The sequence below is a fragment of the Hypomesus transpacificus genome, chromosome 13 (genome assembly GCF_021917145.1).
Source record: "Hypomesus transpacificus isolate Combined female chromosome 13, fHypTra1, whole genome shotgun sequence".
In the NCBI taxonomy this organism is placed as follows: Eukaryota; Metazoa; Chordata; class Actinopteri; order Osmeriformes; family Osmeridae; genus Hypomesus; species Hypomesus transpacificus.
In genome coordinates this window covers 2,169,830-2,241,918 of record NC_061072.1, presented here as the reverse complement: position 1 = coordinate 2,241,918, position 72,089 = coordinate 2,169,830, and the positions used below count along the sequence as shown (strand labels likewise).

Sequence of the window (72,089 nt, the reverse complement as noted above, 5' to 3'; positions counted from 1 at the left end):
TTTGAGATAGGCCACTAGGGTTCTTACTTTGCGTTATGGTGTCCTGAAAAATTCTCTTATGTCCATCTTCCTTTTTTCTGCCATTTTTCTACCACACACAACATGTGCAGGTTATTTACAGTAGGAGATGGGCTTCTATCATGTATTACCATTCTTATAGAATAGGCTTCGATCTACCAGCTAGACAGTCAGCTAGGAAAGCATTGACAAGGATTGATAGCTGTATGAGTGTCATTTTAATATAATTCATGTTTTGGTTTTATATTGGCTGGCTTCCCAGAATAGCTGAATTTGCAGAGCTAGCGAGCACCAATTCCGTTTGTGTGGTATTTGCCATCATCTTTGCTCTCGCCAGTTTCCTTCAGATCGTGTGCTTCTAGTCCCTAGACTGACGATTTAGCTTTTGCAACGAAACCATTTAAGATAAATGACAATGGTAGAATATAGTGTAGTTCTGTTCAGTATCGCTAACCATGGCAAAGGGATTTCAAAGAACTACAATATCCATGCTGATCTTGGATTAAACAGACGATAGCAAAATGTCCATCTTTTGACGACGCCACATAAATGGAATAGGTGCTATGTTTGCTCTTAGTTCGCTAGCTATGCAAATGCAGCTAGTATGTGTGAACCCTGCCAAGTAAACCCTGCCAATACAAAGTGAAATCGCTATGGTGCGATTAACTGTATTAACCTCACGTTAGCTACGTGCATTTCAGATGGTAGACACTCAGTCACCTTGCCAGATAAGGAACACTACTACCCAGCTAACACATGACGTTGCGGCAACGTTGCCAGTAAGTGCTCAGTTGGTAACCCGCGACGTTACCTTCTGGCAACGTCGTGGCAACGTCGTAGCAACGTTATAAAGGGAATGTTGCCAGTTGGTCCCATGGGCAACGTTGCCACGACGTCGTTCCTTGGTCGGCTGGTTACATTATTTTTAGACCAGTGGGCAACGTTGCCGCGACGTCGTACCTTGGTCCGCTGGTTACGTTATTTTTAGACCAGTGGGCGACGTTGCCGCGACGTCATACCTTGGTCCGCTGGTAACGTCATTTCTAGGTCCGTGGGCAACGTTGCCGCGACGTTGTACCTTGGTCGGCTGGTTACGTTATTTTTTGGTCCCATGGACAACGTTGCCGCGACGTTGTACCTTGGTCGGCTGGTTACGTTATTTTTTGGTCCCATGGACAACGTTGCCGCGACGTTGTACCTTGGTCGTCTGGTTACGTTAATTTTGGTCCCGTGGACAACGTTGCCGCAACGTTGTACCTTGGTCGGCTGGTTACCTTATTTTTAGACCCGTGGACAACGTTGCCGCGACGTCGTCCCTTGGTCGGCTGGTTACCTTATTTTTGTCGCAGGACAACGGATCTTGAGTGCAATATAGTGGTTTATATATATAAATGTAGACACTGCATGTAATTCATGTGCTGCTCAGCCCCAGCAGGTCATTGGTCATCAATGTTCTCATATGCAGACACATCGTAAATTAAAAAAGACAGAATGTGGAATATAATTTAGTCTTTCATTCTTTACTATAAACATGTACAAAAGCAATCAATGTGTGATGAGTAACATGATTAAGCAAACATTATTTGTAGGCTATAGCACACCAAAGCTGTATGACACACAATGCAAATTTGTGCTCCAATAGTTTTGTAATAGGCCTACAAAATTGTTAAATGTGACCAAAAGGTAAGCGACTCTTAAGAGTTTCATTTTCAAAGACAAGTCATCACAGAATATTACAATTCTTCCTTAGCAAACCTGCCCCTCAGTCTGCCCCTGAGCAACAACTTTGCGCATGCCCATTTCAAGGCATAGCTGAAACTGGGCTTCCTAAACAGTTTTTGCCGGGGTCCTACCGTCTTTCACACAATGGATTTTACCTGGAAATAAGTTACTTCAAAGGTGAGTTTCTTTACAGACATAGTTTTAAATATATAAACATATTTTTAGAAATTGGATGGGGCATATAGGTTTGAAATTGAGTTGTTTATAGCGTTATATCAGATTCACATTGTTTACGTTAGAATTTCGCTAGCTAGGTTAAACCCTCCAGAAAGTTGTTTTGAAATACTGAAAATGCATACATGTTATCAAAGTTAAGAGTCTCAAAAATCACCCTCAAAAGAATCAGTGAAAATAAAAGTTCAGAACTGTTAGAAAACCTTGTCCCAAAATAGTTTATTTAGTTAGCTAGCCCTGAATTTTCAAAGACGCTAGCGCGTGGCTGATCACGTTCACAGTCGGTCATGGCATGCACAGCAATGGCGTCTGTAAAAGTATCATGTCACTAATTCTTCCAATTTGTACATGACATTTGTTTTTGGATAAGTTTATTCGTTTTAACCTTTAGATGCGTGAGTTCTAAATATTTCAGACACTTTCACCAGAGTACGTGAGTTATTTTTCCAAAACGGAAGGTATGTAGCTTTAATTAGCTTCCGTTACCTAGCAACCTAAGATAATACTCGTACCAATGCTACTACTTGCTAGTGTTACTTGTTAGCCTACTAATTGTACATTTTGAAGCCATACTGTAGTGTTTATCATATAGTTTCTGCCCATCGGAAAATAGTTGGTTGGAATGTTCAGAATCACACATGTGCGATGCTACGCTGTGGGGCCCTGCTTTCGAACGATCACATATGTGCGATGCTTCTTCAATATCAATATACTAATAGGCTACTATGTACGTAAACTACATTCCACTTTCATTTCTGTACAGGTGATCCGACCACCATCACAAGTACTGTGTCCCTTGGAAATTATGGTAAAGTAATGAATGACCGTTTATAACAGTGACAATAATTGTATGAGCCATGGCAACCCTAAAGGCTATGCTTTGAAGCAAAAGTATGACTTAAACGTTTGCATCACCAGATGCCATACCTCTAGGTGTCAACTCTGGTCTGGTGGAGGAGAACCCATAGGGTGCCCCGGAAAACAGCTGGCAGCCAGGCAAGTGCAAATATAAGACACTCAAAAAAATACTCATACCATTGCCATTGTAAGGCATACCTAATTGTAAGGCATACTTAAGTTGTTCTGATCGTGGGGGGAAACATATTTGTCAAAACAACAAATGTTGTCTTACTAATGCTTTGTATACCCCATTCAGCTGTACCATCTTGGGCAAAGACCAATCAAGGTAACATTTGTTATGTACATCAATGTTACAGCTAATCTAGAAGAACCACAGTGTATGCCAATCATGAAAACTCTTGTAAACTTGTTTTACTTGTCTTTAATTACAGACACATTACAGGTTATGCTCCGGAAGATGGAGACATTGGAAGAGAACCAGCGAGAGGCTCTCCTGTTCAGGCGACCACAGGGCAGACACACTGAAGAGGTGCCAGTGATGGACCTACAGGTGGCCCAAACACAGGCTGAACTTCAAGACCTTGAGGAGCGCCTTAAGGTGCTGGAGTTGCGAAAGGGAGCGGTAAGTGTTTGGAGATCCCACAAACTATGGCTTACACGCATTCAACGTTCACATTGGTGCTGACAATAAGTTCATGACTTCTAATTCCAGACGCTGTGATGAAGTAGAAGACGGGACTGGGAGAGAAAGCTGTGGAGCTCCGCATAGAGGAAACACTCAAACACACCCCGGCAGCCCATTCAAAACCAGCCAGGTGAATGAATCATGTTTGCAACTTCCATATCCAATCTTTCACATGGCTATGACACAAATCTAGAATCACATAATATTTTAATTGATGACGTATATTATTTTAGATGTGATTTTTTTAATGACTTGTATAGCCCCTTTTCACACGTGCGATTATGTTAATCGAACACTAACTTATTTTGTGCTTCCTTGTCAGGGCCAACAGACAGAACTCATAGCGGGGACTGGAAGAAGATTTTAATTCATTTTTTGCACTTTGTTTGTTTGGCACTTTTGTTTTGCAGTGTTTGTTTTGCAGTGTTTTTTTCTTTGCAGTGTTTGTTTTGCAGTGTTTGTTTTGCAGTGGCACTTTTTATCACGTATGTATATATTTTGGCCATTTTAGTTTTTTAATTGTAAATGTTACATGCATACTTTGTGCATTGTCATTTTAGCAGACGCTCTTATTTACAGTAAGTACAGGGATATTCCCTGGAGGAAAGTAAGGTGAAGTGCCTTGCCCAAGGACACATCATTTGGCAACCTTCTGATGTAATAGCCTGATTTCCCAACCGATCAGCCATCTGACTCCCCTTTAGTATAGGTAGACCACATATTTAGGATTCCTATATGGTGAATGTATATACCTTCCTGCCAAAGTAAATTCCTTGTCTGTGCAAACTTTCATGGCGATTAAAACACTTTATGATTCTGAAATGCTGCCTCGTTTATGATTTAGCTTGAGTCAGGCTACACATCACACAAACATATTCCTCCTAACGTTGGCTATCTATTATACCAAAACAAGTAGCCTTCTGGGCAAATGAGGTCTGCATATGAAATATAGGTTACTTCATAATTAAGTAAATTGTTGACGTTGCAGTTACGGACTAGCAACGTCACAAAATTACGTTGCTTGGAGGTCGCCGTTACGGACTGGCAACGTCACAAAACAACGTTGCTAGGAGGTCGCGGTTACCGACTGGCAACGTCGGAAAATAACGTTGCCACGACGTCGCGGTTACGGATTGGCAACGTCCCAAAACAACGTTGCTAGGAGGTTGCGGTTACCGACTGGCAACGTCGGAAAAAAACGTTGCGACGAGGTCGCGGTTACGGACTAGCAACTTCAGAAAATTACGTTGCTAGGAGGTTGCGGTTACGGACTGGCAACGTCGGAAAATAACGTTGCCACGACGTTGCGGTTACGGACTGGCAACATCGGAAAATTAACGTTGCCACGACGTCGCGGTTACGGACTGGCAACGTCACAAGATGACGTTGCGGCAACCTACTGGCGCCCCACAGATGCACGGTCCCGCAACGTCGACGTTGCGGCAACGTATGTTTGGTCATCGCGTGACGTTGCGACAACGTCAGGGCAACGTTAATGTGTTAGCTGGGTACTGCATTGCTAGCTTCTCTCACTGACTCTAATTCAAAAAGCAGGTGGTGTTACTTAACTAACTAGCTAACATGACCAATGCAGGGAAAAGTGTGACAGTTATGAATGTTTTATTGTATTAGGTGGTAAAAATAAATGGTCAAAACCAATCCTTTGTTACAACTACTGACTGGACATCAGCCACCAATGACACAAACAGATACTGGCTGTTTATCAATCCACGTTTTATTCCGTTCTTGTGTTTTTGCGAACTCGTTTGACGTCATCTTTTATTGCCCAAGTACGGTTCCAATCCAAAGAACACAAGTCACCAAGAACGCCAAAAATACCCGGAAATGTTCCTGATCCGCCCCTTTTATCGAGGATGCATCGAATGGTGACTTGACCACCGAGAACGCTTCTGATTTCCCAGAAGTCATTGCAAGATGTCAAGCGAGGCGGACAAACCTCACAACTGTAATTTTTTACTTTTCATATTTCAGCTAAACGGTAAGTGTATCAGCATCTGAGTCAAATGTGACGAGAAATAACCAGCTCAGTCGCTGAAAATGTTCTTATTTTATTGATGAAACGGCTAATTTGTAAATTTGCTCCGACTTGTCGATAACCTAGCTAGCATCTCAGTGCAGTGCAGACACTATGTACTGTAAGTTAGCAAGGGCTACAGAAAACGTAAAATTACAGGTAGACGGACCATTTTTTAGCTTTGTTATCTAGTCTTTGTAGTTAGTCAGTGTTATCATAATGCTGCGAGTCCAGGAAAACCCTAACCATCTCTAATTATTCTCCGTCCTTGCGTCCTTGCAAGACAATTCTTGTAAGGACGCTTGCAAGAAGTTTCTTCAAAAGAATGTACTTGCGTTCTCAGCGTTCTTCGGATTGATAAACAGCCACTGTCAGATTTTCACACACGCACCTGCATCACTGAGGCGGCTGTGGATCAAACCATTGTGGGACCAAGGGCGGGGTTCGCAATCTTTTTAAAGTTTTACAAAAGCGCCATTGTGTCCATAATCAGCAAAACACTTTCATTGCGTATTACTAATGTTATGAAAATTACATAGTTATGTTTACAGGGATTTATTGGGGGGGACAAATCATACTATTCCCAGGATTGGGGGGGGTCTTGCCCCCCCGGGATTTCCGTCCATGTAGTAATCATGATATCACGGAGAGATCTGCTGTAGATTTCCTTTTCGGAGCCATGTTAGCATGACCGGCGTGGCTAAAACTTTCCCGAACGGCGCTGGCCTCTGGGAATTTTTTACTTTTCCCGAGAGGTTCCGAGGGGCTCTGAAGGACGCCGACAGATTCAAGTTCCATATTTGGTGCGTTGCCTATCACATGACTCCTCCGCACATCGGGAAGGTCCCGAGGAGTTCACAAAACGGAAGTGAACAAGGACACGGCGCTTTCCGCGGCAGTGCCACACGCCGTGAATGTTTTTCGACATTTGCGGTGGATTTTATTTTGGGGGGCGACGCCCCCCAACATATGCCGCCGCCACTGAACCCTAATAACAAAAGGTAGAAACACTTAAAAGGCCACATGATATGCTGTTTTGGGATGCTTTTATATAGGCCTTAGTGCTTCCCTATTACTGTATCTGAAGTATCTTTCCCGAAATTCAGCCTTGGTGCATAATTACAGCCACTACGAGCAGACCCTCAATGAGCTTTCCTCAAAACGCGCTGTTTCTGAGTCTGTAGCTTTAAATGCTAATGAGGAAGAGAGGAGCGGCAACATGCGCTAATGTTTACAATGGATGTATCGCAATGGCTCGTAGCCCCCGTTGCTGTAAGATGCCTCGAATTTAGCCATTCTCATCTGATCACTCTGGTTTGCAGAGGTGCACACTCAGTCATTTCAATGAGGAGAAAGGCGGATATTGCGAGCCAAAACACCAACAGCAGAACGGTTATCCAAATAACAAAGAAGTGTACAACACTCGCGTTGCAGCGTTTGTATTCACACACACACTTGATGCCATCTACCTTTACATTAGCGACAGTAACTCAGGTGGCTCGAAGCCCCGTTGTTGTAAAATGCTTCAAATTTGCCCATTCTTATCTGATCACCCTGGTTTGCAGAGGTGCACACTCATAATAATTTCAAGTAAGACTTTATTTATATAGCACATTTCATACAAGAATTGTAGCTCAAGGTGCTTTAAATAAAAACAATAAAAACTATAATACTAGTGATAAAAGTAATAATAAAAATAGCAACAATAATATATCGGTAACACTTTAGAATAATGGTCCGATGTTAATGAGTAGCTAGGCAGGAAGTAATAGGTAGTTCTACATTAACACTGAATTTAACACTATTAACTAATATGGAACTAAGATTAACTAAGCAGTAAGTAATAGCGAATTTAGTACAAAGGTAGTTCCTTGGTAGGTATTTGATTATTGCTAAATAAATATATCCTCATTGAGAACTACTTGTGAACTATGACAAATTAAGAAAGAATAACAAATGAATTACTAATCACAAAAGTAACGTCTACAAAGTGAACAATAGTTTTTTTTTTTAACTCTTAACATGGTCATAACATTTCAAAAGCTTGTGCCTGAAATGAGTTCTTTGTGGTTTATGAATATTAACGTTATAACACGTCCCTGTATGATTATGGGACAGGTCCCCCCAATATTTGATCATACTGTATGATTATGGGACACGTCCTCCCCAATATTTGATCATACTGTATGATTATGCGGGCAATTTCAATGTGTCTGCTATTAGGTCTTTCTGCAGCTCAGAAAATATCAAATCACGGCCGGTGGCTTACCGAAACCTATTTGTCCTGAATCCATGTCATGTTTTCCCCTAAACCTATACTGGTGCAACGTCAACGAGTGAGTTTGGAGCGTGAAATCATTTGGCAGTGGCACATTTTTATGGATTGTAAATATCCAGTATTTGGCTAACATACGTCAACAACGACTAGGTGAATTTCACTAGAATTTGGAATTGTAGAATTAGTGCAAATTTGGAATTGTAGAATTAGTGCAAATTTCGATTGCAATACTATACAATTTGTATGAGGGACTTTTTACAAGCTAGCCGACAGCTATAGTCTGGCTTTACAGCTAGCAACAATTGTAGCTAGCGTTTTGGGCCATGTTCCTGTTCCCTGAATTGGGTTATCTAGCAAGTATTTTACAGTCCTGCCATTTGTTCTTTCTTCCTTAATCATTTTTATTCCTTTGGGAGCGTTGCTGTTGTAGTGGATAGGCCTATACGTTGATTTGGGTTAGGGTTAGCCATGTACTTATTACTTATTTAGCCATTATGTTAGACTCAGTTTATCGTCACATTTGTTGAGTGTGTTGAATGTTTCATTCCAAAATACAGAATTTTTGTTTAAATGCTAGGTTTCATCATTGTGCAAAACGAATAAAAGAAAAGAATGTTTAATTCAGACATATTTTACAAAATGCTTTATTCTTGCATGCCCATGTGCATTTTTGCATTATGTAGGATTTTTGTTTTACGACTTAATGGAAATCTTCCAGTGGATATAATTAAAAGAAAGTTATCCAATCACTGCAGTTGTTTTATGTTGTATATCTTGTGAGGTGACATGTTAGTGAGGTGTTAACATGTTTTTCACTTTGAAATAATGGTCCACATTACAGTTACTGCGGAATGATAAGGTAACTCTTGAGTAATTAGTGAAGAGTTAACATGTTTGTCACTTTAAAATAATGGTCCACATCACAAGTAGTTACTGCAGGATTACAAGGTAACGCTTGAGTAATTAGTGAGGAGTTAACATGTTTGTCACTTTAAAATAATGGTCCACATCACAAGTAGTTCCTGCAGGATGACTATGTAACACTTGAGTAATTAGTGAGGAATTAACATGTTTTCTCACTTTAAAATAATGGTCCACATCACAAGTAGTTCCTGCAGGATGACAAGGTAACGCTTGAGTAATTAGTGAAGAGTTATACTGGTTTTCACAAGTAATAGGCCTATAATAAGTCTAATTTTATATTTGACACATACGGTACAGGCATACATTTCTGTGAGGCACTAGTGATATTCTAACAAACATTGTAATCTGGAAGATGTGGTTTTGCGCTTATCGCAACATAAATGCAGGATGCAAATTGTTTTTGAAAAGAGAACATCAATGTTTATATTCATATCCTAAAGAGAAGTCCTCCTCAGGCGGCTACTGTAACATAAAGGTAGGTCTTAGGAGTCTGAGACATTGAACTGACACTCAAGAGCTCATAATAGTAAACTAATACAAACATGAGTGTCAGCATCACTTCCTAATTATTAAAAATGTTAAACAAATTATCATTATTTGTATTATGCCATGTTTAAGTTTGAAATAAACAGAGAACATTCGTCCATCCTTTGGTAAGAGTAGGCAAAATCTCAACTTGTAGTTAACGTATTTTGGGAAATATAATATTCATAAACTGGTTTCCACAAAGAACCCATTTGAGGCACAAGCTTCTGAAAAGTTATGACAATTTTATGAGTAAAACAACCACTTTTTAGACATGTTACTTTTGTGATTAGTAATTAATTGGTTATTCTTTCTTAATTGGTCATAGTTCACAAGTAGTTCTCAAGAGGATACATTTATTTAGTAATAACCAAATACCTACCAAGGAACTACCTTTGTTGTAAATTAGCTATTACTTACTGCTTAGTTAATCTTGGTTCCATATTAGTTAATAGTATTACATTCGGTGTTAATGTAGAACTACCTATTACTTCCTGCATAGCTACTTGTCAACAACGGATCATTATTCTAAAGCGTTACCAATATAACTAATAAAAGTAGTAAAACTACTTCTGAGTTAAAATTACTTAAATGCTTTGGTAAAAAGGTAGGTTTTAAGCTGTCTTTTAAAAATGTCTAGCGTGTTTGCTTCCCTAATATTTTTGGGTAATTTGTTCCATAGTTTTGGGGCATAATTAGCAAAGGCCGAATCACCAATCGTCTTATGACTGCTTCTGGTGACCTCTAATAGGCCTGAATTTGATGATCTGAGTGTTCTAGCTGGTGTGTAGTTTATAAGGGAGTTAGCAATGTAGCTAGGTCCTTGTCCGTGTAGAGCTTTGTATATGAGGAAAAGGACCTTAAAGTCAATTCTGAAGGTAACAGGGAGCCAGTGTAAAGTAGCTAGGACAGGACTAATTCAATGAGGGGAAAGGCGGATATCGCGCGCGCCATAACACCAACAGCATAACGGTTATCCAAATAACAAGTAAGTGTACAACACTGGCGTTACAGCGTTTGTATTCACACACACACTTGATGCCATCTATCTTTACATTAGCAACAGTAACTCAGCTGTTAGCTGCAGAGCTAATGTTACAGCCACATTCTAAGGGTAGCAAGCTAGGTAACCATATACAGTAAAGCAACAAAATGATATAGCGTTAGTTAACTTACTTGTCCAAGGTCAGGTTCAGCAAGGCCAGCTTTGTTTTGGCTCAAGTTGAGGAAACAGTAGTGGCTGAAATGTTTGGCGCAGACATACAAAACGTTGGGAAGTTGTGTCGGCACATTTCCAGCGAAAATAAAATGAAGATACTAGTTGTGCAGAGGCTTGGATGAAGGAACAAAAAAAATATTTCGATTTTGACTTGTACATCCAAACACTGAGCAACTGTTATGCTTTGCTCGTTTGCTAGCCATAATGTCTTTCCAGGAAAAAACTTTATCACACTTGCCTTCGCACAATCGTAGCTCACTTTTTCATGGGTGGGCCAGATTATTTGGGCGGGCAAAGCAGAGAGAAGAGCGGTAGCCTGGCTCCTTGTGACGTCGCAAGGAGCAGATTTTCAAACAGAGCGTTTGAGCCTTTATTTTCTCAAAGGCGGAGAAGAACACCCTGGGCTTGTTACACCTTTTGAAAATTCTAGCCACTGGGGGACCAAAGGTAGGCTAGGTGAACTCATACTACATTTACATTTATGCATTTAGCAGACGCTTTTATCCAAAGCGACTTCCAAGAGAGAGCTTTACAAAAGTGCATAGGTCACTGATCATAACAACGAGGTAGTCCCAAACATTGCAAGCAGCCAAAACATGAAGCATACATTGTGAAAAAACTAAAAAAGTGACCAAGACGAACATTTTGACACCGAATGTCACAGTGGCTGGCTAGCAGGTAAACCCAAATGCAGGACTCAGACCCAGGAGGTAAATTAAAGTTTTATTTTACTAGAAAAAATCAAGTCGTAGAAAACAAAAGGCAGGGCTGCGGTAGTGGAGAATCCGGGGGTAATGCTGGAACAACGAGACGAGCCTGGAGCAAGCAGGGGTATGTACCGGGTCTAGAAAAAGGCAGGAAAAAAACTGGTTAATAACAGAATACGATGGAAGACTGACTAAGGTAATTCAGACGGCCGACTGACGTGGACAATAATAATGACGTTGAACTGGCGACGAGTGGATGGGGAACCGGGGTTGATATACAGATGGTGATGAGTAAATAACCCGCAGATGTGCGTCGTTAACACGGAGCGTGTGGACAGGAATGCAGGAGCCTGTAACTGAAATTAAAGGGGCCGACAAACAGACAGAACGAAAAGGGCAGGTCCAATCCAGGAACATGACACTGACATTGTCTATGAAGTGCAAAATGGGTGGGAAAAGAGTAAGAGTAAGAATATAAGAATATAAATGAGAGAGAATATAGGTTCTGCCTTGCCAAAGTTAGACAGTCTCAATTAACATATATTAATGTTAATAAGCAATTAGGCCTTATAACCTATTAGCTAACGCTTATTACAAGCAGCTGGTTCAAAAGTTTAACACAAATGTACTCTCGGACTGCTTAATAACTACCTGATGCTGGGGACACACTATACGATTTTTTAAATCTTACAAGATTTTCAAACTGTGAGAGACCACAAACATGAGGACAACAAATCCTAGATTCAGCCGTTTTGCTCCTACAGTGTGTGGTCACTCTTAACACACCTCACACCAAGGGAACATTTGATAAAAACTGCTGAACCATCAAGATAATCGGGACATGTGTTATCTAGGATTATCGGAAGGGCCCAAATCGGCCCGATTATCCTGTGGTGTGTCCCCAGCATGAGTTAAAAATAATGAACAGTAGTATCAAGATGCTACCATATAAAAAGCTAATAAACTATGTTTGCAGCCAGTCTATATTTGTAAAACAAAACTTGGCTTAGAATCAGTCAAACTCCTGTTGTAAAAACTTCTCCAGTAAACTAATCCATCCGTACCACATGCATCCTTTCAGTTGTGGAGGGGTCCCTTTACTCCACTCTTGCCAGTCTCTTTTGGAGAACTCAAACATCAGGGGCCGGTTTTTCAAACTGATCCAGATTTGGAAATCTTTTTTTCTGCTATCCAGGATCACGTTATCCATTTGATTTTTATGCTGGTTTTTCAAAGCAATGTGGGATTGGATTACTCTGATCTGGATTCTAACTTTTCAGGATTACCAAATATGGATTACCTGTGGTCCAAATGGGACTATCACAATTTAGCTATGCAAAGAACAACAGGTAGAATAGTGTGGGGTCACTCCAATATGCTTTATTTGGACAGAAAGTAGGACTGACTGGAACAGCAAACAAACATATAAACATCCCCCCTCCATTGTCAATGTCTTGGAAACAGGCAGTCCACTCATACATGGGTGTGGAAAAATCAGCTGTTTGTGATGTTCTGAAAAGTGTTTCAACTGCATTGCCCAGCCTGATTAATGAATATGTCAAATCATCATAACATTTTAGATTTACTTACTGTGACAGTATGGGTTATAGTAATATGGGTTTCTGCATTAGACGTTCTATGGTAATAGTCAGTAGTCAAGAGATATGTATGATGAACATCATGGATTAAGATACCTAAACTTGGGTATAATCCTAATTAAAGGTTTTGCAGTCCTAGACTCCCTAGTTCTAGACTGCAAATCGCTTTCAAGCAAGATCCTTTATTTTATGTCACCCCCAAAATCCCACAGAGATTTACCCTCATGGGCCTTCTACCAGATCATCCAGGCCAAGCAGAATTTTTTTCTTTTGGGGAATATGCCCAATATTATTGGAGCAATCAACTGCACCCATGTGCACATACAAGCACCTCATGAGAATGAGTGGGAGTTTGTAAACCGAAAGGGGAGACACAGCATCAATGTTTAACTTGTGGGCAACGCTGAGCTCCTCATCACAAACTGCATTGTGAAGTGGCCTGGGTCTGTCCATGATGCGTGCATCCTGAGGGAGAGCGCTCTATATAGAGAGCTCCAAACCAACCGACCAAATGGTATCATATTGGGGGCTGATACCCCTTTTCTGGCTGCACACCTGCCTGAGCAGGCACGCTTCAACACTGCTCATTGCAAAACTAGATGCACCATTGAGCATTCTGAAGAGGCGCTTTGCATGCCTTAACTACTTGAGAGTGGAACCACAGAAAGCATGCAACATAATACTTGCTTGCATTGTATTACACAACATCGCGACCAGGTGCAAAGTCCCTCTCTGTGATGACGTCCCTGAGCCCATTGTAGACACTATTTTTGATAAGTCCATGACTGATGATTGTGTCAGTGTGGTTAATGTTTGATAAACAAAGGCAGAATTTATTATTTGAGTTCAATATTGACAGCTGTTTGGGGAATTATTTTATGGGCCGAAATATTTATAATTTATAATTTGCTGTACTGAAAGGATGCTAGCCTACATAGCCTACCTACTTTATGTGCTTCCTGTTGAACAATTCAAGTGAAATTGATAAATAAATATAAATACTGTAAAATGCATGATATAAATGTTGTATTATTTAACTAACCAAGTTTAGTTACCTGATATCCTCCATGAATCCACCCTCCTGCTGGGATCAATTTAATCCTGATTTTTGGGATCAAAATGATCCCGATCCTACCAAAAAGTTTTGAAAAACCCAAACTCAAGGTTTGATCTGGATCAACAACAAGATTAGATTACGTGATCCAATCCAATTTCTGAATCCTTTTTTTATTTTGAAATACCCATTTTCAAGATTTGATCCAATCCGATAGCCGTAATCCGATCAGATTACTTTTGAAAAACTGGCCCCAGGGGTCCGCAAGTAAACCAAAACCATTTAATGGCAGATGAGAACAAAATTATTTATTTTATTGGGATAAAGCTACTGAATTCTGGATGAGCTGCAACTGCCAAATAGTTATTAAGGGAAGGCCAGTCAGGAGGCCATTGCAATCATCCACCCTGCATATCATAAATGCGTAGAGGATGATGCTTAGCCTTGCAATGTTTCAAATGGCATATGATGACTTGGCTTCTACCTTGATATGACAATTGAGGCTGAGATCTGAGGCTAATACCAAGGTTTCTAACTTGACATTTAGTCATTGGTGGCCAAGCCGCGAAGCGGCGAAGCCACCTTAAAGGTCACATGACGTGAAAACTTCACTTTAGGAGGTTATTTAACATGAATATTAATACAACATTCTTACCTCCGGCACCTTTCCCTCTGCCTTCAAACAGGTCAGAGTTACCCCTCTACTCAAAAAACCCTCCCTTAACCCCACCGTCCTCCAGAACTACAGACCGGTATCCAGTGTTGGTTCATCATCACCGGCTGTTTCAACGTTGAGGGTGTTGTACACCTCAAGTGCATCCTCTCCAACGGTGTGCAACATGATAGCAGTTTTCACCGGTTCATTTTTCTCATCCGCACCTGTAGCCGTCATATAGAGCCTAAAACGCTGCTCCCAGCGTCGCCAATTTTCGCTTAAATTGCCGGTGAGCACGAGCGGTGCAGGGGGCTTGAACTGGTTCATGCTTAGCTGCTAGCTGTCTCCGAGATTCAACAGGCGCGAACTGCCAGCTACTCATTTAGTTATTACAGCGCGGGTAATACTTTCCGTTTCTCAACCACCGGGTTACAGCTTAGTGCAGCATTCGCTCGTGGATGAAAAAGAAAATCTTTTTCTGACACCATGTTGTACTTTTTAGTTCAGGAATAAAAGTACTCGTAGGCTGATTCGTGTTGAACACCTTGCATGTAACGTTTAATTACCACGGGCCCGAAGACACAGATCCCGTGATCTCACACCACTCATAAGGTTGCCAGGTGCAAACATAATCCCCGACTAACAGACCACTTCTTCAATATACTACATGTACAAAGTATACTTTTTTGTACTTAAATTTCCACTATTGGTTAGTACACTCAAAGTGTATTTGATAAATATACTTTAAATAAATGTGCTAAATTGAAATACCCTATTTTTGTACTTAGTATATTAAAGTGTAACTTACAGTGTACCTTGTACCCTGGGTCTTATCTTGGCTCTGGGGCCCCTGGCTGCTGCTCCCAGCAGCAGAATCATCAATCTAGACAACATTAACATTGTTTATAATGTGATTGTTGAGTGTTACACTGTGATTTTAGCATAACAAGCTAGCTGTTTTTTTGACATAAGTTAGTAGAAATGATAAGATTGCCCTCTTTACAACTACCCCAATGGATAGCTTTCTCATCGATTGTGAGCAAGTAAATACGATTGATATGTTAAAATTAGTGCTGTCAAACGATTAAAATATTTAATCGCGATTAATCGCATTAATGTCATAGTTAACTCGCGATTAATCAATTAATCGCACATTTTTATCTATTCTAAATGTCCCTTGATTTCTTTTTGTCCCATTCTTTTTTCAATTTTAAAGCTCTTATCAACATAGTAAAGTGGTTCGGATTGCTTCGTGCACATATTTTTTTTATTGAAAACAACATTGCAATCGCCTGGCTTTGACGAGGGGGCGGAGAATTCGCATGAATCGCATCAGCTGCGTGCTTGGCCATCAAGTGGTATTTCAGACTGGACGTGCTGCGATGATAACTCAGTTTACAACGACAAAACACACAGATCACTTTGGTCTTGTCAATGGAACCATTTGGCAACTTTTTAAAAGTAAACTTTCCATTCAGAATCTTATTGGCATCCATTTCGGCGTCTCGCGCTCGCCATCCACTCAAAACGTAACGTTAGCCTACTACCAGAGAATGTCTAATATCCGTAAACGGGCTCTGCTACTACTCTTTAGCCGGCTCGCAAGCCAAACAAGTGTGTGTGTGGCGTGCCTGTTGTTTTATTCCCGGTCTAGCTAGATCCGGTGTGGTGTTGTAGTCTTTCTAACGTCGGTAATTGTTGCAACAGCATGTGAAAAAAACTACAAAGTTTGCTAGGCCAAAAAGAGCGTTAATCGCGCGATAAAAAAATTGACGCCGTTAATTTGGGTTTGCGTTAACGCCGTTAATAACGCGTTAAACTGACAGCACTAGTTAAAATAGATAATCTTCATGATAACAACAGCGCCAGCTTGCTTATTTGACCAGATCAACAGTCTCAATTTTAGACATTTTATCTACCTAATGTTAGCTAGGCTAGCTTGTAGGGAACATTACATCATCTGTGAAAAGCAAGCTAACATGGCCAAACGCCACAACTTACCATCGTATCACTGTCACCAGTCAGTGGTTTCCCAAATAAATGAGAGATTTTTAAACATTTTGATGCACCTTCCACAAGATATATTTTCCTTTTCTCCCTGAGCTTTTCAGCTCCACCTATGCGTTTGGGTACCGACATGCTCTCACTCTCAAAAACAACTTTGTCTGCTCGCGAGCCGAGTGACGGCTCGCTCCAACTATTTTCGATATTACAAACCTTGAACACGTGTAACGTATTGTAACGATGGCGCTAGAGGTCTATAATGGAGTGGATGCTCAATGATCTGACGGAGAGAAGAATACCTTTTTATCCTGTGTCCCATTCACCGCTCGACTACAGGTTTTATTACTACACCTACACCAGTTATGGCAACAACGACAACAACAACACAACTTATAGTTACTAATATCTATACATCATCCACTGACAAACCTAATCGACAGAACAACAACACTCAACTCAAACATGCATGCAACATTAATTAAACATGAAACAAGTATGTGAATTGCACCACCCACAATCCTTTGCGCCAACAGCGCGAGTTAACACGCGACCAATCTGTGGGTCGCTACATAGCCCCCACCTGAGGGGTCAGTCGTCCCCGACAACCCCATCACCCAACAGGTAGTCTCTTAAGTGTCCTGGCCGTAGCCGCCGGCGAGTTGACCTCCTGGGACTGGTAGAAAGTGCGATAGGGGGGGGTCACATTGTCCAGTGTGAGTGGTGCCGCTGGTGTCGTTCTCTGCTCCACCCGTCTCTGGAGCAAGTGGGCGATATGGTGATAGTCTGTCCTGGTGCAGCACCACCAAACGCCCCGACCAGGCATGCGCACCCGATACACCACCTCAGAAACCCGTTCCATAACCTCACCGGGCCCCTGCCAGTGACTGCATAGCTTGGGTGACACCCCCTTCTTACGAGTAGGGCAATACACCCAGACCTTGTCACTAGGCTTGAAGGTCAGCTTCCAACACCGGGTGTCGTAGGCTCTTTTCTGCCGCACCCCAGAGTTAGCCTGGGCCTGACGAGCGTACTCATGGACTACTTGGAGGCGATCTATCAACCTCCGGTAGTAAACCATCTCCTTTCCTCCAGCAATCTCCGGCCCGGGCGGGGTCCCGAAAACCAAGTCCACAGGTGTCCGTAATTCCCGCCCAAACATGAGGGCAGCTGGTGTGCACTGGCTGGACTCTTGGACAGCCGTCCGGTACGACCACAGGACCATGGGGCAGGTGGCGATCCCAGTCCCGCTGATGTTGGCTGGTCAGGATGGCGAGCTGGGTAGCCAAGGTGCGGTTGAACCGCTCCACCAGCCCGTCGCTCTGCGGGTGGAGAGGCGTCGTCCTCGTCTTGGATACTCCCAGCCGTCGGCAGACCTCGCTAAAGACCTGGGACTCGAAGTTCCGCCCCTGGTCACTATGGAGTTCCGCAGGGACTCGGGAAACATTTCCTCTACCAGCCTTTTCGCAGTTGTGATGGCACTCTGATCCGGCACCGCGTATGCCTCCGGCCATTTGGTGAAATAATCCATGGCCACGAGGACGTAGCGGTTGCCGGAATCAGTCGCTGGAAAGGTCCCAAGTATGTCCACCGCTACTCGCTCCATCGGAGCCCCCACCAGGTACTGCTGCAACGGGGCATAGGAGCGCTGCGTTCGTCCTTTTTTAGCAGTGTAAAGGTCACAGCAGTGCACGTACAGCTCCACTTCCCGTCGACACCCTGGCCAATAGAATCGGCCCCTGAGGCGGTGGAGGGTCTTGGCGATGCCATAGTGCCCCGCCCCCACCGAGCCATGGACGGTCTGAAGGACCTGTTGGCGGAGTTCACGGGGTACCAGCAGCTGTAGGAAGTTGCTTCCCCGGCCAGGAGCTTGCCACCTCTGGTGCACCAGCCCGTCGTGGAGCTCCAAGTTGCCCCACTGTGATTGGTAAGCCTAACCTCCGGTCCGTGGGCAGATACTTCTGTCCATTCGGGACACCGCCCCCTTGCTAGCCAGTTGATTACCACCGCCAAGGTTGCGTCGGCCTCCTGGCATTGTTGCAGCTGAGCGGAGGTCCATGGGGAACTCCCCTCACAGTCAGCGGTCTGAATGGCTGCCACCGTCAGTGGTTGGTCCCGCTCCTCCAGTCGTTGGCAATACACATTCCAACATTCCAATACTGCACACGGCCGGCGGGAGAGGGCATCAGCATTAGCGTGCAACCGCCCTGCTTGATGCTGGATCTCGAAGTGCACAAGAAAATGGCTGCCATGCAGGTACGGCCGGAATTGTCGCAGTGCCAGGACCACTGCCAACAGCTCACGCCGGGTCACACAGTAGTTCCTTTCAGCTCGGTTCAGAGTGCGGCTAAAGTAGGCTACTGCGCGCTCCACCCCTCCAACACTCTGGGGCAGTACGGCGCCAACCCCTATGTGGCTGGCATCAGTGTCTACGATGAAGGGCTTTTCCGCATCCGGGTAGGCCAAAGTGGGAGCCTCGGTAAGGTCAGTTTTGAGCTGGGTGAAGGCTCCGGCACACACGTCGTCCCTGTCAAAAGTCTGTCCCTTGTCAGTCAATCGATGGAGGGGTTTGGCGATTGTGGCGAAGCCCCGGACGAAACGCCGGTAATAGGACGCCAGGCCCAAGAAGCTCCGCGGTTCGTTGACGTTGGCAGGGGAGGCCAATTCTGGACCGCAGCCACCTTGGCGGGGTCGGTAGCTCCCCTGTGCGCGCTGACCACATGGCCCAAGAACTGTGTTTCTCTTGTCAGCAGGCGACACTTGGCAGGGTTCAACCGCAACCCAGCCTGACGAATGGCTCCAAAGACCTCCTGCAGGTTAACCAGGGCTCGGTCAAAGTCGCTGGCATGCACCAGCAGGTCATCCAGGTATACCACATAACGACTCTGTGGTATTCCAGCCAGCACCCTCTCCATCAGCCGTTCGAACGTCGCTGGTGCGTTACAAAGTCCAAACGGCATAACCCGAAACTGCCACAGTCCCTGTCCAATGGTAAAGGCGGTCTTTGGTCGTGCGTCGGGGGCCAACTCCACCTGCCAGTAGCCACTACTTAGATCAAGGGATCTGAACCAGCTGGAGCCTGTGATATGGTCGAGGGCGTCATCTATGCGAAGGAGTGGGTAAGAGTCCTTCTTGGTCACCGCGTTGAGACGTCGATAGTCTACGCAGAACCGCCAGCTGTCATTTTTTTTTCGGACCAGGACAGCTGGTGCGGCCCACGGACTGTCAGAGGGCTCAATTACCCCAGCAGCAGCCATCTCCCTAACTTTGTCTTCTGCCACCTGTCGCTTGCCGAGGGCCAGGCGGTGAGGCCGCAGGCGGATGGGTTGAGCGGTACCGGTGTCGATGGCATGCTGAACCAAACCCGTCCGCCTACAGTCCTCATTGTTTGCTGCGAAGATATCTGCATAGTCCTCTAAGAGGTGCCTCTGTTGGCGCACTGCTGTTGGTCAAGTCCATCACTGCTGCGTCGGCAGAGTTTCCTCACCGCCTTAGACGTCTCCGCCGATGTATGGTTGGTGGGCTGACCCGGCATGGAGTCGCTGGTGGCGGATCTTTGGTGGCTGGCTTGCCGGTCTCTGGCCTTCGTGTTCTTGTCCTGGCCGGCCTGGAGTGCCACCGTCTCCCCAACAAGGGTGATGGCTGCCCCCGGGACATCAACATAGGCACCCCAATGGGACAGCAGGTCCAGGCCGATAATGCATGAGTCCTGGATATTGGCGAGCCAGAACTCGTGCTCTGCCTCCTGGTTCCCAGCCTGGATCCGCAGATGCTTCTTCCCCTTTGTAGCAGCCTTCTCCCCTGTCACCGTCACCAGGTTCGTGTCCGACTTTGCCCATGCTCCGGAGAGCGTCTCCATGGTTCCTGGAAGGACGCCAGGATGCACCAGTGAGACGGTAGACCCCGTGTCTACTAGAGCTTTGCAGGGTTGTCCATCAAGCCAGCAGTCCAAATACAGTCCCCTAGTGTGGCCTAAACAACCAATCAACGGTCTTGGCTCAAGGGAGGGGCCAACAATTGGAGTGGCGGGCACCTCACTGCGCCACCCCCCCCGTCGTTTCCCGTCTGCTGTGGTGCTCTGGCGACTGGTGCTGGGCAGTCACGAGCAATGTGACCAGGTTCGTCACAACGATAGCACCGAAGAGTGGATCAAGGTCGACGGTTCCCAGCTGAGGTTGGCCGCCGCTGAAACTGCACCTGACAAACTCCTCACCCTCACAGTCGATGGCCCGGACGTGTGGAAGAGACACAGGGGTCAGCCATGGGGCAGCCTGAGTGCAGATTATCGCCTCTGCCCGTACCGCTTCTTGAAGAGCCCAGGATTCTGGGCATGGTGAGATGCACATGCTGGCGTAGCTGCTCTTGCAAGAGCCCCTTGAGGAATGCATGGAGAGCCAGCTCCCCTTGTGCAGCGGCGTTGAACGTTGGATAGCCATGGCAGGCGTAGAGCTGGATATCCGCGGCGAAAGCGCCCCAACTCCCTCCCTCCTGGTGGCGACAGCTGGCTAGCCTGTCCCTACTCTGGTCAGGGAATGGTTGCTGCCCGAACCGCCTCTCCAAGGCCCCGGTCAAGGTCTCCAGGTTCCGCTGTTCCCCAGGGGTCAGATCCAGGAGCACCTGCAGCGCATTTCCCTCCAGCGCCAGGGCCAGATGAGTGGCGGTTTCCTCGCTGCTCCATCCACCGTGCCACACTGCCAACCGGAACTGGGCAAGATATGGCTCCAGGAGTGTCTCTCCATTGAACTTTGGCACCTTCGCTGGTGTTCTGGGCATGGCAGTGGAACGGGGCAGGTTGGCCCCAACATCCACCTGTGGAGACGCCCCAGGTAGGTCAGGTTGGATGTTCACAGCTATGGCTGTGTGTTCTGTGGTTCCACTCCCGGCCTCTAGGGGCGACGAGGCCGTGGCACACTGGACCCATCAGTGTGGGATGACGTTCTTGCCCTGGAACGCTCCATCTTCAGCCTATGTTTTTCCAGGTGTAGCTGAGTCCTCTCAATGATCTCTTCTAGATCTGTGATTTCTTCCTCCATCCTGCGTGGTCGCACCATCCCACTTCTGACACCAATGTGACGATGGCGCTAGAGGTCTACAATGGAGTGGATGCTCAATGATCGGACGCAGAGAAGAAGACCTTTTTATCTGTCAAAGAAAATTCTTGCTGGACTGTGTAGATTTTAATATAGTCAAAGATGGCGGTTTCAATACAATTTATTTAGACTACACAATTACATATGATTAAACAAAGCTTTGCTGATCAGTCATTAACGAAGGAGGTGCCATCCACACAGATCGTTCGTAAGAGTGATAGAGAACTATCACACATGCAATGCCTTATATAAACTTTAGATCAAATGGCATTCTATAAGGTCATTCAATCAATGTAGCAAACTCTGTGATTGGCTAACTCAACTTGGTGACAGCTTGAAACAATACATCTCCAGTGTGTTCCTAAGTTCTTTGATGTCACAGCTCTCTCCAGAGCAGTAGATAATAAAGCCACAGGGGTTGACCAGTCAAATGGTCAACTGTCCTTTGTGTGACCATCTTCAAACAATACTTTTAATTAACACAATCAATGAAACAGGACACAGTCCTTCTAGCCAAAGTTCAGAGCAACTGTCTCATTGACCCCTTACAGTGACCAGAGGACAGACGGCCATATAAAATGCTTCACCCATCTCCCAGGGCAAGCTGCCCACAGAGCCATCAGCACCTCACATTCCTTTGAACTCAACTTAATTATCTTCCTTTCCTGTCTCTTACCAGTGAACATAGAAGATTATAGATTTCATACACATACATCTATCCATATGACCAACATTTCTACCACATATCCTGTGTCCCATACACCAGTGGCGAACCGTGAGTACTACAGCTGGGCCTTCACCTCGGCCATCACTGCAGAGAAAAAAATCATCGCGGAAAAAAGCAACAATACGATTAATTGAATGGGTTAAACAAGTGCAATCCTTTAATTACTGTAGCTAACGATGACACGGATGTAAACAAATAGACCATACTGTAACGTCAATAACATCTGTTCAGGCACACCGAGTACAACGCTCGCCTTCTGCGTAGGAGTAACGCGTGTCTATTAAGTGATAATACTTGTATCTGAAGTAGTACACTAACTAAACTGGTAAATAAATTATAGAGATGGAGCAGCATATTTCTTTCACCTTCCATGTTCATCTTGACATTAGCTATAGCTATAGAGCGCAAGCTAACCCCAGTGTCATGGCAACTGAACATCATCGTATCTGAAAAGCTCAGAGGACCCCGTCCACACTACTACGCGAACCCGGCGTTTTCAAATGTCTCCGGCTAGGGGAGCATATTCGAAAAGCTCCGTTTTCAGTGTCCGAATACGCCGTATTAGTGTGGACGGGAGGTGCAAACGCAGACATGTATGCGTTTCTAAATGTACCCGGGCTAGTGTGGACATTGCCTCTGTCTCTCAACCGCTCTCACCACTCTGCAAGAGATTAGGACTTCATGAAGGCCTAAAATGTTTTGTTTTGCTCCCGCCCACTTGAAATCAAAGCGTGATTGGTCAATTTGCCCATCACTCTTCACACCAAAACACATAGCTTGGCCTTCTCCAGGATTTGTGAAGTCCTAACCAATGAATGAGCCAGCTAAGTGGGCCTTAATATAGACAGACGATTCTGATTGGATAACATGTTTTCAGGACATGAACTTGACAGTAAGCTTAACTATAGACCAATTATTTGTTTGTAAACAATCGGGATGCGCGCGCACTGTGGCTGCAGAAAACCGGGAAAGGATAGCATTTTAAACGGCAAAAGGACCACACGGATAATACAAATAGTTAGATTTAAAAAGACCAAAAGCGTTGAGGAGGACATGCCTTTAGGAGAGAAAGCGATTACCCAATGATCTGTCGCATCAGAATTTTGATTTGGGTCACGAAAGTCTTGAAACTTGAGTGAGAATGTCGCCCGGTACAGACCGCATATAGTCGAGCGGCAACCATGTCTTCACGTCACGTCACAAAGTTCATAATTTTACACTTTTAAAGTCAATTCTACATTCCACAAAAAGTCGAGCAGGGCAGCTTTCAAGAGATATGGGAATTCTGCTTTTAGTCAGCTGGTCCGATTATTTTTCTGATTTGTTTAAACTGGCAATCTGAGTGAGACTACATCCCAGTTACACTGTTTTGACGTTAGCCTCAGTCAGACTCGCTCACTGGCAGTGTGCACACTGGCAGTGTGCACAATGTTGTATTGGACTGCCTAATGTAGATACGAGTGTGGTGAAGATAGCCAGAATCTCGGATTTCTTTAACCTGTCTGTTTCATTCGTCATTTGCCTGAGAAAGCGACCTCCGTTAGCCAGACTAGTTTTGCCCGATCACTTGGACAGGCTATTTAAGGGTATCGGGGTCAAGTGACTTTTGTGCATAGACAAGTGAACGTAAATGTATTTGTCCAAAGGCCAAGAGCCTCAAAAAGTTAATATCAAGCCCTGCAATCCAGTGGCCAGAGATATATGATGACCTGAACGACACTCCAAGAGTAATAGAACGGGGAGAAGTTCGTTTTTTGCAACCCACATGCGCAGTTGAGCCTGCTTGACAGTTGTGTGACGTAGGGTGATAATTGGTCTATAGAACATAGATGAGAGAAAATGTATTGTATTAAATTAAATGAGATATAATTGTTTTAAATTATTTATTGAATACTTTGTTATTAGTATTAAATATATTATTATTTATCATTTGTTTAGGCCTTCTCTGAAGGTGTAGAAGGCCCTGAAGGTTCCCCACTGCCATACACCACTCGACTACAGGTTTTATTACTACACCTCCAATCACATGTGAATGCCAACAACAAGTCATTAACTAACATACAATTCACAGTTATGGCAACAACGACAACAACAACACAACTTATAGTTACTAATATCTATACATCATCCACTGACAAACCTAATCGACAGAACAACAACACTCAACTCAAACATGCATGCAACATTAATTAAACATGAAACAAGTATGTGAATTGCGCCACCCACAATCCTTTGCGCCAACAGTGCAAGTTAACACGCGACCAATCCGTGGGTCGCTACAGTATCATATATAGAGTTGTCTGGCAACACGTTATACGTGTTCAAGCTGTGATATATGGAAACTAGTTGGAGGTGCCAGCGATCATGTCAGAGGGATGGCCGGTTGGTGATGGAAATGGGCCGTTATTTTGGACCATCCGAACCACGTCGGCCCACCGGGGATTCCCCCGGTATCCCCGATGGCCAGTCCGGCCCTGGGTCTATCCAATTAAGCGAAGAGAAATTTGTTTTACAAGTTCGGTTGAAACACGCCCCATGGTCACAGCCCAACGGAGAGTTATCAGACTCATATTCTGACTAGAATTATGAGTATGAAGTCAGGCTAAGCGTTAAGAGCTTCTTAACGAACTTGGGAAACGCGGCCAATAAACGCTTCCAGTAAACTTGTTATATTAGCCAGTTTTCCCAAAATACAATTTCAAGAATATTTAAGTTTTTTGAGCATATTTTCAGTTTGCAGATGTTAATGTTTGAATTGCGATTCCAGCTGAGATACTGCCAGTGACAATGTTGTTAGATATAAGTTAGGACCCTTTTTACACAGAATTGCCCAATTTCTTTGTTTTGATGCAACTTTTTCATCTATGTGAGGCTGCAACATAGCCTATCTCCATTCCCTCTTGCATTAAAGGAAATGGAAATGTGGAGGTGCAGGCGCATCTAGAGCACAGTTCAAGATGGCTGCAAATGTAACGGGTGCGAACCTGTGAAACTCACTCCTCAGGTATGTAATGGGCTACCCGCGTCAACGAACAGCTAGCTTTTCTTTGTCATAGCTGGTAGTGGTCGCGCTTGGCAAGTCAGAGGTAGTGTGTTCGAGCCCAGCGAGTCGCGAACGACGCCTTGTAGTTACGGAGCGTGGCCACAACCTTTGCATACTGTCACACAAGGCTTCATTCTTTTTCAGGGGACTTCCTGCATGTACATCTGCATGGTCGACCCTCACCTGGTCCCACATCCCATTGTTGACTACTGCACATCTGGAACGAATGTATATGTTAATATAATGTATATACATGTGGAGTCAGGTGGTTGAGCGGTTAGGGAATTGGGCTAGTAATCTGAAGGTCGCCAGTTCGATTCCCGGCCCAGTCAAATGACTTGTGTCCTTGGGCAAGGCACTTCACCCAACTTGCCTCTGGGGCAGTGTTGTGCTCGTTCATACCTCTCATGAACTCGTTCAAAGTTCAGTTCCTACAAGTCAATATGAATCGGTCACGTTTATAGTTCACCATTTAAATTCTGAATGCGTTCATAGTTCATTTCATAGTTTTAATGCGGAAATTGCAAATTAAACACTTAACTTGTTTTTTAACACATTCCAAAATCGTCTCGTTGGATGTTTGTGTTTCCAAACTCTAATAACCAAACTTGAAGTGAATTTATATGCCTTGATTTTCTGTTTTCCCGTTCCCCTTTTGGTTTTGAAACAGAACTAGTGATTTATGTTGTTCTTTTTCCCTGTTTTTCCGTTCTGGTTTTAAAACAGAAAAACCAAAACACAAGTTTGTTTTTCGTTTTTTCCGATTTGGTTTTGAAACTGAAAAATGAAAGAACGAAGGGTACACGGATTCATCGGCAACCGATGCAAGCACACCTCACAAATTGTACCCTCTCTAGTTAGACTTTTTAAGTGTTAGTAATATACAGTTTGTAAGGTATGGCTAAAGTGTTACCATGTTACCATAAGATAAGTGACAGTTAATAAGGCACTAACAAGATGGTTTAAAATTAATATGTGTTAAAGACTTACTAACACACTCAGGCTTTATTACCTATTAACTAACGCTTACTACAAGCACCTGGCTCTAAAGCGTTACACTAATTTATATTTAGAATAGGAATGGTTTGGTTAATTTTGCACATGCTAAAAGACGCATGTTAAGTTTTCTTTCTCAAAAACTATATAAAAATAGAAAGAAATAGAAAAGTGTTCTAATAGATTACTTTTTGAGCTGTGGGTTTCGGAGAGGTATGAGGTAGAAAGGGTTAACACATTTAATATATTAAAATAACATGCAGGTTCATGAGATGTATAGAAGATCCTAAAAAACATATCCTTATGATAGTTTAACTCTACATAAGATGATGAAATGTAATCTTAATTTACTCAACCAAGAATTCAATATTCAAGCACCTCTGTGGGTCCAACCTGTGGGCCTGTAATTGCACACTTCCTACCTTGTTTCATGAGGTACATAACAACATATGCTCTGTGTCCACACTAGACCAATCAGAACTTCCACAAAAAATATCCCTGGCAGATATTTCAAAGTGACACGGACAGTTTATTAAACACCCTGAAGGAATATATTTTGTTGCACAAAAACTATATAAAAATAGAAAGAAATAGAAAGGTTTTCTAATAAATTTCTTTTTTAGCTGTGGGTTTCAGAGAGGTATGAGGGAGAATACTGGTGCACATATACTGTAGTGATCTTCACAATCAACCTTGTAAAACTATAGCAGGAATCAAGCAGATGTTTTTCTCCCATTTCAAAGCTGCCAGAGGCAGATGTCTGCTGCACATTTCAAAGGAGCCATTTTGCAGTGGTTTGGCTTATGAAACCACTTCGTATGGCATGATTAAATCCTACACATCTGTTTTTTGGAAAAATAAGGTCAACAGAGTGCAAGCAATTGGATGGGGAAAGTTTGAGCGTCTCAGTTGGTGTAGTGTGATTCAAATTTTTTCGGTAGCAGATCAATGCCTCCTACACGCCAGGAAGAACCACTGACTGGTAGAAGCTACCCAACATCAGAATATACAAAGACTATAGAAAGCTTACAGTGTTTGTATTTTCAGTCCTTCTATATTCATGTATGTTCGGAAGTTGTACGTTCAGCTGGTACAAGGCCTTACTTGTGACAGTGGACTGTGGTGAGTATAGTAGGCCAAGCGACTTGGGCTGGGTTGTTGGCTTAGGCAAAGTGTGAGATGAGTGTGTGAAAAAGCGAGACTGTATGGGTTGACGGCCTGTCAGAGCAGTGTTGGGAAAGTGGACCTTCGGGCCCTCTCCTGCACTGAGCTCGTTATGTAGCTGTCACTGCTTGGGTGGCATACCATTCCCCAGCCCTCTAGAGCAGGTCTCTGCTTGGGGAGGGGAGGTGGAATTTGATTGGGGTGGAAGCCACAAAATTGCCTTGTTTTTTCATTCATTTTTTTTAATATACCCCATCAACAGATTTCAAAGTTGTTTTAAGTCAATTTATCATGCAAATCTTTTTCTTTGCTGAAAGTTTTTTCTTCGTTTATTGTGTGTGTAAAAGGTGTAGTTCACTCAGGCTTCAAGTCTGAGCTCAGCATTTGACCCAGCTGGATCTTCTTCCTCAATATTAGTAACTGAATATCTTCTTTCTGAGAGCCCTTGGGATTGAACAGATAGATCTCTTTTACCTTTATCAATACCTCACAAAAAGCAAATTATGTCAATGATTTGTCTTAACTGATTATACAAGTTTTCGGGTCTAATCTGTTTTGTTTTGGAATACAGGCATGTGTGTGAAGCAAGTGTTAAGATATTAAACATATTAATTGGGTTGAACCAGAAGCCACAAGCCGAAGACACTGCCATGCCTCAAGACAGTTCTCTTGTATTCCATATGCGGATTGTAGGGTAAACTGACAAGAACATTTAGAGTAGGACAGATATCCCCTCGACAGCCCCATTCCTTTAGTGCTGGTTTCCATCAGAGCGGTAAGACGTCTCTGTGACAAACCGATGCAGGGAGCTAGAGAAATCTATGACAGAGAGATAATAAATACTAGGTTTGGCTATTAGGCTAAGGCTACTTTTCCTGTGCGAGATAAACATGTATGATGTAGCACAGCAGCATTCAGATAGAATTACAAACAATATTTAGTTGCCATCTGTCTCAATACCTTAAAGGGGTGGAATGTTGCGAAAAAGTATCTAATATCACGGCCAAAAATGGGTTTTGTGAGAACTGGTAGAGGTAACTAATATGTGACTGAAGTTTCAGTTACGTTAAGTGACATACATATTAAAAAGAATAACGAAACAAGACTGATATCATTTTCTGTAGGGCCACCCTAACCTCAATTAGAACATTAACGTTGAATAAACATGCATGACGATAATGTAGATGGGATACGGACAGTAAATGGGGAAGAAGGTATAAGCCATTTTTCCAATAATGTATAGTGTATATGCAACTTCTCTGTGGAACAATATATCCCAGTAACATTGGGAATAGCTTCCTCCCTGTGTGTCTGACTGTTTTTCATCTCTCCTAGACAGACAGTCAGCTCAAGTGTCTGAATTGTGTGAATCTATATAATTTACAACAAATGAATGACATCAGACAGGAGGTTAGACTAGTTCAAGAGACTACACGTATCGATAAATTTGAAAAGGTTGGAGGTTGATGCCGACACACCTTGCATGACATCCTTAGTTTCAGGGGGCTTTTGATTCATTTCTCTCCTTGGGTTCAAAGACAGGAAGTGCATCAACAGCAAAATAGGTTTTGCGTCCTCTGTCAACAAAATTGGCCAGCAATTGAACATCTGCCCAACTCCATCTTTTGGCAGAACTGAAATTGGCAGAAGTCGTTGTTGCCTGTCCAGCGTTTGTCCATGACATATGATTGCCTTGGTTTAGTGTTGGGCTTCCCCCAAAGACCCTCCCACGTGCAACTGTGGTGTATGCCTCTGGGACAAATGGCTGTCTAGCGAAGCAAGAATCTAACGTATGTAATGAAGCCCGCTCCACTCACCACTGTTCTCAATCAGCCTTTACAGCAGACACGTTTTCTGTACCTCTCATCTCATCTGGCACCGGAGTGGTTTCTTAAGATAACTCAGGGAAATCACCTTTGCAGCACGTTTGAAATGACCCAAGTGACAAAGCCTACATGCATTAACCCAAACAAGCACCCACTCATGGGTTGCCAATGGGGCTATTGTGGTGTGGTGTCTCTCTACACCTAACAGACATTACCAAGGTGAATGTTCTTCAGAGAACCCAGCACAATACCTTAAACTGTAACAGAGATCCTTCATTACTAAAATGATGTTTGTAAGGAAAACATCAACAGTGCACAGACTCTGTCTCTCTTTTTGTATGTCTCTCATTCTCTGCTGCCGCCTTGGATCCATTCATAGTTGATAGGTATACAACTGTCTGTGCTGCATGGTGTTAGAACAGGCAGCCTAGCAATCATTACTCTGATGTGATGAGATAGGAAGAGATTTCAATAATTGTCCCCTTGCAATGCTTTTGTGCATGGCTGAGCTCCCTCCAAAGATCTCAGGATGATGGCCTGGCACATCCACTTACCCTTTTGATTCTTAGCTCTCATCTAATCACAAACGGCAGGCCTGCTCTCTCTTTCTTTTTATCTTTTCATATCTGTTTCTTACAAGTTGAAGGGGAAACGTTGGGCATTGCTGTGCATTACTCTTAGTGTTACACAACCTTTATTCTCACATATTTTCTTCCGCTTGAAAAGGACTGTGCAAAATGGTAGTCTGAGTTGGCTAAGGTTTACAGGGATGTTTTGTGCTGAGCAGCTAATTGTGGTGTTTAGGATGATATGGATAATTGTGCCAAAGGCGGTATGTGGAGTCAACTGTCATTAGACTCTCTACTTCTCCATGGTAATCATTGCTCGGCCAGGGTGCTTCCTGCCCCGACAGACACCTGCCTCACGTGTGCCGTTTTCTCCCAAGCCCCTCTGTTCACCTAGGGGGATTCTTTAGGCTCTGGGGACCATTAAAATTAGCGCTGGCTGATTGGTGGGAACCTGGGGCTGTATTCACAAAACATTTGATCTTACCAGGAAGAATTCTCCTAAATAGCAGTAAAAGTTCCTCCTAAATAGTTTCCTCCTAAAACATTAACAAAGCTGCTGAGACCAACTTTTACTAAGGAATGGGGAGATTTCTTAAAACGAAGAGAAAAGGCGTGGTTGACCTTGTTACTATGAATGATGTCAACAACCTTACTAACCATGCCCTCAGTGATTGGCTGAAAGGGGATAAGTCTCTGGCTGATAGGGGATAGGTCTCTGTCAGTGATTTCATCATAGAAATACTGTAGAACAAGGTATTATATTGCCATATATAAAGTTTTTAAAATAAAAATGTTGCCATATTCAAATAAAGATTTTCAATTGTAGGCTGAGTGTCACTGATTAAACAGGTATATGTTCAGCTAATCGTCAGCCTCTTACGTGTGCATCTCATAAACAAATAGCTAATATGCTAAAGGCAGCCATATTAATTTTCAATGTGGGGTCTTGAGAGGGCACTTATGGTTTGTTGCAATGTTCTACTGATGGAGGGTTGAGGTATACATCATTTGTGCATTTACCCTGTGGCCAAGTAGCGTAGGATTGTCAAAAACCTTGATCTCCAGATTGGGTTGTTTTTATAAAGTGACTGAATCCCTGATAACTGGACTACAATAACAATACTCTTGCAATGAAGGCGAAACCTTTTTAAAAGTTAATTATCAGAATCAGAATTGGTTTTTAATGCCATGTAAGTTAACACAAACACAGAATTTACTGTGGCAGAAAGGTGCATACAATAAACATATACGGATCTTAATTTGTTTGTCTAAAGTAGAAAAAGCTGAATGTATAAATACAATTTTAAAATTCAAATACTAAAGAGTTAAACATATCCCAAAGAGCTAAACAATATACTATACTATCACAGAATGTATGTACAATTTTTACGTTCCAAGGCAGACTGCAAGCAACAGACATTTTAGGATGTAATTTGGTTTTAGTGACTGAGGAGTCCTCTTGACCACTCCAAACTTTTCACAGATGTAGGAGCTGGTTTTTAATTGAAAAATGCTTCGTGAAATACTCTTAGAGCAAAAGATTAGGAGTCCTAAAATAAGGACTGACACTCATCAATTATTTTTAAGAGTTTCTCCTGAATCGGCAAGTTAGGTGCTACTTTTCGCTTAAGATGTTTTGTGCATACAGCCCCTATAATGTTTGCTCAGTGTCTCAGCATCCTCATGGCAAGTTATAAAGGTTCGAATCAAATGCAGTGACGAGATACAGGAAGTGATATCAACATTGTGGTACAAAAATTATCAAAGTATTTAGTGAATCAAAGTATTTAATGATTTAGTGAATGATCCCATACAAAATCCTTATTTGTGCACATACTAATTTAGTAAGTACAGGGACATTTCCCTCGAGGCAAGTAGGGTGAAGTGCCTTGCCCAAGGACACAACATCATGTGGCACGGCGGGGAATCGATCCGGCAACCTTCTGATTACTAGCCCGACTCCCTCACCGCTCAGCCATCTGACTCCCACAGGTCATAGCAACTGTTGTTAATATACTCTGTCCTGGTTCTCCTGGGGCGTATGCCAGAAAGCGGGTATAGTGAAAACCCTGAGTTGGGTCAGCCTGAAATGAGGCAAACTCAGGTTTTCTGTTCCAGAAAGAGAGGTAACGCAAATTATTGGTCAGTGTCTGTCAGAAATATTTATCTATCAAGTGTTGCACAGTCAGTCAGTGAACAAGTTAAGAAAGCTTTATACGTATTTGTTAAGAATGCTTTATTTACCTTCATTGGCTCCCTTGCATAGACCTGGCGTGCGTGTTGGCTCCCTTGCATAGACCTGGCGTGCGTGTGCGTGCGTGTTCACGTGTGTGCGTCCCTTGCAATGGACATTAACAACATCAACCCTACCCCCACTAGGTGACAAACTAATGGTCCCCAGACCTCAGACTTCCTTCTAGCTTTGTCAAAAAGTATCTCCTTTAAATAAACAAACAAACCCCTCTTCTTAGTCCACAGCCCAAAGATACGAGTCTTGTATGTTTACGTTCATGTTTATGTTCAGATATGGGGGTAAGCCTCTCTTTGCACACAAGGAATGCTAAACACAGAATTATTCTTATACAGGATGCGAGTTACATCTTTAACTTTTCTAACAGTGTCCATGTTAACTGACTGTGAACTTAACCGTTTTTCTATGCCAAACTATTTATTTCTACCTATCCTCTCCCACTTTCTGAGCCTGATACAATTGGCAGACATGGGGTGTCCTTTCCTGGTTCAGCCCTCCGATCTTGAATAACATTTAATTTGCTTATTTATACGTCGGGAGAGGATTATAAGACCGCGATTCAATGTGCTGTAATTCCCTGATGAATACCTAAGTTAGCATTACCGTTTCCCGTCACACTTCATAATTTATTTTTGCGATATTCTCAACCCTTACATTGCTAATTTTACACACTGTGGACGTGCAATCGGAACCGACCAAATGCTTTTTGGCACTGAAATGAAGACAAATCCTTTAAATTTAATTTGGTTTTCTTCACTGCCTACAAATTGAAATCCAACAATGAGTATTTATATTGTCTATTGTTCCTACTATTAACATGATTCACCATGCACCCTCCTGTAACTGGTGTTCTAGCAAATCAATTTCAAGATCAGCCTTTGATCTTCTGCCGTAAGTATACCAACTCTTGGTCAGATATTGGCACTTGCTTCATGAGATGCAGTTTGTATAACACCTTTACTGGTAACTGGGAATAGGCCTTCATGAGATTACATTAAATTCCTCAGTTCCACATGCAAAATTCACCTGCCATTAAATGAACATCTCACTGTGAGCCGCTATTGATGGATCATCTTAATCATCATCATCCTGTGATGAAAAGCATTCTATTGGGGGTTACTGCTACTACAAGTTGAAATAGGCACCAACTGATATTGACTTTGTATCATGTCAAATATGATTAAAACCAAGATGACATATAAGCTACAATTACGAGCTTATAGGCTTAAGCAAAATATGCCTTAGCATACCTGTTCGTAGTATGTTTTCATGTAACATTAAACTTGCTATTTTATTAAGTCCACCACTTTTTCACCTGTAATATTAATGGTCAATGCAGTTAAATGTTCAATGTATAGACTGGCTACTGCATTCAAATGTATGCATTGACTCGGCCAGCAATTGTCTCCCACACCAATTGTCTCTCCTACGCTGCTATAGTCGTGTTGCTTTTTTTCCGGAATATGTGCTCAGACTCACCATAAACATGTATTAACATTTCTATGTGAAGTAGTGAAGTAGGACAACGTTTTTTTGTCGCCAAGTGCTATGGTGGATCCTAGCATCGGAAATTCATTGATGTTGGCTTTTAATAGTTCCCATGCCCAAGCTTAATTCAGAATGGATGTACTCCGAGTTGATTTAACTAATTCACATCAGCTTTTCTGGAACCAAAAAGTCGAAGTTTCCGATTCCGAAGTTAAAGTCTTTATTGTCAGATGCACTGAACAACACAGGGTCAGACTAGGCACTGAAATTCTTAGGACAAGACAACGCAAAGCAACCTGGCATAACATAACATATAAGTACACAGAACATAGATTAGATCTCTGATAAACTAAAATATAGTAAACCTCCTAATATACAAATAATCTACAATATTCAATACAGTATACTAAACCTCTCTAAATACACATAATAACCTATACAAACCTTATAAACCTATACTAACCTAAGACAAGTACAATAGTGCAATATTGCTGATAGTGCAACCAGTAGCTGAAAGTGACAGTGTGTAAAGTGACTAGTGAGAAGTGTATCAGTGTCGATAACAATGTCCATTCAGAAGCCTGATGGCCCTTGGAAAGTGTGTCAGGTGGCGGGAAGGTGCAAACAATAAAAATATATGGATCTTAAATTAATGCATTAGTGCAATGAGATAATGAATAAAGGTGGCTAACTGGCCGAGGCTGCCATCATGTACCTGTTGTCCAGTCTACGTGTCCAGTCTACGTGCCTGCCAGAAGGCAATGGGGTAAAAAGACTGAAGGATGGGTGGTAACAGTCTCTTAGAATCCTGCCAGCTTTATTGAGGCATCATGTGTGGTAGGTGTCCTGTAGGGCTGGGCCCTTCCTGCCGATGACTCAGCAGACCAGACCACACTACGTAGGGCTTTGCGGTCCCATACCACACTGTGACACTGTCAGTATGCTCTCTTTAGTGCATCTGTAAAAGAGTCTTCAGTCTCCTCAAGAAGAAGAGACGTTTCCTGGCCGCTTTGACCACCTTGTCTGTGTGAGCAGACCTGGGCCTCATGTATAAACGTTGCGTACGCACAAAAACCTTACGTACACTGGTTTTCACGCACACTTTTTGATAAAGATTTACTTGACGTGAGAATGCGCGGGCCATCACGGCAACTTTTGAGCAGATGTGAGAATGTGCGGACGGTCCGTTACATCTTCTCTGGCTCTGTAACGTGGCAAATTCAAACTGAAAAGTCCCGAAACTCACCAAATATTACAGAATAAAGTTTCCAATACTACGTTTATGACGTTCACTATTAAAAAACATTGAAATAAAAGTTTGATCATTAATGTGGATGATCAAATCAAAATGCCAAAACCCAAAACAGGAAATGCTATATAGCCTTCTGTTTAATCCGCCACCACTTAATAACTTCTGTTAAACTTGAGGGTGTCAAACAAACGACAAAATCACTCAGGAAATGCATGTCACACTAACCCTATAGCTGCCAATGCTGTTACAATGCGCCACCACTCGTTTCTTCATTTAAAGTTTAACATCGGACCATTTCTTCTTAATTTTTGCCATGGTCCAGTTCACTGAACCCACAGCATGTATGGCCCTATAATAATAAAAATAGTTTTATTTGTAATGCACTTTACATTTAGCTAAATCTCAAAGTGATACAGGTTAAAAACAAGAAAGGGCGCAAATAGTGACAGTTTTCCACTCCGCCGACTTTCTTTTGTCGCTAAAACCTGATGACAGGCCCTCAAAAAGGACACATTTTCTCGCCTCCACACTCGGTTGTCAGAGCCTCAATCTCACAGTCACCGTATTTCGGTATAAACGCAGCGGAGTTTAACGTTCATTTTTAGTGCAGCGTTTATTTGAGGGCGGCGTTTATTCGAAGAAATACAGTAATTCAGACAAAGAAATGACCTCAGGAGTGCATTTACTGTCCATCTGCATATTCATTTAGGGGGAGGAGGCAAGGCGGGGTCAGTGGCTCGTTCACGTGCGGTCAATCTCATGTTGATTGTGTGATTTATAAAGGAAAGGTGCGCAGACCTGGCGTTCGACCGGTTTTATACATGTGAATATTTCTGTGCATAAGTACTTTTCGAGAATTGGCCGTACGCCATCTTCTGGTATGAAAGCTGCGCAATCCTTTAAACATGAGGCCCCTGGTGAGATAATTGCTGATGTTCCCCCTGAGGAACCTGAAGCAGCTGATCTTCTCCACTTCAAAAAGTGGGTAAATCAACTCAGAGTTCAGGGTTAGGTTCACAGTTTGTTTAACCCGCTTTCTGGAATACCCCCCTGGACTAAAGTGCAGCATTTGACATTGTCTTAAGTTTATTGTTAACTATGTTGGGTCCCTGGTATGGCACTCCAATGGTTTATATCATATTTATCTGACAGATCACAATTTGTCCACTATGATGGTCGTTCATCAAGGAGCTCCATTGTAAAATTCAGAGTACCACAGGGTTCTGTCCTAGGCCCGTTGCTTTTTTTGTCTACATGTCACCTCAAGGAGTTTTTATTTTAAGCTCCAGAGTGAATTTTCAGTGCAATGGAAATTACATATGTTGTAATGTATATGTCCCTGAAGCCTGGATGACTTCCACACATTCTAGAAACAAGTGTCTCTGCGATAAGAACATGGTTGACAAATAATTGTCTACTACCTAACTTGGATAAAACAGTTGTTTATTTTAGAACTTAAAAAGGGTCCTGAGCGTAAGTAAGTGACATGACTACATATGTTGCATATGGAACAGACGTCCCGCTTCAATCAAGGAGGCTGACACCATCTCAACATTTAAAGCTGTTGGTGTCGGTGCAGTTTATGGGCGTTTGTGAATCCCTCTGCGACATTGCTTGTAAAAGAGCTATAGAAAAACTATTTGACTTGATTTGATTCTTGGTTTTCTATAATAGTATAATAATATAGAAATATAGCTGCAAGCAGCAATGTGGTGGCCAAGCAGGTCAAATGACCCAGAAGAAACTTTCGACATCTAGTGACTGCGGTGTACCTGGCTTCCTTTGCAGTGGCTTATAGTCTCGCTAAACAGAGAATCAGAGACATGACAAGCTTGTCAGCTTTGGCTGGATTTGAACCTCTAACATTGCCAGGACACCAATTTATCCCAGTGAGCTATTCTCAGTGCTGGGAATTACTGTGTTCAGTTACTATATCACAAAAAAGTAAGCCATTTCTCTTGTGGGAAGCGTTGTCAGATTTGTATCTGACAACGAAGTATAAAAAGATGTAATTCAGTCCATTTTGACATGTCAAGGTGATAGTGGTCTGAAAATAATCTGTGCCAAATTTGGTGAATATTTGATACATTTTGAAGGAGGAGTACATTACATCTACAGTTATTCATTTAGCAGACGATTTTATCCAAAGCGACTTCCAAGAGAGAGCTTTACAACTCACTGATAATAACAACAACAAGATAGCCCCAAAGCATTGCGGGTAGCCAAAACAAGAAGCACACATTGTGAACAACCAAAAAATAAGTGCCAAAGGGAAGAACCATAAGAGCATGTAGTTAAGCAAGTTACAATTAAACAACATTAATCTCTAAGTGCAAGTATACCTGTAGAAAAAGCAAGCAACAGTAAAAATAAAAATAAGATTAACAAAAATAGAATATTTCGCAGCGAATACAACAGTTTAAATCAGTTACCACTAACCAACAAGAGCAACAAGTCTCTAAGCAAGAGTCATTGTGATCCTTGAGGAAACTAGCATTGGGTTCAGCAAACCATTCCTATGTACCGTTGTACTCCCGGAAGTAGGACAAACTTTTTTTATTAATTCATTCAAAATGGCGGCATCAATTCGGCTGGTATCACAAGTTAACATGTGTCAGACACGGGATCGCCCCCTTAGAGGTTGGAGGACACATATCTATAAAGCACAATAAATCTGACTCTTCTTGAGTATAGATCCCCTGATATTGAAACATTATCATTACCATTATGAATATATTGTTAGACAGCTACCGTGGCATACCTGGCTTCACTAAACAGATAAACCAGTATCATGACTTAATTGAAGACTGTGGCTGGATTCAAACCTATGACCTTGCACTTTAGAGGAACCTGTCTTATCCTAGTGAGCTATTCTCACTGCAGGGATATGCTATGTTCAGTTACTGTATTTAAAAAGTAAGTAGTTTCTCCTGTGGGAAGCGTTGTCAGATTTGACCCAAGTATAAAAAGCTGTAATTCAGTCCTATTTTGACTTGTCAAGGAGATTGTGGTCCAAAAATGATTTGATTACAGGTCCATGAAAATAGGAGCAACGGCAAACAAGGAGTTCAAAAAAGTATGTTTTTATGAAAATTCCAAATGGCCGACGCCCAAAATGGTGGACACGGGACAATGTGATATATTTCGACTTGGTATACCACGCAGAATCAGAAAAGACCAATCTTATGATTTATAACAAATCTGTTCAGAAGTTATGATGCAAGAAATCCAATGCACACAACAGTCATGAATCCATACTAGTGCTGTCAAACGATTAAAATATTTAATCGCGATTAATCGGATTAATGTCATAGTTAACTCGCGATTAATCAATTAATCGCACATTTTTATCTATTCTAAATGTCCCTTGATTTCTTTTTGTCCCATTCTTTTTTCAATTTTAAAGCTCTTATCAACATGGAAAAGTGGTTCGGAATGCTTCGTGCAAATTTTTTTTTTGAAAACAACATTGCAATCGCCTGGCTTTGACGAGGGGGCGGAGAATTCGCATGAATCGCATCAGCTGTGTGCTTGGCCATCAAGTGGTATTTCAGACTGGACGTGCTGCGATGATAACTCAGTTTACAACAACAAAACACACAGATCACTTTGGTCTTGTCAATGGAACCATTTGGCAACTTTTTAAAAGTAAACTTTCCATTTAGAATCTTATTGGCATCCATTTCGGCGTCTCGCGCTCGCCATCCACTCAAAACGTAACGTTAGCCTACTACCAGAGAATGTGTAATATCCGTAAACGGGCTCTGCTACTACTCTTTAGCCGGCTCGCAAGCCAAACAAGTGTGTGTGTGGCGTGCCTGTTGTTTTATTTCCGGTCTAGCTAGATCCGGTGTGGTGTTGTAGTCTTTCTAACGTCGGTAATTGTTGCAACAGCATGTGAAAAAAACTACAAAGTTTGCTAGGCCAAAAAGAGCGTTAATCGCGCGATAAAAAAATTGACGCCGTTAATTTGGGTTTGCGTTAACGCCGTTAATAACGCGTTAAACTGACAGCACTAATCCATACACAAAGTTTGGAGTCAATGCATCAAAGATTCGTTAAGATATGACCTCACTTCCCTTTTTCCGTATCAGTTGCTGAATTTGATTGGCTGTAACTAACAAACGGTTGCGAAAATCAAAGCTCCAGGGGATAACTTTTGTGAAGCTTGGTCTGAAGATCATCTGTGGCAATTTGGAAGAAGATTCAACAAGAATTGTAGGAGGACTAGCGAAAAAACGTTTTATTCATTCAAAATGGCGGAGAATCTATATGACTGGGTATGACATCATATGAACTTGTATCGATCCAGGGAATCCAATGATACCTCATTTTGGAAAATGCGGCATATGGTTCAAAGGTAACGCGTGTAACACACCTTCAACTTTGACCCATTGGTGGCACTAGAGGGTTGGAATGGGAGACATGAAACTTGGAGAAATTGATGAGGGGACTGGTCAGAGTGTGCCACATTTCACAACTTCTGACCTTGCGGTTCTAGGGGCTGCCATAGACTCCCATGGCAGAAGAAGATGTGTAATAATAATAATAAGAATACATTTGGAATATAATTGTTTTTTGAGCTTCGCGGCTTGGCCACCAATAAGTTCTTGAAGTGTCCTCATTAGTTGGCTTTTCTGGCTGGAAAGCAGGTTGAGGAAATGAATAATCTACCAAATTGAGATGTCTGCATGCCGGTACAAGTACTTTTATCTATGCCTTTCAAATCGAAGTGGTTATTGGGTAAAGCCAAGTCTCAGCCCTTGACATATAGCCTGAAAAAAAGAGTTTGTTCTTAATGGGCCTTCACTTCTCACCCAATTAGGCTCCAAGACTGTGTGTAAAAAATGTGGCCTGATAACATCTTCCCTAGGTACAGCTCATTCACAAATGCCAGAAGGCGTATTATCAAAATCCTTTGTGAAGGAAGCAGACTTGCTGTCTGCCTTAATTGAAAGATTGTAAGAATGGCTGTTAGTGGCATGTGGTGGTCTTTTCTCCAAATTTCCTTTTTAAATGTCAGGGTTGAATGCTCAAAACACACAACAAAAAATAAACTAGACTGGTTTTCCAGATCCAATTCTTTAGTAAATGTCATGCTCAATTCAAGTTTCATTGAGGTTCGCATCATGACTTACATTTCAATTGCAGAGATGGATTATTAATAGTGGAAAATAAATTTTACATAGCCGGTTTTGATTTTGGAAAGGTAGAGGTACAGTAATTGACTATTGGACAGACTCACATGGCTACCTTGTTACGTGGTCTATTTTACCTGTAAAACCTGTTTTATGGTAGTAATGATTACAACTACAAAGTGATTATCTGGGACAGAATTTGAGTCAAATACCCATTTGAACATAAGATTAGGTACAGTTGGATCCTCAGTGCTTGTTTACCCCAAGATGTGGAGTTTTTACACTATTACTGTTGCCAACCCCCGGCCACTTTTCCACTGTGTGGTACTGAATGCATTTTTTTGGGGGGGGAAAGATGCCTTCCTTCCCCGCACTCCTGTGTCTCTGAGAAATTAGATTGTGCCTAATGTTGTAAAATACTTGGTTATATTTTCTGTACTAACATCCAAGGCACAATGAAACATGACAAGCATGACTCTTGACTTCTCAGAGATTTTCTACTGGCTATCAGCGTAGGAGATGAGAAAGGGGATGGCTCACATCCCTGCTGTCGATAGTAGACAGCAGGTGATATTTTCTGTTCCTGTGTGCCGCGTGGCAGACACTGATCAACACCAATGTTCCCACAACATGTGTCTTCAGGGCGTACTTCCTCTATTGATCCTGGCACCAGGACCTGTCACCTACTCAACACACGCAATGAGTGGCTTCCAGCTCCACTTTGGTAGTCTGTCAAGTCAAGAGAATGTAGACTGGTGTAGAGTTATTGTTGTTCTCAGGTAAGTTCACTGGTCCTGGTTGGTTTTAATATTTTTATAGCGTGTACATTGTGACATTAAGGAGAGAGGGTATTTTGTCTTTGTTGTAGGTAAAGTTTGTTGATTAAGTGACATATCACACATTTGGTTTTGTATGTGATTACATGTTTTATACAACCCTATCCACAATATCTGCACACTTTTTCCAAGATCCAGTTCTCCAGTGACTTTATTTGGAATTGTTTTTTTATTAATCCCTCTGTCTGATAGAAGAATGTATTGGGTCATGTCTGAAGCATGACAAAATACTGTGCCGTTATCTGGTCACTTGGGTGACCTGATTCAGTAGTTAAACCAATTGAAAGAATCTGGTGTCTTTGTATACATAAATCTGGTGTCTTTCTATACATAAATCATGTTATGCCAGGAAATCGAGTCCATCTGTTGCAAAGGGGGTTAGAAAAGTGGCTGTACATCACACAGACTGACGAATGTAAATCTGTCCAGTTGTCCAATTATTGTTCAGTCAGACAAGTACCTTCAGTCCTGTCGCCATGTCCTGCTGATCAGCTGTTTGAGAAGGTGCCTCATTAGTATGGTTTTTACTTCAGCCCTATATACATATATTGTCGAATACATTGTTTATTATAAATTATTGTTATTATTTGGACACAACTATTTGTAAGAGTACAGTAGTATTCTCTAGAGCACAAAAAGTCATATTTATTATATGGTACAATACAATGCAGATTGTGGATATAGTTTATATAGATTTTCTATATAATGATGAAACTACATTTATGAACAATAAAAAATAAAATAATGTAGCCAAAGCTGAGTACATTCACTGAACTTCCATTTACACTCAAATGATCTACGAACGATCAAATTACAAGCTCCCCTATCCTATTCAATATAATATTAATGGCCACTCTACTGCATGACATGAGCTTAACAGCATCTCAATAGAGCTACACACCATCACATTATACAATACAAATGTGTTCTCAACAGACACTATACACACATTTTTAAGCACAGAGTTCTGAGAAGTCTAATAATGAGACAACAACACATTATCCACATCTACATAAAACACTCAAAATGTTGAACCAGTAAAAACATTATTTTACTGAATCATTGTTTTACATAGCTACATACATCATTTCATACAATTATTAAGGCTGTGTTTGTTTTGAATGTTATCCTGAAGGATAACATGTAATTGCATGAACAGCTAATACACACAAGGCACTATTACTATTATATTAGTGTGAAGGAGGGAAATGCTGCAGTCTCCTGTGGCTTTACTTCCCTGGATTCTGGGGCTGGTTGGACTCGTGGCCGGGGGGTTTGGGGCCAGCGTTGCTCCTATTCCACAGGTCCCTGATCTCCAGCAGCCCCTCCTCCAGGGCCTTGACGAACATGGTCGAGCAGGTCTCCTTGCACTCTTTGAAACTAGACACACAGAAGATGATGTGGTCCGGCTGGGGGTTGTAGCTGACTCCATAGCCATTGGGAACCACAGGACCATAGCAGACAAACAACTCCTCTGTAGTGGGGACCTGGGGAGGATGAGGGTCAAAGGCTTGATGTGTGCAAAAAACCTTTGGCAATTACTTAAATATATTGCTGTGAGTTAAAATCTTGCTGTAGAGAACTAGTTCTATTATATTGTTAGATAAAATAACGTATTTTCTTGAACTCTGACAACACACACATTGTAACTATTGTTTCAGCCTGATTTCATGACTAACCCAAGCCTACAATTTTCAATTCATCAACAACTGGTAGCTGAATTAAATTAGTTTGATGACTTATTTTTGAAACACTTGAATCTTCAGGGGTCGGGGGCCAGATAGCTGAGTGGTTAAGGAATCGGGCTATAAATCAGAAGGTTGCTGGTTCGGTTCCTGGCCGTGCGAAATGACGTTGTGTCCTTGGGGGCAATGTCCCTACTGTACTTACTGTAAGTCACTCTGGATAAGAGCGTCTGCTAATTGACTAAACACAAATGTAATCTTCCTGTCCACTTGCTGTCTGGACATATTCAAATTGGTCTGGCTTGAACCGATTGACTGAGGAAATGCAGAACAGCAAAGCACGTCTTTTCACATAAGGTTGGGTGTTATTACAGTTACAAACATATTTGGTATTTTTTTCTTTTGATGGTGATATGATAACACACTCTGGCAAGCACACTCTGGCAAGCACCCCCAAATAGTCTGTATCACACTGACATAAGTATTAGCAGTTTTTTCTGTTGGAATGCCGGTTTCCGGCTCGCTATATCCATATTGTTTTGGCTCGTGAGAGCTAGCTTAGTGCAGCTCAGTCAGCTCAACATGGCCGACAGTTGAGAGCAAAGTGAGCATGCAAATTATTTTTTGAAAATGTCTAAATGCTTATCCAAACAATGTCAATCGAGGCGCTGCACTCCGTTGGATTATAAAAAGGACTATAAAAAAGGATTATAAAAAGGACATCTGCAAAATACGAACTTTGCCCTGTTCTCAAGATACTCGTTAGAAACTAAACCCATTCTAACATAAACACAGATACACAGAGATTCCTGTCATTTGTATAGAGTTTAAAGTGTTGAGCTATTTAAAAGTATACAGTTTTTCTGCATTTTCAGAGAAAATGGTAGATCAAACTTGCAGTGGGTGAGATTGATTCTCACCTGACTAGTGGAAAGAACAAACTGGTTACTGGCTAAATATGTCTCATCCAAGAAAACATCAGGCTCCTCCATCTTGAGTTCCTTAGCAATCTCATGAAGTCCAAGAAGATGATTGTCTATTGCCAACCCTGTAATAGCCTGAAACCACAGATACATGCAAAAAAAAATAAGAAAAAAAAGAAAAGGGTGGTGTGACTTCTGGATATAAGAAAGACATGAAATATTGTATTAGGTAGGTACAGGTAGGCACTTTATTAATCCTAAAGGGAATTACTTACTGCAATAGTGTAATTAGTCTGGGCACTGATTGCATCCCAAAACCTTTTCATTTTTTCTGAATCCTACATTGTGAACACAAAAAAGGAAGCATTAAACTGACATTTAAAATTATCCAGAATATTTTTGAAAATGCTGTCGTATTTCGTAGGGATATCATCTGTTTTTAGACATGGGGGTAGTAAGGTGAGGGGGTGGGCTGCAACTACCGGTGTTACGTCCCAACCGGTTCCCAATTTAACTGGTTCCCCAGCTGTGCGTGCACCTATCAGTCTGCCTCTATCACCAGATTCGTCACAAATTCACAAACATATTACTGGCGATTTTCAAGTCGGGTCTCATATTTGCTGCGGCAAATATGAAAGTAGGCCTATAGGCTTCGTGCACACTACATTAGGCTACCATTCGCAACAAAATAAATGGAGACAAAATAAAACATTTGCAGGCTCGCATGAAGTGGAATTTGATTGCACTAGAGCAGGGGTGTCAAACTCTGGCCCACGGGCCAAATTTGGCGCAATACCAAGAGACAATACCAAATTACTACTAGAGCTGGCCCGCCGGTATTATACAGCGCGTTCACCGCTAATACTACGAATCCCGTAATGCTCCGCTGTTTTCGCGCGCCAATCAGGACAGGACCCAGAAACGCTCTCTCCTCTGTGACAGTAGTCATAGCAACATAGACGCTACAACCAGAGAATGTCTAATAAAGAGAGAACTCCCACCAGAGCCTGTTTAAGGAGAGCCTGCCCACTCCCTATTAAGCCCCATTGTACCGAATTTTGTTGCAGTTCCACCAGAGTTCCACTGGGAGTGATCGCGGTCGAGTGCAAAATGAATGGGAGTCTATGGAGCTAAACGGCTAAATTTGTCTCTTTAGCCTGATTGTGGTTGATAAATCTCAGATTTGATTGTAGTTTTTGCATGTTCAACATAGATTACAAGTCAAAAGTTGAATTAACGAGTACTTATGTCCTTTCGATTTCTTACATGGTAAGTCGTTGTGGCCCATAACACGCTTGTATTCTGCTAACGAATGCTGGTTGGTTAGTGAAGGACTGACTACGACCAGAGATCCCGCTTGATGTCATCCGAAGCAGAACCAGAATGTCTGAGCATTAGCAACATTAGCAACAAGCCAAAACTATTTCTAGCATGTGTATTGACAGAGAGAGCCTAACCTGTCAGCTGTGTTGTCAATGCCTCGAGAGAAAAGTGGAAGTAACCAGAGCTTGCCGTCAAGCAGTAGCTCTGGTTGTACATTGTGTATGACGTCAATGCCATTTTCCAAGGCTTTTTTAGAACAGAAAGGCGACTTTAAAAAATCCAACACCCCCAAGTTTCCCGAGAGTGAGAGTTCTCTCTTTATTAGACATTCTCTGACTCCCACTCTCGGGAAACTTCTGGGTTCTGAACTGGTTGCAGTTCCGCTCAAGTTCCATATGAGGGCGCTAACGGTCGAGTGCAGAATGAATGGAGGTCTATGGAGCTATACCCCTCAAAATCCACTTTTCTCAGGATATAATTTTTTGTCTAGTAATTTGAATTCTGAAATTGAAAGGGGAGGCTAAACAAATACACACCACTGGGTGTTAGATTTTTTTTAAAGTCGCCTTTCTGTTCTAAAAAGCCTTTGAAAATGGCATTGACGTTACACACATCGTACGACCAGAGCTACTGCTTGACGTCAAGCTCTGGTTACTTCCACTTTACTCTCGAGGCATCGACAACACAGCTGACATGTTAGGCTCTCCCTGTCAATACACATGCTAGAAAGAGTTTTGGCTTGCTAATGTTGTTGCTAATGTTGCTAATGCTCTGACATTCTGGTTCTGCTTCGGATACTATCAAGCGGGATCTCTGGTCGTAGTCAGTCCTTCACTAACCAATCAGCATTCGTTAGCAGAATGCTAGCGTGTTATGGGCCACAACGACTTACCATGTAAGAAATCGAAAGGACATAAGTACTCGTTCATTCAACTTTTGACCTGCAATCTATGTTGAACATGCAAAAACTACAATCAAATCTGAGATTTATCAACAACAATCAGGCGAGAGACAAATTTAGCTGTTTAGCTCCATAGACTCCCATTCATTTTGCACTCGACCGCGATCACTCCCAGTGGAACTCTGGTGGAACTGCAACAAAATTCGGTACAATGGGGCTTAATAGGGAGTGGGCAGGCTCTACTTAAACAGGCTCTGCTACAACTGTCAGCGAACTAACCCTTCCCTTGCTGAAAAACTCAGTGTTCTCGCCGCTGAGTTTAGCCGGCGATTTGCCGACTTCGATGCCCAGAAATGCAAGTTTGAACTGCTTAGTAATCCCTTCGCAGTTGATGTGGAAAATGCACCAACCAACATCCAAATGGAGCTGATTGAACTCCAGTGCAACGACACGTCAAAGTATGATGCTGTGGGCGCCGTACAGTTTCCACGGTTCATCCCTCACACAATGCCTCAGCTCCGCACCCGAGCTGCTCAGATGCTCTCCATGTTCGGCAGCACTTATCTATGCGAGCAACTTTTCTCCTCGATGAAGATGACCAAAACAACTCACAGGAGACGTCTGACTGATGAACATCTTCGCTCGATACTGAGGATTTCTTCAGCTCAGAGCTTGATCCCAGACATTGATGAACTAGCATCCAAGAAGAGATGCCAGGTATCTGACTTGGGCACATTTGATTAGACCAGTGTGCAATAATTACCGTTTTCTTTATGCACTTTTTCTTGCTACAAGGCATGGGCTTGATTGGTGGATTGATTTATTATCATTTTATTTGTACAATTATTAGCCAGTGGAAAAAGTTTATTTTGGTATTTAAATCAGAAGGCTCCAAATAGAAAAGAGGCATACCATTTTTATTTAAAAAAAATTTATTTAATAAATTAATGCCATTGATGTGTTTTTTCATTTGAAATTCGATTTTGCATGTCTCCACTATTAAATTATATATTGTATGGTAATAAGCGATGCTTGTTCCATATTCAATGTTAAAGCAAAACTTGGTTAATTTGTTCAATGTTGGCCCGCGACTTTGTTCAGGTTTTACATTTTGGCCCACTGGGTATTTGAGTTTGACACCCCTGCACTAGAGCAAAAATACGTGCGCACCAAAGTCCATTGATTTACACTGCGAGCTATACCAGCTCACAAAATGTAGCTAAATCGTTGGGTATTTGTTAACTACGTTAGCCTTCAGGTAACATTTTGATTTGGCTCCTTCTGATTCAACTGGTTCCCATAGACACAAATGTAGGCTACTATGCACGTATTTGGGGTTGTTTCGAAGCAGTAGCCGTAGTTTCCACGACATCACAGCTCCTTCTGACACCACATATAAAAAATTCATACTAAGAACGTTGCTGCTAACCAAGACAATACGATCAAAATACACATAACACAACATGGAAGCATTTGTTTCCTATGCAATTTCGTGTAGCCTATGGCTGAGTGTTTCTTCGCTATAGCTTTTGAAATCAATTCATTTCATAATTGTATATTCTGAACAAATGTAGTGAGCACTACATTACAGCCATTCACGCATAGTAAATGGAAGCAAAGAAAATAAAAGATTCGAGTGGGATTTGATCCCATGAGAAAAAACACATGCATTGCTATAATCCGTTGCAGTACACCGCGAGCTACTGAAGCACATGAGTGTTTCAGGAATACAGTCACAAATTTGTTAACTACGTTGGCCTTCAGGCAACACATTGTTTTGGTTCTTCTGAATCAAGTAGTTACCGTAGACACTACCCGAATGTAGGCTACTTGGAGTTGTCTCAAGGCAATAGCCTCATTAACCACGATATCACAGACCCTTAATGACACCACATATTGCGAAACACTACTACTTATGTGAAGCACTACACATGTTTGTATGAAGTAGCCTATAAACAACTATTACATCTAACATCCAGGTAACTTTTGGGCAGGGGCGGATATAGAAAAATGGGGTGGCAAGAGGGTGGCAGCAGATTTTGAGGGGTGCCACCCCATGGCAGAAGTGTATATGCTGATTTAATCTCAGTCATATTAATCAATGTTTATTTGTAATCAATGTAAATTCAAATGGCTGCTAGGTTTTTCGGCATTCAGGCTGTATACGTTTTTACCCCGGTCCCTAAATATGACATGGCGCCTGAACGGATGTACAAATATGAATGTCTGTTGAATCTCGAATATAAAACTGATTTAATCTCAGTTTCAGTCGGTGCAGTGGGGAGGATGGGTTGGAGTCGTCTAGTGCTGCATTCACTTGTAGTGGGATTTTAGCAGGCCCAAACGTAATTCGCGAGCGCAGAATTCCGACGAAAACCTGCGGAATTTCAAATAGAGGCTGTCTGAGGCAACATTTCAATAAGCTTGTCAACTCATATTACATCTCTATTCTTTCAAAATATTTAACCTGTAAACAGACACCATTGTCACCGGTGTAGTACTAACATTCAAACTGGTTGTTTTGAGAATGAGCGCGGGTCCTAAATCTATAGTAATGCTGCAGAATGTTGTTGCCGCAAAAGGCTAATTCAGCAATAAGAACAGTGCTATCTGGGGAATGTGCGATTTAAATACTATTGTATATTTACAATTCATGTATCCTATCTACGTGTTACGTGTATTTTGATCGTATTGTCTGGGTTAGCAGCGACGATCTTAGTATGAATTTTTAATATGTGGTGTCAGAAGGAGCTGTGATGTCGTGGAAAATACGGCTATTGCTTCGAAACAACCCCAAATATGTGCATAGTAGCCTACATTCGGGTAGTGTCTATGGGACTAGTGATGTGTCGTTCGTGAACGATTCATTCATTTTGATCCTTACAAGGAGGAGTCCTCTCAAAGAGTGATTCGTTAATTTTCTCATGGCCGCGCATCGGGAATGTTGCATAGGCTTGTCCAAGTAAACAGAAATGATTCGTTCATTTCCCGACTCGGTCTTTCTATGAGTCTTTGGATCATTTTTCACGCGACCTGCATAGGCTCTGTACTGGTAGCTAGAGGAACGATTCGTTCATTTCCCGACTCGGTCTTTCTACGAGTCTTTGGATCATTTTTCACGTGACCTGCATGGGCTCTGTACTGGTAGCTAGAGGAACGATTCGTTCATTTCCCAACTCGGTCTTTCTACGAGTCTTTGGAGAATTTTTTCTCGTGACCCGCATTGTATTTTGTAGTAGAGGAAACAGTTTCGTCATTCCCTTTCGCGTGGCCGCTGTTTTAGTACGTTTTTTTGTTTTAGTAAGACGTGAATGATATTCGCTCAAGTCATCATACTGACTGGTTTAGTTATTTTCACGTTACATTTACACTTACAGTTCAGTGCAGTGTCATTGTTTGCCGTGATAATTAAATGCTAGTGTGACAATAAATGACAAAATCATACAAACTGTCATGATACATTATTTGAATGCAGGAATTTCTTTTGAAATAGTATCTGATGCTGCACATCAGATACTATACTACTAACCTACATAAGAATATGATACGTCTTTGCAGTGGACGGATCCCCACCCCATTGAAATGAACGAATAGGTGCGTTCAAAATGGACTGCGGCTGCATGAAACGACCGGCGAGAGTGGCCGCTTGCAGTCGGGGAGGAGTTGAAAACGGCTCTGTGAAGTCGGACATTTCAGCGTCTCGTGGTTTGCTGCGTTGACGTCAGTCACGGACGATTAAGCGCTGTTTGCTTACTTTACTCTATTTATAATTAAACGTAGTCTTTCCGTTAGTGAAGAGGCGGAGTAAAACCCTTTCTTCCATAAATGTTTAATTCAATTCAACAGTTTGGTCCGGATTTGAGCATTGGTGAAACTGAAGGTGTCCGAATATTACAAAACACGCGTCAAAGTTGTCGTGTGTGAGTCTGGCCAATCATGAAATAGCTGTGTCGTCACTTGAACCCGTGCAGTTGCTCTTGAGAAAATGCGCTCGGCTACACAGTCGGCAGTTCTCGAATCGATCTCACGTTACTTTGATGGCTACGTCACAGTGACGTGTCCTCGGCGCCTTCTCAAGTCGGACAAAAAGTCTAACCAGAATTCACTGTTTCAAGTCAGCAGCCGGCTGCAGCGCCGCATGAAGTCGGGTCATGTCGAACGCACCAACTCGAAAAAAGATTTGTTCATTTTACTGAACGAGATTCAAAGAACCGAATCAGTAAAAGTATCCGAACTTCCCATCACTAATGGGAACCTGTTGAATCAGAAGGAGACAAATCAAAATGTTACCTGAAGGCCAATGTGGTTAACAAACACCCAACGATTTAGCCAAATTTTGTGAGCTGGTATAGCTCGCAGTGTAAATCAATGGACTTGGGTGCACATGTATTTTTGCTCTAGTGCGATCGAATCCCACTTCATGCGAGCCTGCAAATGTTTTATTTTGTCTCCATTTATTTTTGTTGCGAATGGTAGCCTTATGTAGTGCGCACGTAGCCTATAGGCCTACTTTCATATTTGCCGCAGCAAATATGAGACCCGACTTGGAGTTAGATTTATTGGAGTTAGAGTTATTATGGAGTTAGATTAGTTTCATAATTCAAACAAACAAACGCAACACGATTCAAACAAACTTAACACGATCCAAACAAACGTAACACGATTCATACAAACATAACACGATTCAAACAAACAAACGTAACACGATTCAAACAAACGTAACACGATTCACAAATGTATTTCGTGATTCACAAATGTAACGCGATTCACAAATAAATGACCCTATTACATTTGTTTGCAACCTTACAAACACAAGTTACAAATCCCTGCATTCGTTGGTGTGAATCCCTGCATTCGTTGGTGTGGATTTTTGGAACTTTCCTGACGCGCTTAGATTCACAAATGCATTTTTTCTAAAAGATATCCTCTGCAGCCTATCAGATCGTCTCTTCCAATTTTAGCCAATCACATTAACGTGTCTATGTGGACTTCAACAACCTGCCATAGTGACGGACATCGTCTCCTTCAGATCACGAGCAATGTCGTCTGGTAGCATGTAGGTGAAATATTGTTTGTTAATCTTATTAAACCGATGATCATACATGATTAAATATTGTTGAGAATGGCAGGATTCATGTTTAGACATTTTCCGTGTTTCCTAGGCTAACGCAGAGCCCGTCTACCCATATTAGACATTCTCCGGTGATTGGCTAAAATTGGAGACATCTGATAGGCTGCAGAGGATATCTTATAGAAAAAATGCATTTGTGAATCTAAGCGCGTCAGGAAAGTTCAAAAAATCCATACCAACGAATGCAGGGATTCACACCAACGAATGCAGGGATTTGTAACTTGTGTTTGTAAGGTTGCAAACAAATGTAATAGGGTCATTTATTTGTGAATCGCGTTACATTTGTGAATCACGAAATACATTTGTGAATTGTGTTACGTTTGTTTGGGTCGTGTTAAGTTTGTTTGAATCATGTTGCGTTTGTTTGTTTGAATTATGAAACTAATCTAACTCCATAGAAAATCGCCAGTAATATGTTTGTGAATTTGTGACAAATCTGGTGATAGAGGCAGACTGATAGGTGCACGCACAGCTGGGGAACCAGTTAAATTGGGAACCAGTTTGGACGAAACACCGGCACTGGTTTCATTTAGGCAGACATGGTGAACCGCAATATGGGAGATACTCTGTAATTGGGACCTAGGTAAGAAAAATTGCTCACGGAGAGGGAATCCTTTTCATCTGTCATAGCTTTCACAAAGACTAGAGCCTCTAGGGTAGCGGAGCGAATGTTGTCCACCCTCCCGTCTCGGAAGCGTCGAATAGATGCACTTTCGTAACTGGGCACGAGTTTCCCGTTGCATCTGAGCACGAAGCATAGGATTTTTGATTGCTGTTCTAGCCCCTTTTCATGGAATCCATAAAAAACTGATGTTTTGATATGTTTTATAGCATTCTTTCCTGCCTAATACTATATAAATATTGCTTACCTGTAAAATGCAAGTTGCAGGGCAACTTGTATTAATGCATCTGGACTCATCTTCTGTTTCTTGATGAACTCTTTTCCATAAGCCTTGAACTTATAGACATCCAACTCAAGATTTTGAACCAGACTGGTGCCCCAAAAAGATAGACCCAACTAAAGTCATTGGCCTGGTTTCCCAGAATTGTTGAGAAGCTCTTAACAAAGCTCTTAACGTTCTTAGCGTTCTAAGAGCGTTCTTAGAACGCTCTTAAGAAGCTCTTAGCGTTAAGAGCTTCTTAACGAGTCTGGGAAACCCGGCCATTGTGGTTAAGCAGTACTGTTTGATACATTAATACAGTAAATTATGTGTGTATTTGTTTGTCACCATACCTCTGGAGCCTATTTGCGGAGACAGCTAAGAGTCCTTGGAGGTAAGGGGTGCATTTCCAGAGAAGTCTCCTGGGAGTACATAGCTCTGTGACACTGCCAGCCCTCGCTAACTTTGAGGAACTTCCTGACCTGGAAAGATCATGATCATTATGTTCAGGGAATACAACAAACTCTGCATTACTCGCCTGATGTATAAACACAGTACAAGATACTTACACAAATTTTAGAAGATATTCACTGCATTGCACCGGGACAGCCCCCTCAAAAGGAGAGTGTTCACATAACAAGCCACAGATTCCATCCACAGCTACGACAAACTAGAAAAGAAGACTGTTAGTTTATTGCTAAATCATTGATTGTCATGTGAGATTGCATACATGTATACATAGAATAAGGAAACACTTTCTCCACCCTCCCATTTAGTACCAGGGTTGTAGTGCCGTGGTCTGGGTTGTACCTGTATTGGCTTGTCATACCAGCGGTTTGCTCCATTCTTCTGGGCCCCCCCACCATGGAGCATCAGTAGGCCTCTGTTGGTTACACTGGGCTCCATCCCACTGGCGTCATCCAAACATAGCACACACAGGCAGCTCTCAATCACTCCCATTGACTCTTTGTTGAGTGGATCTAGTGGTAATAATAGACTTCAAGTCAGTTAATTGGCTAGGATTGTTCTTTCAGATGTTCAGATAGGATTCCAATATGGCTATAAGTGACAGGACACCTTTTATGAGTACATCTCTGGCCTGAGCCCATTCAGTTCTCCCGTCCGAGGTCAGCAGGCCAAATGGAGGAAGCTGATAGTTGTCGTTCACTGCCATTTTGATTATTTTCTCCAGTTGAGATAAGATGTCAAATTCATTGAGTTGTTTGTTGTTTGCCACTACATCCAGCTTAAAGAACTGCAGAGAAAATATTTAAGTCATCCACTGGTATTATATACAATAAAATAACTGTCATTGTTGAATGATTGACTAATGATCTGGGGGGTTTAACAAGTACAAAAAAAAATATATTAGGGCTGTCAAGCAATTATATATTTAATCGCAAATAATCGCATTATTTCACATGATTAATCGTTATTAATCGCAATTAATCGCTAACTAGTTAATCTGTTAAAATGTTACCCCAATAAATGATAAAAAATAAATAAAAAAAACATTAAAAGGGTGTACTTACTAGGTCTAACTGGATGATAGTGTCCATATAACAAGTTCAGATGGAACACAACTTAAATTGTGAGGGAGTTTTATTCACTCACAAACTATACTGCTGTAGCTATAATAAACATCCACAAAATTAGACTTCTGGAATATAAAATACATTTAAGACATGTTGTCTCATAGCCTACTACGATATCCTGCTCCATAATATTCAAATCTCACTCAAACATACTTCAGATACTTAAGCAACCACAGATTGACCTTAATATTGAACAATACAGATTCTATTTTGTTGAACCCAGTCAGCTGCTCGCTTTTCGAGTGTTGTCTGCCATTTATTACCGGAGCGCCATTATTGCTGCTGGTAGCTGTGTGCTTTGCTTGTTAACTAAACTCAGCCTGACAGTCAGTACACACAGCCTAAGTTATATTCAACCGCGCCGTCTCGCAACTTTTTGAAATGGAACTTCCCATCTAAAAATCCCTCTCTCCATTATCCAGCTACCGTCGGCAGTCGAAGTCATGTGACGACAGGTGATTTTCAGGGTAAAAAAGAAATCTGTGTAATGACACTTTTTTTGTCGCGTTAAAGTAAGATTGCTTTAATAACGCGTTAACGCAATAACTTTGACAGCCCCAAAAAATATACATAATTGAAAACTGTACTGTGTCAGCCAGTAGGACTCTCAATCACAGTGGTACAAAGCTTGTTTAAGAATTGCCGATGAAAAGCCCACTGGATAGCAAGTGCAACAAACAGGAATGTATGTCAGAGCAAAACAAACATGGCACCTCTGTTACCATAAACTGCCCTTGCCTTTAGGAAGCTTCTCAGAGAAAGAAGCAGATTCAATTGGCCGTAATTTAGTAAGCAGTCTATGCCTTTGCAGAGATGGACTCGAGCTGCAAATTGACCCCATAGGGGTGTAACAGAACACAGAAGTCACAGTTCGGTACCGTGGTTTTGGGGTCAAGGTTCGATAGCAACAAATTCCAAATATTAAGTTTCTTTTCAAATCTCTCTCTAATAATGGCAGGAATCTGTGTGTGTGTGTGTGTGTGTGTACAAATAAGAATGGGTTAAGTTTCCCACGATCCGCTTAAATATCCTGTAAAGTGGAATTGAAAATTAGTTTTAAGTTCATCACACCACAGAAGAATGTATTGTTTACTACCCATCCAAATTCGAATTAAAAAACCCCACCGACAAGTTTGTCAAATAAGGCTTTGAAATTGTGAGAAAATCATCAGTCTTCTCTGCTTGAGACTGGGGGGCGTGTCGCCTGAAGGAGTAGAAGCTCCACCCCCTCAAGTGTATTGAATTTAGCAACAACAGCTACACTAGCTAAATCAATTGCAGGTTTCAGAACAGCCATACCTGCAGTCTCTGAGTGTTTTATGTGTTAACTACTTGCATCATACCAGCTGAGTAACAGAATGCAACCGTCTGTGATCTGACGTAGATCGGTCGCTGTGACATAGATCGGTCGGGTTTTGGCTCCGCCTATACAAAACCTGAGCTGAAAACGGAAGCAGGGCTACCAACTCTCACGCATTGGCCGTGAGGCACGCATTTCAACCATTTCACGCTCTCACGCCACACCTTGTATATCTCACGCTGAAAAGGCAACGCCAACCAAGTAGCCCTGTTAACGTTGTAGACAGGGCCGGGGTGGGTAATCGGGAGAGTTCCCGGTGGGCCGCTTCACTTTTGGGCCGGTCGAGGATTTTTTGCTGTTGATTTGTCCCCTTAGTATTATCTTCTCTTAAAGTAGGCTACACACTTTCCACATTCTGACACCTCAGCCTCTGCATGGGTTGTACCATGTGAGGGAGTTCTCCCCTCCCAAATAGAGTTGGTTGGGTCCATAGCCTGTCTTTTCCAAAAGGTTTTCTCAGATAGGCTACAGATAGCTGGGCCGGGGGGCCCTACCGTAACAATACGCATCAGCGAGGATGAATGGGAGCAGGGCCGGAGTGATGGCATCAGTAGACAAGGTTTTTTGATAAACGCTATGTTTGTTTTACATAAAGCTAAATTAAACTATTTTGCGCTCCAATAATGGCCAAAACGCTCGCATTACGTGTGGAAGTCCCTATCTTGCATCACATCAAACCCATACGTCCTAGGTTTGGGCTAAGCCCATCATTTTTTACAAAGTCCGTGCCTGATTAACACTCGGATCGGATCGTTAGCAGTCTCAAAAAATGTAGCAATATAAAATATTATACGATCCCTTTCTGTAATCATGATACCCCCCAGAAAAGTTCACTGGAGAGGGGGGGGGGGGGGGGCGGGGGGGGGGACCAAATACCAAATCTCACTCCAAGGTTTTTGCAAAAGTTGGCAGCCCTGCGGAAGAGATAGGCCTACTCCGGTCTCACTCCGTTTCAGTGCGACATTTTCGCGCTGTGCACATGTTTTCAGAAACTCATTTCACACGTATATAATGTACTGAGAAGCAAATACTGGAATTTGCTTTACAGGATCTTTACAACCGGGCACTCTGCAAAGTTCATATTTTGCAGGTGTCCTTTGTATATTCCAATGGAAGTGCAGTGCCGGATAAGCAGTGTTTGGATAAGCATTTCAACATAAAGTAATGAAAAAATAATTCACCGCCAGTTTGCTCTCTTTGCTCTGGACTCAGACATCTTGAGTTGACTAATGCTGGGTACACACTAGATTTTTTTTTGTCTTATAAGATTTTCAAAATGAGGACAAACAAATCCTAGATTTCACCGTTTTGCTCCCCCCACACATCAGGATTTCTGACCTTAAATATTCAACATGTTGAATATTTAAGGAGTCCGAAATTCGTGTCCGAAATGTTCGCACGTAAAAAACTAAATACGACCTCACATTATGTCAATTGCGCTTACACACTGCCTGAAACTTTCGTTTGTCCCAAAAAAGTTTGGATCGGGTTCGATTTTTGGCGTTTTTCGCATCCATAGCCACTATTTTGAGAGTTTTTTTACAATTCAGAGACTGTACAAGCGATCGACAAAATCCAGAGTAGCGTCTGACAAATTGATACACTTGGTCTCGCAGCACAGAGCACACTGTATGACAATCAAAGTGCGGATTATAAAGACGCCGAATATAAGAATAGGTTGTGGCAGATGATTTCGGAACAGCTTGAGAAACAGGATGGTAGGTACTGATTTTAAAGACAAAGGGTGTACGAAGGTTTATACAGTATTGTGTTCAAGTTAGCTAAACAATAGCTTGTTGCTAATGCTCATTCATTCATTGGTTGTCAATAGTGATAACGTAGTCCCAACCAGGGTGTATTAATTCAGTTGCTACATACTTGGACTTTTAATAGAATACATGCAATGCCCTGGTCACCTAAATGACTGCAATAATCTATATAACAATATATCTGTTATTTTATAATATATGATTTTAGATATTATGAATAAATGATTGTCATACATAGAGTACAATAATGTACCTTACATGATGTTAGTTGAGGCAGTGAAGAAAATGTGGAGAAACCTGCGGGACACGTATGCCAGCTATAGGAAAGAAGGACAGGGCAGAAGTGGACAAGGGGCCAACAAAAAAAAGAAATTGATCCATATGGATGCAATGCCCTTGTTGCAAAATTCCTTGGCAAGGAGAAGGTAATTAGGTAGTTAATGAGTGGTTAGCCTATCCAGAAATACACCACAGAAAGCTTGCAGATCATTTCATGAACCTATTTTCAACAGGTCAGATGGTAATATCCAGGTGGATTATGATGATGATGAGGAGAATGGAATAGGGGAAGATGGTAGAACGCAGACAGAGAAGGAGAGTGACAGTGTACTGATGGAGACAGAGAGGGCAGCAACTCCCAGCTTCATGGGAAAGGCTGTGTCTGCCACAATAACATGGTTGATTTTTCCCAATTCAGGCGCAGATGGGAGCTCCAATGGGGGTGGAACATTCAGGGTCCCACGCTGGAGGGCCCACCCATTGCAGAATCTGCGAAAATGCCGCTGTCACTGTTCCCACCTTTAGCTCTCCACATCGATGGCCAGGAAACAGTAATCAGCATCTACTAATGCGAGGAGGACGATGGAAAAGGTGCCTTTGTAATTTTAAAAAGGTAACCCGTGTTTGCAGGGGCCTCCATCTTGACATGCTTCCCATCGAGAGCGCCGATACAATTAGCGAAGTTCCACCTCTCATTCAACCTCCACGCTGTGTGCTTCCAGATGTCCTCTGTTGGAGTTGGCATGTAAGTGTCCTTGAGCTGCAGCCAGATTTGGTCACAGGTCTCCCTCACAATCTTCCTTACATGTCTGATGCCCAACCTAAAACTGCTGGCGATGGTGGTGAATAAATGCCCAGTGCTCAGATACCTAAAATGATGTATCCTATTATTATAGCACCCAAAATAATGGTGTTGTATTGAATGTTTGTTTCAATACTGTGTGTGTGTGTCCATACCGTAGACATACTGCCAGTCTCTGTTCACGTTCGATTGGTTCACGGAAATTTGTGGTCATTTTTTTATGTGGCTCCAGTATCGCTAGCAAGCATTAAACTGAGCAACTGACATTTTGAGGTACATGTTACATTTCTCAGGATAATTTCTCAGCTCCTTGATAAGGAGGTGAGACTCTCCTTCCTCTATGTGCATTCACAGGATTGGATGGACCCAATATTTCGTATTTCTCCTATTTTTTTTCTCTTTTTAATAAGAGAGAGGGTAACAAAACCATCCTCAGTGCTTGACGAATCCATTTAGTATTTTTTCAGTTTTTTCCCGCAAACGTTTAATAAATACTAGAGCTGTCAAACGATAAAAATATTTAATCGCGATTAATCGCATTAATGTCATAGTTTACTTGCGATTAATCGCAATTAAATATTTTTATCGTTTGACAGCTCTAGTAGATCTATTCTAAATGTCCCTTGATTTCTTTTTCATCCATTATTTTGTTGAAATTGTAATGTTATCAACATGGAAAAGTGGTTCGGATTGCTTTGTGCAAATGTTTTTTTTAAATTGAAAACAACATTGCAATCGCCTGGCTTCGACGAGCGGGCGGAGAATTCGCATCAGCTGTGTGCTTGGCCATCAAAATTGTATTTTAGACTGCACGACGTGCTGTGATGATTACTCAGTTCACAACGACAGAACACACTGATGACTTTGGTCTTGTCAATGGAACCATTTGGCAACCTCTTAAAAGTATACTTTCCATTCAGAATCTTATTGGCATCCATTTCGGCGTCTGGCGCTGGCAATCAACTCAAAACGTAACATTAGCCTACTACCAGAGACTGTCTAATATCCGTAAACGGGCTCTGCTACTACTCTTTAGCCGGCTCGCAAGCCCAAACAAGTGTGTGTGGCGTGCCTTTTGTTTTGTTTCCGGTCTAGCTAGATCCGGTGCGGTATTGTAGTTTTTCTAACGTCAGTGGTTGTTGCAACAGAATGTGAAAAAATATACTAAGTTTGCTAGGTCAAAAAGAGCGTTAATCGCACAATAAAAAAATTGACGCCGTTAATTTGGGTTTGCGTTAACGCCGTTAATAACGCGTTTAACTGACAGCACTAATAAATACGCATTGGATTCAGTGTGTGGAAGGTGTCTGTGCGTGACACATTTTTAGGCTGACGAATATGAAAAAACGCATACGAAAACTTCTGACTCATTGTGCAAAGGCCTTAAGACATGAACAATATTATTTATGTCTGTGCGATACAGAAAGACTATTTTACACATTAAATACTGGATAGCTAACTAAGAAAAATACTATACTTAAAGTGGATGGTTTATTTTAGTAGATGTAGCTGGAAGGTTATAATCTGAACATCATTATGTGATGCTAACTATCAAAGCATGCTTAATTGTTCTTTATAGCCCGCCAGGACCGCTAGCCGACTTTGTGGAGGAGCTGGACATGCTCCTCAGCATCCTCCCGGATGATGGAACCCCCCTGATAGTCCTTGGGGACTTCAACATCCACCTCCAAGGAACGCAGGCCGTCGACTTCTTGTCTCTCCTGGCTTTCTTCGACCTGACGCTGCTGAGCACACCGGCGACCCACAAGGCAGGCAAACAGCTAGACCTCATCCTGACACGTAACTGTATCACTGACTTAACCTCTGTAACCCCACTGCACATTTCTGATCACTACTTTATCCAATTCTCTGTCTCTCTCCCTCCAACCCCTCCTACCTCCCCTCCCCTTGTAACTTTCCGGCGCAACCTCCGCTCCCTATCTCCCTCCCATTTCTCCTCTATTGTAACATCCTCCCTCCCATTGACGAGTTCTCGTCCCACCCAACTAACACTGCCACCGACTCCTTGTTAAGAACTTAAATTGCATCACTTGACTCTCTCTGTCCCCTGTCAACCATGCCTGCGCGATCTTCTCCCTCCTGCCCGTGGCTTACGGATGTTATTTGTGAAGAACGGTCCACCCTTCGGGCAGCTGAGAGGAGATGGCGCAAGTCCAAAGACGGTCTGTACCTTGATAAGTATCACTCCCTCCTTAAATCTTTCTCTTCTCACATAACTGGTGCTTAAACCCTCAACTTTCTGACCAAAATTAACTCTGCTTCAAATCCCCACAAGCTTTTTAACCCACCTCCCCCACCCCCTGCCTCCTCCCTGACAGCAGACGACTTCTCCTCCTTCTTTGAGAAAAAAGTCACCGACATTAGCAGTCGGTTCCCTAAACCCACCTTTATTACCCTCTCACCCTCCACGACTGACCCAACTAAATGTGTAAACTCTTTCTCTCCCCTGTCCGAGGCAGAGATCTCTGACCTCATTCTCTCTCATCGCCCCACCTCCTGTCCCCTTGATCATATCCCTTCCCCTCTCTTTCAAACCATCTCCCCCTCCATCATAACTTTTCTTCTCCATGTCCTAAACTCCTCTCTTACCTCCAGCACCTTTTCCTCTGCCTTCAAACAGGCCAGAGTTACCCCTTTAATCAAAAAACCCTCCCTTAACCCTGCCGTCCTCCAGAACTACAGACCGGTATCACTGTTACCCTTCTTTTTAAAAACAATTGAACGTGCTGTATCTAACCAACTGTCAAACTTCTCTCTCAGAACAACCTGCTTGACCCCAACCAATTGGGCTTCAAGACTGGCCACTCCACAGAGACTGCCCTCCTTTCAGTCACCACTGCCCTCCAGTCTGGCAGAGCGGCTTCCAGGTCATCCGTCATCATTCTGCTGGACCTTTCTGCAGCGTTTGATACGGTAAACCACCAGATCCTGCTCTCCAGACTTTCTGAGATGGGCATCACCGGCACTGCACTCCAGTGGATCTCATCCTACCTGTTGGGAAGATCCTACCAGGTCTCCTGGGGAGGCAAACTGTCAGGCCCTCGCCAGCTCTCCACTAGTGTCCAACAGGGCTCCATCCTTGGCCCCTCCTCTTCTCTCTGTACACCACCTCACTTGGACCAATCATCACCTCCCATGGCTTCTCCTACCACTGCTACGCTGACGACACGCAACTGTACCTGTCGTTCCCCCCGACTGATCCGGGGATCTCAGCTAGGATTGAGGCCTGCCTCACAGACATCTCCGCCTGGATGACCGAGCACCACCTCCAGCTGAACCTCCCCAAAACAGAACTTCTCATCATCCCGGCTAAACCCTCCATCTCCCATGATCTGTCAATCACCCTGGGATCCGCAACGGTGACCCCTTCATCCTCTGCCAGGAACCTTGGGATTACCATGGATGATGAGCTCTCCCTCACGGCCCACATTGCCGCAGTCTCCCGGTCGTGTAGATTCACCCTCTACAACATCCGGATGATCAGGAGATACCTGTCTGAGCACTCCACCCAGCTGCTAGTCCAAGCACTGGTCCTCTCCAAGTTGGACTACTGCAACTCGCTGCTCGCTGGTCTGCCAGCATGTGCAACCTGCCCTCTTCAGAGGATTAAGAACGCAGCGGCCCGCCTGGTCTACAATCTACCCAGACGCTCCCATGTTACCCCGCTCCTCATCTCTCTCCACTGGCTACCCATCAAAGCCCGTATCAGATTCAAGACCCTGGTACTGACCTTCCGAGCAGTGAACAGGACTGCACCCGACTACATCAAGTCTCTCCTGCAACCTTACACCCCCACCCGTCACCTAAGGTCTTCTTCAGACAACCGCCTGGTGTTCCCACCGCTCAAGACCGCCCGGTCCCAACACAAGCTCTTCCCCTGCCTGGGCCCCCAATGGTGAAACCAGTTCCCCACCTCCATCAGGGACACTGACTGTCTCCCCACCTTCAAGAAAAGGCTCAAGACACACTTGTTCCGGGAGTACAACAGCACTTAGGAATGCTTGGCTGGACCTGATGTTAGTTTCCTCCGGGATCACAATGACTCTTATGGAGTGACTTGTTGCTCCTGTCGGTTAGTCATAACGAAGTTAACTCTCTTACTTTTGATTGTTCTTCTACAGGTACAGTCTTGCACTTTTTGTGGTTCATGTTGTTTTAATTTGTAACTTGTATAACTGCATGCTCTTATGGGTCTTCCCTTTGGCACTTGTTTCGTTTTTTCACAATGTATGCGTCATGTTTTGGCTGCTTGCAATGTTTGGGACTACCTCGTTGTTATGATCAGTGACCTATGCTCTTTTGTAAAGCTCTCTCTTGGAAGTCGCTTTGGATAAAAACGTCTGCTAAATGCATAAATGTAAATGTAATCTACAATTGTTGCTGTGTAGATAATGGCTCTGGACTACACAAAGTCACAACGGTTTAGCCTACAAAGAATGGGATTTGATTTTCATTGCTTCAGTCATCATCACTTGCTGAACAACCTTTTAATTGACAATTCACAATTATGTTTTTGGTACCCTTTAGCCTACTGTTATTTAGAAGATAATTTGTTTTATAACCGATAGGGCCAGGTTAGCAGAGCCAACTAAAAGGGTTTTCTTCATGGATGAAATGATGGCTAGCTAAAACGACAATATAAAATGTATACTTTCAGTGCATTTTGTTACATATATTAATGTGTTTACTGATGTCAAAACTACCTGCTGATTGCAAATGTGCTACGACATTATAATCACCAGCTGCATTACGGACATGGGCACTATTCCTACCACTTTAGCCTCCTTGGTTGTTTTAGTTTTTTTGTGGCATGGATGTAGCAATTTTCAAATGGGCATACAACATTGTCATGTACTGAATGTCACTACTAGGCTACCATAGTGGTCATAAAGTGTATTGTGTGGCGGTGTAAATAAAAATGGCTGGCGCCAGGTGCAACACCAAGGAATCTCTGGTCATGGTTTAATTCAGGAGACCGATAAATACATAAACATAACATTGGCGACGAGGTAGTTTGACCTATGTTAAGATAGTGCGGTCAGCAGTATGGAGAACAACGCGCTGCCGAAGTTCAAGTGTTACTCGGAACCTGCCACGTTGGGGTCGAGGTGGACAAGATGGCTAACTTCTTTTGAGCTGTATGCAGAAGGCAAGGGACTGATTATTGCCGACGATGCGACGAACGCGATGAGACAGCGGAGGAGAGCTTTACTTCTACACTACGCCGGACCCAACATTCAGGACATTTTCTCTACCCTGTTGGACACGGGAGAGGCAACGGATTATGGGAGAGCAGCCAGGCCCTGAACGCTTACTTTGTACCTAGAGTCAATGCAGCGTTTGCCCATTTTCAACAATTGTTCCATCAGTTGGCGCAGGGGTCGGGTGAGACCACTCAACGGTTTATTACCCGTTTATGCCGTTTTGCCAGGGACTGTGGTTTGGGGGTAGATCGTGATAATCAGATAAGGCAGGGGTCGGCAACAGGCGGCCCGCGGGCCAATTGTGTTCCGCCAGCGATTTTATTTGGCCCGTCAAAATATTTCCGATAATATTTTTTTGTATCGTTTTTTTTCCCCCTGTCGACTATTATTTTGAAACCGGAAACTGGGTATGGTGTCATTAGATGTTGTCGACTTCATGCAGCGCCAGCGTTGCCTGCAGCCGCCTGCAGCCCGGCTGACTTGAAGTAACCAATGGCATTCTCAGCTTCAATGCAGCCTGCTGTTGGCACCGCCATCGCTGCATCAAGTCGAACACACTTATTGACTTTTCTGAAGTATTTTTTCTCTATGTCATCGCTACCATATGATCGCTACACCTCACGGCTGACAGATCGCCTGAGGAGAAAGCACAGTTATGGCTAGTAATCGTGGGCACCGCTCTCTATGGCGGAGCTAGGGAGGGGTTAGCAGGTGCTTCAGCACCCCCAAGAAAGACCAAAGCACCCCGATAGCACCCCCCACGACATTGCTTATTAATGAATAGTTTTCAGGCCCGGAGTGGCCATCGGGAGAATAGGGAGAATTCACGGTGGACCGCTTTGCCCACTTATAAATTGGGCCAGAAGATCGCCTGCTTTCTCTTTGTTTTTTCACACACCGAATAAAAGGATAGGATAAGTAAGCTAATAGGCTACATTATGTTTTCATCTAATTAAGCGCATGATCTTTTTAATCGTGCATTAAAAAGTGCAGTTTTCAGTTGTAGCGCATGTTCTCTTTCTCAAACACAAGTACGTGTACCAAGATGTTGCTATGGAGACAACCCTAAACCATCATTTATTGTTGTGGAGGGAGTTAGCTAGATTAAGCTGATGCGAAAAGAATAAAATGGAAGGGAAAAAGATCCCAGGAGGAAATGAAAAAGCCAGGTAAAAAATGAAATTAATGCCACATTTTTGGCTCGCGCGCTGGGCGCGCTCGCATTAATGGTAAATTCCGATTTCACCTCACATTAAAACCTTGACTAGGTCCTAGTAATCCTATTCTCACTTGAAGAAACAGTATTTCTGTGCACCAACGATGACGACCCACCACGTTGGGATGACAGTGACGACCATGTTGATACAGTTCGTTAAAATAATGAAATTATTCAAACAGACCACCAATGGGCTCATTCACATGGTTTATTATCATTAGGGATTTGTAGTAGACCTACCCATTCTCCATGTAGGCCTAGTTGTTGCGAGTGCACGTATCGCAAGGGCACCTATCGCAGCGTCTAAATAGGCAGTAACCCAGACTCTGGCCCGCCGTCTAGTGGTGAGGAAAAATACTGGCCCGCGGCCCAAGTTACTTGCCGACCCCTGAGATAAGGGATGCGGTTTTGAGACGCTGTAGTTTGGATTATGTGCGACGTAAACTACTTGAGGATGGCGCAGGGCTAATGTTGGCACGCTATCTAGACAAAGCATCCCAATACAAGAGAGTTGAGGAACAAACGGCAGCTATGTCTGTCTGTGATGCAGAGAAGGCAGACACGGACAAAGTGAACCGTCTCTCACAAAGGAGAGAGAGTTATCAGAAAACATCAAGACCAAAATTTGATGACTAGGCGAAGCAAAACCAATGTTACAGATGTGGTCATAATGATTATTTTGGAAAAGACCCCAATTGACCAGCATGTGGACAGACATGCCACAAATGTAAAGGGAGAGACCATTACTCTAAGGTATGCATAACGAAGAAATATATGATTAATCACGTTGAACAACTTCATGATTATGCCTATGTTGTTAAGGATGATATCATGACAGAACGGCTGAGTGTATGCCTAAATATGTTAATTGACTCTGGGGCAACAGGGAATATAGTCGATGAGAGTACTTAAGAAAAACTAAAGGCGGAGAACATTAAGTGCCAATCATATGTTCCCCAAACAGAAATACAATTATTCTCATACTCATCTAGTGAGCCAATTCCTGTTAAGGGAATTTTAACATGTGAGGCCAGAGGTGGAACCAGTAGCACAGCCATTTAGGCGAGTTCCATTTAACATAAGGGAGGCTGTGGAAGGTAAAATCAAAGAACTCTCTGATCTTGACATCATTGAACAAGTTGACGGCCCCACCCCCTGGGTGAATCCAGTTGTTATTGTGCCGAAGTCGGATTCTGATATTAGAATGTGCTTGGATATGAGACAGGCAAACCGTGCAATTATCAGAGGACGTAATCCTATCCCCACAGTGAATGAGCTACTGCTCAAGGGCTGAATGGATCCATGACCAGTAAGCTGGATTTGAAGTGGGGTTATCATCAGTTGGAACTGACCCCAGCATCTCGGGAGATAACAATATTCTAGGTCCACAACGGGGTTCAAAGGTCTGATTTTTGGAGTGTCATCTGCCAGTGAGCAATACCAGCATGAAATTGCATCCGCATTGGCGGGTATTGAAGGCGTGGAGAATATCTCAGACAATATCATTGTGCATGGCCCAGATAGGAAGACATATGATTCACCTGATACACATGATACAGACACCTGTAAGATGGCGCCGGTGAGGGCGGCCGTGGTTGCGAAGTGCACTCTCCTGCCAAAGTAAATTCCTTGTTTGTGCAAACACTCATGGCGAATAAAATCCCTTCTGATTCCAGGTTACATGCTGTGCTGAGTAGACTGGAGGATTGTGGATTGACTCTGAGCCCAGAAAAGAGTCAATTCAACATGGACAGGCTGGTCTTCATGGGTATACTCCTGTCTGAGAAAGGAGTTGGTCCCACAGAAGACGAAAGCAGGTGAAAGCAATAGTGGACGCCAGAGAACCGGAAAGTTCTTCTGAGGTGCGAAGCTTCCTAGGGATGGTCAGCTTCAGCAGTAGGTTCCTACCACAGTTTGCAACCTTATCAGAACCCCTGCGCAGCCTGACAAGGAAAGACACTACGTTTGAGTTTGGACACGAACAAAATGAATCATTTCAGGCACTGAAAGATGCTCTATGTAGAGCAGGGACTCTTGCATACTTTGATAATGAGGCACCCACCAAGGTTGTCGCTGATGCTAGCCCAGTAGGTCTAGGGGCGGTACTTGTGCAGGAACAGAAAGGTTAAATGGTTCCCATAATTTATGTGAGCCGCAGTCTGACTGACTGTGAACATAAATACTCATAAACTGAGCGTGAGGCTCTGGCACTTGTATGGGCCTGTGAGAAACGACACCCATATGTGTACGGGCGGAAATTTGACCTTGTGACGGACAACAAAACCCTCGAGGCAATCTACAGTCCACGCTCCAAACCCTGTGTGCGAGTGGAACGCTGGGTCCTGCGACTACAACCATATGACTTTAGAGTTGTCCAAATTGCGGGCAAGCAAAATATAGCTGATTCGTTATCCAGACTGTTGGGAAAGGATATGTGGAATATGTAAGGTTTGTTGCCATACATGCCACGCCTCGGGCGCTGACGAGGAAGCGTCGGCAGTCGATAAAGAACTAACAGAAGTGAGAGAGGCTATAGGAAGTGGACATTTTGATAAATGCAAAGCTTCCGCAGCCGTGTCAGGTGAACTATGTAGAATAGGACACATTGTGCTAAGAGGGACACGCATTGTCCTCCCTCAAATACTGAGGACAAGAGCAATCACTTTGGCACGAGGGTTACCTGGGAATTGTTGGAACGAAACAACATCTCAGAAGTAAAGACTGGTGGCCGGGAATGGACAGAGCGGCTGAAGGACACCCGACCCCCGGATAAGCGGCAGATGACGACGACGACGACGATATTAAGTCCGATGAGTGCCTCTGTTTTAGTTTGACATACTTTTAAACAGCTAATTTACATATCACTGTTCAGCAGTAGTTGAATCAGCTTATAAAACGATATAAAGTGGATACTTTAGTTTCAGTAGAGATACAGTGAATTTAATCTACATGTGAATTAATTAACATTCTTACATTCAATTTCTTGACAACGCACAACAAACGTCACAGTCCAGGTGGTCCGATACAACAGCTATGTTTCAGGACAAGGCTGTGTTGTTTGTTGAGTGGGAAAATAGACTGGGTCAAATTTCCATTACATTTAGCAGACGCTCTTATACAGAGCGATTTACAGGGACATTCCCCGAGGCAAGTAGGGTGAAGTGCCTCGAAGTGCAAAACAGAAGTGCAACCTTCTGTTTGGTAGTCCGATTCCCGAACCGCTCAGCCATCTGACCCCAGATAGCTAACAAGCTTTAAATTGTCAAGCTGTCTGTTGTCTATTTAGCTTACCACGACCATTTATCAAATTCCCAGTACTAAAATACAGACAAATAAGAAAAAAAATGTTGCATTTTCGCTCATTTCATCTGATTGATCTGTTTACATAAAGTCGAAAGGCCTGTGACTGACTAAAGATGTATTCTTCATTTGACTGCATGCACCAAACCATGGCATGTGTACCATGAATTCACGGTATGAATACATGTACCACCTAATTTGCAGAGAAGGCCACGCACTCAGTTTTTACATGATATTCTGTCATAAGTGAGTTATGCAGTTCATAACTACATTTACATTTAGTCATTTAGCAGACGCTCTTATCCAAAGCGACTTACAGTAAGTACAGGGACATTCCCCCGAGGCAAGTAGGGTGAAGTGCCTTGCCCAAGGACACAACGTCAATTTGGCATGGCCGGGAATCGTACTGGCGAGCTTCAGATTACGGGCCCGATTCCCTAACTGCTCAGCCACCTGACTCACCTCCCTATAATTGAGAAACTAGTGAGACACTCTCGTCTTGCCAGAGTGCTAATCTGTTCGATTTACTGTTTTAGAATAGACATGGAAGTAATGGGTCGGAGGCAGTAATGGCAGTAATACCTCTATTGATAACAAACTATATCTATGTGGGACCCTTTTGATTTCTGCTGAAAATAGTGGTGTAAGAATAATGTGTGCCCTGACCTGGTTCTTGTAGGTCACAATGATGTGCTCTATCCCATAGAAGGGTGGGTTCTTCTGGACAACCAGGTTGTCTCTCTTGAGGCCGGGCAGGCGGTACGACGTGAAGAGACGGTAGTGCTGCTCCATACAAAGAGGTATCCCTGCTAACTTCCCACGGACATAGTCCACCGGTAGTGCCCGTCTGCCAGCCAAACAAACATTTGTTTAAAAGGGGGATTTATGCTCTGAAATTATGCATTGTGTTTTGTAGGTTATGTATCAACAGTAAATAAGATCGTATTTGAAGTTTCGTGGATAAAGGGCTTTTGTATGCTGAGAAACTTACGCATCAATGAGAGCCTTGTATTCCAGCACTCCTGTGATGAGATGAGCAGAAAATCTAGGACCAAAAAAACATTTTCTGATCAGCATTTTTTTATATTGGAAGAAAAAATGTGCCAATACAATGAGATGATACTGTATCTGTTCAGGCTATTTAGTAACATTCTTCACAGGGTTTCCCACAGAAACTGTGTTAGTTCAGGTGGTAGGGTGGGGTTTGCCATCAGACTGGGGGGGGGGTAGTTTGTGCGATAGACTAATGAATTCTGCAGAGAAGGGAGAAAGGCGTTGGTCACGGTTTAGAATGGAAGGGAGAAAACAGGACAAAGGCGGATATTGCTAAAAAAACAGCGTAGTTAAGGCGGCAGGCGTGTGTTGCTCAGGCGGCCTCCTTAACTGAAAAGTTCTGCGGGAAACCCTGCTTCAAATATTTAGCCACCTTACCTTGTATACCAATTCATATGTATATGTACAATAGATTGTATGGATATATCATACAGTGCTTTAAAGTTATAATCCATCTGATGGTTCTTGTGTCAAAAATATTTTTTCTTTTGTACAAGTTGCTCCTGTTTATTTTATTCATCCATATTTCTAATTCACTGTGTATAAATGTAACAACTTCTGGTGCATGTTTATCCAGTCATGGTGGTCCTGGAAATGGACAGACTACATGACAACCCTCTCATCTTTTAATGGAGGTCTTGTAATCAAATCTGTGGTAGATTAATATGTGTTTGTGAGAGATAAAGAGAGAGAGAGTAGGCAGTGTGTGTAGATAGAAGTACAGAGCCATTGACAGGCCTGGTGCTTCATGTCATTTGTCTAGTTGTTGCTTTGTTTTCATCCCTTGATACCATATCCAGATCAATGGAAAAAAGGCCAGGGGGCTAGACCAGAACACTGAATGGAGGCAACCACTGGCCTTGGTGCAGAACTTGGTCCTGTCACCCCCAATCTAATATCAAGCTTTGTCAGTCTGTTACCAGCTGCCCCTGATTTCAGGGGTAGTATTCAAGTATGCTGAGGCTGACAAAAGCTAATAGTGACTTACAGGGGCTAAGTGAAGCTGGTATTTTGCCATTTAATAAAGAGGTTAATATTTAGATAAGAGATTATGCTGTTGGCCAATGTTGCCACAACCTTGTCTGTAAATCTGAAACAGTTCTCATGTGCACTGGACAGAGCGTAAATCATTCAGCAAGTACAGAGCAATCACCTAACCTCTTTCGTACTATCTACTATGGATAAGTGCTGTGTAAACCTCAGCGGTACATACCTTAAGGAGTCTTTGAGATCTCTAAATGTTTGTTTTGGGAAGACTATGACAGGACTGGAGTTCACTGGAAGAGGTAATCTGTTTTTCAAATACATATCCTCAAGCCAGTAGTCTGAAACCTGAGACACGAAGAGGAAAGAAAAAAACTAACATCTGAACCCAACCATGTAAACAGTCGGATCAATGTCACAAAGCTATTATTGTTTTAAATGTTGCTCATACAGGCACTGGAGTGATACTGACAATGCTGTGTGTATCATTAAAAGATTTACAGAGAAATAGTTGAGAACAGGCATGAGGGCGGGCGTGTGATAAATATCAGGGTGCAGCAATAATTCAGGACTGACAAATCCCTTAAGTGATTTGTGATAGGCCATGCAGACATCAAATGGAGAATCTATGGCTACAGCTTTAGTTCTTTACTCCTGTGACTATCTTTTTTTAATGAATGGGCAACACACTGGATGGGCCACAAACTTGGTAATTTTGAAAACAAGACACTCAAGACACTAAGTTCACAACAATCACAGTTGTTGGACTGAATAGAGAATTTACCCAGTTGTCAGTCTTGTCTCTCCTCTCCAAAAGTTTCTTCTGGAGTAGTTCTCCGGTGCCTCCAGGAGCCCTAAACCTCTCCACTATGGCTTTTGTCTTATGAAACTGTTCCTCATTAACAAGGTGTTGAACACACTTCAGATACTTGTCCAGTGTTTGACTCAAAGGTGGAACAGGCACTTTGGGAAGTTCCTGCATCATAGATATATGGTTATATTCATAGAAACATTCCCCTTCCTGTATTACAAAAAGACAAACAATATACATCCCCACAGGAGGTATTCTCATCCTCAGGCGTTTACTCATTAGTCAAAAATCTAATTTGACTCTTGAAGTTCTCTTTAATGCTCATATTATTAGAACCAGATTGAATAATTCATTATAATCTCTTAAACATATTTCCCCAATTAATCTTATTGAGCCCTTTGGGACATGAAAATGTTTCTCTTTTGATCCAAAACTGAGCATAGAATTCAAGATTACAATGGAAGGGTTTAAGGTTTTTAGGCTAGGTGCTCTTAGCACCCAGTTTAATGCATTTCAGGCAGTAAGTGAGAATGTTCCCATATTATCTAGTGGCAATGAATCTGTGATCATTGTGTGATAGCAGATCATGATGAAATCACAGGGGAGTATGTATTGGAACATTTTTCATCTTAGGCAGGGACGTGTTGTGATTCTACAATTATGTATTAGAAACATTAAAAATGTATTTTGTATTTCTCATCTTAGGCAGGGACGTGTTGTGATTCTGTCTTTGTCTAATTACGTTGCAGATTTGCCCCTAGCGGTCAGTTGGCTACAGTGAAATAGAAAAGACTGGATTCAGTACCATGGACAGGGTTACTGTCCGCCATAATCATAACTGATTTAAAGTTACGATCCTTCGTGGAGGATGCTCCAAAATTAACAGATTTCAAGATTTAAAAAAAAATCGCAATAAACCAGTTCACCATCCTTAATGTGGGAATATTTCGCATATTAATAGACAAGATTGATACCAACCATCAAAACACGCAAGGATTTGAACTTGAACAGTTGAATAGTTTGTGGAATATGTTAAAAACTACATACATAGCTCTCTGCCAGGCTTTTTGATGTCTCTCCCTCCTGGATAGGCATCTTGCTTTATCACCAGATAAGTCAGGTCAAGAGAAAGTAATATGAAGACGACTCAGCTTCGGCTTTCCCTGCAAATCCACCTAGTTAAAACACAAATAAAATAGCTTGACTTTATGTCCAAACCCCTTTATACCACCATTGGGTCTACAAATTCAACAATAAAAATGTATCCATGCTTTGATGTCCCACGACAAAACTCCTCTGAAAAGAAGGAATGTTCCTGCTCATTTTCCGGGACATCCACGCGTCGCACCCATAGAAAGCTTTGACTTAAAAATCGCGCAAGTAAAAACTCTGAAGGTGTTTATCTCTACCTACTCTTAGAGGCAGGAAACTCCTCCCATTCAATACATTCGTGGATTTGGGAGCTCGCTTTCCCCATCTCTGGGGATGGAAACTGTCTTTGATATAATTGAATGGGTTATTTGTCAATATATCCTGCCCATGTGGGCTCGTCAGAAATGGTAGTTTCCTTTGAATTTACTTGTTTTTAAATAATATCTCGGAACATCAATTTTCGCCTTTGATGGTGCTGATGACAATACTGTAAGTTGTGTGCATTTCTTTTAACATGATTGACTTTTTTTAGGCCTTGTTATCTCCCTCCCACGCACAAACATTTTTTGTTGTTTTCTAAACTTACAAACAGGAGCTTTCCGTTGGTATGTTACACAGAAACGAGAAGAAGTGACTGTTCAATGTTTTGTTCAATCAACTTATAGGCCTGTACATCGTGGAATTGGTGCACATGTGATATAATCTCCATCCTCCCAAAGAATGCGTTCTGCGCTGGGTGTTCGTTGAAATTGAAACATCACCCTCAAGTTGTAACCTTTGTTTCGGGTTTCTTCATCGCACTT

At 42.6% G+C, this 72,089-nt stretch overlaps 1 protein-coding gene across 1 annotated transcript; it reads right to left on the bottom strand.

The window, feature by feature from the left end:
• Nucleotides 1–41,651: 41,651 nt before the first annotated feature.
• LOC124475705 (choline O-acetyltransferase-like) lies at nucleotides 41,652–71,292 on the bottom strand. The gene is made up of 14 exons (XM_047032498.1): nucleotides 71,182–71,292; nucleotides 70,108–70,299; nucleotides 69,553–69,671; nucleotides 68,278–68,331; nucleotides 67,953–68,133; nucleotides 52,818–52,995; nucleotides 52,551–52,720; nucleotides 52,310–52,410; nucleotides 52,094–52,222; nucleotides 51,729–51,851; nucleotides 51,461–51,602; nucleotides 43,780–43,842; nucleotides 43,502–43,639; nucleotides 41,652–42,383 (listed from the first exon to the last, which is right to left on the bottom strand). Exons 1-14 carry the CDS (start codon nucleotides 71,227–71,229, stop codon nucleotides 42,126–42,128), a joined length of 1,896 nt encoding a protein of 631 aa, XP_046888454.1. The 5' UTR covers nucleotides 71,230–71,292; the 3' UTR covers nucleotides 41,652–42,125.
• Nucleotides 71,293–72,089: the final 797 nt, after the last annotated feature.

Bases quoted from the DNA above. Each gene is read 5' to 3' on its own strand.
- LOC124475705 (XM_047032498.1), bottom strand. From the start codon at position 71,229: ATGCCTATCCAGGAGGGAGAGACATCAAAAAGCCTGGCAGAGAGCTAT. The intron at 68,332-69,552 runs GTATGTACCGCT...TTTTGGTCCTAG, and splicing joins GATCTCAAAGACTCCTTAAG to ATTTTCTGCTCATCTCATCA. The intron at 52,721-52,817 runs GTGTCCTGTCAC...TATTACCACTAG, and splicing joins CAGAGATGTACTCATAAAAG to ATCCACTCAACAAAGAGTCA.